Raw genomic sequence first — 70,000 nt, 5'->3', positions numbered from 1 at the left:
CGAAAGAACCAAGAATATGTACATATACCTCTTCAAGATGTGTCTCTGAGAACTCCGTTAATGTCGTGGCAACCCACCCACATCACACGGTCCCCCCATTCACGCAGTCAGAATGAATTACAACGCATAGCGGTGGCGGAATGACGAGTGGAGTTTGGGAGCAGAATCTGCCTCTCAATCGACCAGTCACCCCGTGACATTTTTGCTGGGGGCTCGTCCGGGATTTGTTCAACGTTGGACGGGGTGGGAATTAACCGAGGTTTCAAGTACACACGGTTTATTATTTGTGTATACCAATTTACCATCGACTCTCCCACACACTCACTCACCCACTCATGCATCCACTCACCCACACACTCACCAAAACAATCACTTACCCACTCATCCACCCACTCACCCAAACACTCACCAACTCAGCCACACACTCACTCGCCCACTCACCCACACTCACCCACGCATCCATCCACTCACCCACTCACTCACCAACACAATCACTTACCCACTCATCCACCCACTCACTCACTCAGCCACACACTCACTCACTCACTCACCCACCCACTCATCCATCCACTCACCCATTCACTCACTGACCAATTCACCCATTCACTCACTGACCAACTCAACCATCCACTCACCCACTCATCCATCCACTCACCCACACACTCATTCACCCACTCATCCATCCACCCACCCACACACTCACCCACTCATCCATCCACTCACCCAATCAACAACCGCCATTCGCCACTAAGTGGCAGTGGTATCACCACGACGCTTGTGCCAGGCTATGTGCACCTTGAGGCCACATGAAGAGTCGAATGCCCGCTGGCAGGTCACGGGGCAGACCCAGGTGCCACGGGTCGACTGAGATGATCGAGATGACTGGCTGATGCACAACCTGTGCCCCCTACTGTGCCAACCTGCTGTGCTTTAGCCACCCGGCGCTCCGCTCGTTGTTGTGAGCGTCGCTCCTCCGCCCTCCATTGTTGTTGGAGGGCGACTACCTCCAACTGCTCAGTAGCGTCCTTCACGAGCCACCTCCACAGAGGCCGATCTTGACACCGCTGGTACCAGTCATCGGTAAGTCCACTCAGCTCCACGTCCTCCTGTACCACATCACTCCATCTCTTCTCTAGTCCGTGCCGCGCCCGTTTAGCCCTGTCGATCCGGCCGAACAAAAGCTGTTTGGGCATGCGGTGGCTGGGCATGCGGGCTACATGACCCAGCCAACGCAGCCTTGCCTGCCGGAGCTCACCGATGGGACTTTGCCCTGATTTTTCAAGGATTTGTGAGCTCCTCACACAATCCAGCCTGGTTAAACCCAGGATGGATCGTAAGCAGGACAGCCTAAATGTTTCCAATCGGCGAAGATTTTCCATTAAGGGGGTCCATGTTTCGCAAGCGTAGAGGGAATGACTGTGGCCGAGAAGACTTGTGCGGAGCGACAGACCAGGTAGCTTCCACACAGCATTACGCAACCGATGAAAAGATATTGCCGCTCGACTGATTCGGAGTGAGACCTCTGCTGTCAAACCGGAGCCGGTCATGAGCACATTCCCCAGGTATGGGAAACTCTCCACTCTCTCCACAACTGCCCCATCACCAATTGGGGGTTGTGGGGGTGGAGTGCCCGATAGTACAAAATACCCAGGCATGTGCTTCGTTTTGGTGGGGCTGATGGTAAGGCCCCACCTCTTAGTGGCAAGAGGGAGCCATGCCTTGACTGCACCCGGGCATCGATCAGCCTCCCATTGTATCTGTACCAGATGGAAATTCTTCTGGTACAGCCATCTAAGGCTTCACAAACGACGTGGTCGAAAAAGATGTTAAATAATGTTGGAGCCAGAGGACATCCCTGTCGCACCCCTAGGTGAACAGGGAATAGCTCCGACTCCCGGCCACGTAGTTTTACCTAGGCCCGCTCACCATCATGAAGGTCCTTAATGATCGTGAGCAGAGGGCTGGGACTCCGAAAACACGAAGAACAACCCAGAGCCCAGGCCTACTGATGGTATCAGGTCAAAAAAGCAGTGGTGTAGTTCTTGCTGGAATTCCCTACACCTCTGCTGTAGCAGACAGACAGAAACCATGGCATCTGTGCAGGACCGCCCTTTCCTGAAACCGCATTGGGGCTCCGCAAGCCTCTCCTCAGCGTGCCTGGCAATGCGATGTTGAATAATCCTTGCCAGGACCTTTCCCCCGGCACACTGAGGAGTGAGATGCCCCTGTAGTTGTTACAGTCTGTGCGGTCCCCCTTCTTAAAGAGGGGGACCACCAGGGCATCCTTCCAATCCTGCGGAACCCGTCCAGTGGTCCAGACTCTTGTTATGATGTCACGTGGGGCAGTCTGTGCACAAACGCCGCCCTCCCTCGGCATTTCGCTTGGGAGATCATCTCTGCCCGCTGCCTTTCCTGGTCTCAGATTCTGCATCGCCTTCAGTACTTCCTCAATAGATGGCACCTCAGCCAGCCACTCACAGGGGGCGACTTCCTCCTCCAATATTTGAGGCACCGCACACAGACACACACACACTCACACACACACTCTCACACACACTCACTCACACACACTCACACACACTCACACACACACTCACTGACACACTCACTCACACACACACTCACACACACTCACACACTCTCACACACACACTCACACACTCACACACACTCACACACACACTCACTCACACACACACTCACTCACACACACTCACACACACTCACACACACTCACACTCACTCTCACTCACACACACTCACACACACTCACACACACTCACACACACACACAGAACGGACTACCCACCGCAACATTCCCGTCGATTTTTGACAACATTCACTGTCATTGAGATGACCGGCGCGGTTTATTATTTTTGCAGACCAATTTACCATCAGCTGGACTCACGTGTACACGGTTTATTATTTGTGACTATCAATTTACCATCAGCTGGACTCACGTGGACACGGTTTATTATTTGTGACTATCAATTTACCATCAGCTGGACTCACGTGGACACGGTTTATTATATGTGACTATCAATTTACCATCAGCTGGACTCACGTGGACACGGTTTATTATTTGTGACTATCAATTTACCATCAGCTGGACTCACGTGGACACGGTTTATTATTTGTGATTATCAATTTACCATCAGCTGGACTCACGTACACGCGGTTTATTATTTGTGTTTACCAATTTACCATCCGTGGCAGGTTTAATGACACATTTATGTTTGCGTGATCTAACGCAAAATGCCTATATCATGGATGATGTTGGTCGTGATAGCTTACGTGTTATTGTGTGCTGGGTTTGTGCTCGCCATAAGGTGTGTGTTTTTCACGGTGCGCGAATGTCCTGTAAATCGTAAGGAGAAATCCTACACACAGACCCGTGTTCATTTCAAAGCCTCGATGCGTCCGGATGTTTATTAATACACGTATTTATATATATATACCTTTTGATTTAAAGCTTTCGTGACTGCAGGGATTCATATTCTTGGTTCTTACGGTAAAGTCACCACCACGTAGAAGGGAAACAATAAAATAAAAAATAATAAAAATATAAAACAATAAAATTGTAAAACAATAAAATTATTATTCTTGGTTCTTCCGGTAAAGTCACCACCACGTAGAAAGGAAACAATAAAATAATAAAAATATAAAACAATAAAATTGTAAAACAATAAAATTATTATTCTTGGTTCTTCCGGTAAAGTCACCACGTAGAAGGGAAATAATAAAAATATAAAACAATAAAATTGTAAAACAATAAAATTATTATTCTTGGTTCTTCCGGTAAAGTCACCACCACGTAGAAAGGAAACAATAAAATAATAAAAAAAAAATAATAAAAATATAAAACAATAAAATTGTAAAACAATAAAATTATTATTCTGGGTTCTTCCGGTAAAGTCACCACGTAGAAGGGAAACAATAAAATAATAAAAATATAAAACAATAAAATTCTCACGACGTTTCGACTGCAACACAAGAAGCAACCATCATCAAATGTGAAAGCCACGGCAAGAAAATGCATTATTTAAATTGTTTCCCTTCTACGTGACTTTACCGAAAGAACCAAGAATATGTATATATACCTCTTCAAGATGTGTCTCTGAGAACTCCGCTAATGTCGTGGCAACCCACCCACATCACACGGTCCCCCCATTCACGCAGTACGAATGAATTACAACGCATAGCGGTGGCGGAATGACGAGTGGAGTTTGGGAGCAGAATCTGCCTCTCAATCGGCCAGTCGCCCCATGACATTTTTGCTGGGGGCTCGTCCGGGATTTGTTCAATGTTGGAGGGGGTGGGAATTAACCGTGGTTTCAAGTAGACACGGTTTATTATTTGTGTATACCAATTTACCATCCACTCTCCCACACACTCACTCACCCACTCACCCACACACTCACTTACCCACTCATCCACCAACTCACCCAAACACTCACCAACTCAGCCACACACTCACTCACCCACTCATGCATCCACTCACCCACACACCCACCAACACAATCACTTACCCACTCACTCGCCCACTCACCCACACTCACCCACGCATCCCATCCACTCACCCACTCACTCACCAACACAATCACTTACCCAATCATCCACCCACTCACTCACTCAGCCACACACTCACTCACCCACTCACCCATACACTCACCCACTCACCCACCCACTCATCCATCCACTCACCCATTCACTCACTGACCAATTCATCCATTCACTCACTGACCAACTCAACCATCCACTCACCCACACACTCATTCACCCACTCATCCATCCACCCACACACTCACTCACCCACTCATCCATCCACTCACCCAATCAACAACCGCCATTCGCCACTAAGTGGCAGTGACATCACCACGACGCTTGTGCCAGGCTATGTGCACCTTGAGGCCACATGAAGTGTCGAATGCCCGCTGGCAGGTCACGGGGCAGACCCAGGTGCCATGGGTCGACTGAGATGATCGAGATGACTGGCTGATGCACCACCTGTGCCCCCTACTGTGCCAAGCTGCTGTGCTTTAGCCATCCGGCGCTCCGCACGTTGTTGTGAGCGTCGCTCCTCCGCCCTTCATTGTTGTTGGAGGGCGACGACCTCCAACTGCCCAGTAGCGTCCTTCACGAGCCGCCTCCACAGAGGTCGATCTTGACACCGCTGGTACCAGTCATCGGCAAGTCCACTCAGCTCCACGTCCTCCTGTACCACATCACTTCATCTCTTCTCTAGTCCGTGCCGTGCCCGTTTAGCCCTGTCGATCCGGCCGAACAAAAGCTGTTTGGGCATGCGGTGGCTGGGCATGCGGGCTACATGACCCAGCCAATACAGCCTTGCCTGCCGGAGCTCACCGATGGGACTTTGCCCTGATTTTTCAAGGATTTGTGAGCTCACACAATCCAGCCTGGTTAAACCCAGGATGGATCGTAAGCAGGACAGCCGAAATGTTTCCAATCGGCAAAGATTTTCCATTAAAGGGGTCCATGTTTCGCAGGCGTAGAGGGAATGATTGTGGCCGAGAAGACTTGAAGCTTCGTGCGGAGCGACAGACCAGGTAGCTTCCACACAGCGTTACGCAACCGATGAAAAGATATTGCCGCTCGACTGATTCGGAGTGAGACCTCTGCTGTCAAACCGGAGCCGGTCATGAGCACATTCCCCAGGTATGGGAAACTCTCCACTCTGTCCACAACTGCCCCATCACCGATTAGGAGTTGTGGGGGTGGAATGCCCGATGGTACAAAATACCCAGGCAGGTGCTTAGTTTTGGTGGGGCTGATGGTAAGGCCCCACCTCTTAATGGCACGCTCCAGTTTCAGCAGCAGCGCCTCCAACTCATCCTCTAAGTGAGCCGCAATTACCAGGTCATCAGTGTACATAACGTGGTTAAGCAAGAGGGAGCCATCCCTTGACCGCACCCGGGCATCGATCAGCCTCCTATTGTATCTATACCAGATGGAAATTCCTCTGGTACAGCCATCAAAGGCTTCACAAACGACGTGGTCGAAAAAGATGTTAAATAATGTTGGAGCCAGAGGACATCCCTGTCGCACCCCTAGGTGAACAGGGAATGGCTCTGACTCCCGGCCACGTAGTTTTACCCGGGCCCGCTCACCATCATGAAGGTCCTTAATGATCACGAGCAGAGGGTCAGGGACTCCGAAAACACAAAGAACAACCCAGAGCCCAGGCCTACTGATGGTATCATACGCCTTGACCAGGTCAATAAAGCAGTGGTGTAGTTCTTGCTGGAATTCCTTACACCTCTGCTGTAGCAGACGGACAGAAACTATGGCATCTGTGCAGGACCGCCCTTTCCTGAAACCGCATTGGGGCTCCGCAAGCCTCTCCTCAGCGTGCCTGGCAAGGCGATGTTGAATAATCCTTGCCAGGACCTTTCCCCCGGCACACTGAGGAGTGAGATGCCCCTGTAGTCGTTACAGTCTGTGCGGTCCCCCTTCTTAAAGAGGGGGACCACCAGGGCATCCTTCCAATCCTGCGGAACCCGTCCAGTGGTCCAGACTCTTGTTATGATGTCATGTAGGACAGACTGCGCAGAAACGCCACCCTCCCTCAGCATTTCGCTTGGGAGATCATCTCTACCCGGTGCCTTTCCTGGTCTCAGATTCTGCATCGCCTTCAGTACTTCCTCAATAGATGGCACCTCAGCCAGCCACTCACAGAGGGCGACTTCCTCCTCCAATATTTGAGGCACCGCAGCCTCAGCAAGGTCATCCCCATTTGTTTTCCAGGCCGAGGGATTCCCCCTCCCCCAGGACCTCGCAGGAAACGCTCAGCAAATTTACAAATCTGTTCCTGGGGGTCGTAGATTGGATCACCGTTTTTTTCCCCCTAATGACGGTGACGGGTGTGGCGCTGCGGGTTACTTTTTTTTTACGGGAGTTAAACAGGGATTTGTGATCGAGGGCCACTGAGGCAGACTCCCATCTCCTCGGCAACCCTCGACCACCACCCATCTGCTGCTGGCCTGTTAAACAAGGCCAAGGGCTTACACCGATTTTAACATTTTATCTACATAATGACACCTTGCCGATATTAACTATGTTAACCTATTTGTATTTTTTAAATTATATCTTAAAGCTATTTTATATTCGAAATTTATTCAATTGTATATACTTCAGCCCCTTGGTGTTAGTTAGACTTTTAACCCTTATTATTATAGTAAGACTTGTTTAAAACTTATTTAAGATTTTAGATTCCTATATGTTGAACGTATGCACCATCCTGCCAAAGTAAATTCCGTGTCGGTGTGAACTTTCATGGCGAATAAAACCCTTTCTGATTCTGATTCTGCAGCGCCTCGCCCACACACACGCGCACACACACACACGCGCTCAGGCACGGAGAGACAACACAGCCACGCCTCGGAGGTTCAAGATATATTGCCGTCGTCATCGTCGTCACGGAGCAGACACAAAAAGAAGTTGGAAAAAAAAAAATTTGGACGAATGACGGAAAACCTGCCGACGACGCCGGAACCGCCGCCGCCGCCGCTGCTGGCCCCTGGACTCGTCCGCCGGTGACGCCGTCGCCGCCACCATCGTCACCACCGCCATCGTCGCCATCGTCGCCGTCGCCATCGTCGCCATCGTCGCCACCGCCATCGTCGCCACCGCCATCGTATCCATCATCGTCACCACCGCCATCGTCGCCACTATCATCGTCGCCATCGTCGCTACCGCCACCGCCATCGTCGCCACCGCCATCGTCATCGTCATCATCGTCTTCGCCATCGTCGCCACCGCCGTCCCGCCCGTCACAAATGCGCGATTTGCGATCGTCGATCATCGGGGGAATTGAGGGGGCGATGACGTCACTCCGCTGTGGGCATTATTCCCCTCCCCCCCCCCCCACTGGTAACATGGCCGCCGTGACGCCCCTCCCCCCCCAACCAACATGGCCGCCGTGACCGCCGCCCTCCCCCCCCCTGGTAACATGGCCGCCGTGACGTCCCCCCCCCCCCCCCCGCCAACAAGCAACATGGCCGCCGTGACCGCCGCCCCCCTCGCCCCGCCCACCGAACATGGCCGCCGTGACTGCTGCCTGCCCCACCCAACATGGCCACCGTGACTGGTGGCTCCCCCACCACCACCACCCAGGCAACATGGCCGAAGCGACAGCAACCGCTAGGTTCCGAGTCGGCTCGTCTTGCGGTCGCCTTTGCCAAGATGGCGACGATGATGACGATGATGACGATGACGACGACGATGACGACGATGATCGTTGAATCGCAAATCCCGTCGTCGAAACACGTAGGCGGTCAAATGTGCCCACGCGCATTGTGCATGTTGTGTGTGCGTGTGCTAAACTTCTTTAGCATCGCCGGACATAGCTGGCCATAGTTGGTCGGAGCCGCAGGGGGGAGGACAAACTACGGGTCTCTGTGTGAGTAGTCTATGGGTCTCTATGTGAGTCTACGGGTCTCTGTGTGAGTAGTCTATGGGTCTCTGTGTGAGTAGTCTACGGGTCTCTGTGTGAGTAGTCTATGGGTCTCTGTGTGAGTAGTCTATGGGCCTCTGTGTGAGTAGTCTACGGGTCTCTGTGTGAGTAGTCTATGGGTCTCTGTGAGAGTCGTCTATGGGTCTCTGTGTGAGTAGTCTACGGGTCTCTGTGTGAGTAGTCTATGGGCCTCTGTGTGAGTAGTCTATGGGTCTCTGTGTGAGTAGTCTACGGGTCTCTGTGTGAGTAGTCTACGGGTCTCTGTGTGAGTAGTCTACGGGTCTCTGTGTGAGTAGTCTACGGGTCTCTGTGTGAGTAGTCTACGGGTCTCTGTGTGAGTAGTCTACGGGTCTCTGTTTAACGAGTCTACGGGTCTCTATGTGAGTCTACGGGTCTCTGTGTGAGTAGTCTATGGGTCTCTGTGTGAGTAGTCTACGGGTCTCTGTGTGAGTAGTCTACGGGTCTCTGTTTAACGAGTCTACGGGTCTCTGTGTGAGTAGTCTACGGGTCTCTGTGTGAGTAGTCTATGGGTTTCTGTGTGAGTAGTCTACGGGTCTCTGTGTGAGTAGTCTACGGGTCTCTGTGTGAGTAGTCTACGGGTCTCTGTGTGAGTAGTCTACGGGTCTCTGTGTGAGTAGTCTACGGGTCTCTGTGTGAGTAGTCTACGGGTCTCTGTGTGAGTAGTCTACGGGTCTCTGTGTGAGTAGTCTATGGGTCTCTGTGTGAGTAGTCTACGGGTCTCTGTGTGAGTAGTCTACGGGTCTCTGTGTGAGTAGTCTACGGGTCTCTGTGTGAGTAGTCTACGGGTCTCTGTGTGAGTAGTCTACGGGTCTCTGTGTGAGTAGTCTGTGGGTCTCTGTGTGAGTGTCTGTGTGAGTCTACGGGTCTCTGTGTGAGTAGTCTACGGGTCTCTGTGTGAGGCTACAAGTCTCTGTACGCGATTCTGTGCGTCTCTGGACGTGAAACTTCACTCGCACCGCCGTACGTAGCCGACCGTGAGCGCTAATCGGCGGCGGCGGCGGCGCCGGGTTTGACAAGACGCCGGGAAAGAGCGCCAAGCGGGGAAAAAAAAAAAACAAATTTAAAAAAATCCCTCGGCGCTTTTCCCAAACCTCGGAAGTTTTTCCCCGCCGGACGAATCTCGCCGGTGGGGGTGGGGGGGGAGGACGGAGGCACCGGGCCCCTCCCGCAAACCCCCCCCCCCCCCCCCGAGACTCCTTCATCAACCCCCACGACGACACGAAATCGTTAATCCACATTCCTCCCTCCCTCATGGCCCCTCCAGCACCCCCACAAAGACGCACCGCCGCACTGCACCGCCACACCTCCGGATGTCCCCGGCACCGCCTGCCGCCCGCAGTTTTCTTCATTTCGCAAAGAAGGAGCCAGACCCCACAGGCCCCCCCCAAGACCGCTCCCGGGTTGCCCCGATAGCCCCCTAGTCAACGCTCCCCCCCCCCTATACAATTACCCCCTCCCCCCCCCTCCTCCTCCCCCTCCCCCTCCCCCCTCCCACCTCCTCCTCCTCTCCTCCTCCTCCCCCCTCCTCCTCCTCCTCCCTCTCCTCCCCCTCTCCTCCCCCTCTCTTCCTCCCCCTCCTCCTCCTCCCCCCTCCTCCTCCTCCCCTCCTCCTCCTCCCCCTCTCCTCCTCCCGTGCTACCTCCCACATCAACCCCGCTACTCCCCCTCTCCTCCCCCCCCTAACCCCCCCCCCACCCCCCACCCCCCCTACCCCCCACCCCCCCCTAACCCCTACCCCCCACCGCTACTCCCACCACTGAACCCACGGCCGCCGCCACGCACGCTCAGTAATGCGGAGGCCCCATGAAGGGCCTCTTGTGAGGGGGGCCGCCGCCCATCATCATCATCATCGCCACCCCCCTGCCAGGCCCAAACCCGCCCTGCCGCGGCGGCTGCTGTGGGTGGGGCGGCCGCCGGGCCCAAGGCCCCGCGGCCCAGGGAGGGGCCAGGTGGGGCGGCGGCGGCGGCGGCGGGGGAGGAGGAAGCGGCGGCGGCGGGCGCCCGCGGGGGCCGAAGTGGTGAGGGTGGTGGTGAGGGTGGTGAGGGTGGTGAGGGTGGTGAGGAGGAGGGGGGTGGTGGTGAGGGTGGTGGTGGTGGTGGGGCGGGAGGAGGGGCCCCAGGGCCGGCGGTGGGCACGGCGGGGGCGGCACCCCGCCGGCACCTCGCTCGCCGCCCACCGCCCCCGCCGCCACGGGCGGGGACGGGGGCGGCGGCCCGCCGTGCGGGGGCGGGAACGGGAGGTGGAGGTGGTGGTGATGGTGGTGGTGGTGGAGGAGGTGGCCGCCGTCGCCGTCGCCGCCGCCGCCGCCGTCCATCGCCGACATCGTCAGCTGCTGCTGCTGCTGATGATGCTGATGATGCTGCTGGTGGTGGTGCTGGAAGTAGCCGTCGCTCTCCTGCTGATGCTGCTGCTGATGCTGAACGCCGGGCCAAGTCGCTCCCTGGCCCAGCGGCAACAGCGGCGGCCCCGCCGGGGCCGGCGCCGGCGGGGCCGCCGGCTCCTCGCCCTTGGCGGGCCCCGGATCCTCGGCCTTCCCCCCGTCGTCGCCACTGGGCCAGGCGGCGTCGCGGTGCCTGGCCGTGGCGACGAGCGGCCTGACCCTCGCCTCCTGCCGGGGGGGTCCCCCGGGGGGCCTGGCGCCGCCGTCCACGGGGGGAGGGGGGAGAAGGAGAATCGGCGGCGCCAGGGGCGCCGGCGCGCGGCCCCGGCGGAGGACGAAGGGCTCCGCCGGGCCCCCGGGGGGCCTCCCCCGGGCGTCCGCGGTCACGACCGTCGGTGGCACGCTGGCCAGCAGCGGCTGCGGCGCCTGGGGCCGCACGCTGGCCAGCAGCAGCTGCGGGCGGCCCCCCGCGGGCGGAGGGCACGGCGGCTGTGGCTGCGGCTGCGGCTGCGGCGGCCCCCCACTGGTCACCGGCGAGCCCTCCGATGACGGAAACGTCGCCATGGGAGGGACGTTCATCTGCGGCGGCGGCGGCGGAGCGGCCGAGCCAAAACGTCCGGCGGCCGGGGCCGTCGCCTCCTCCTCCTCCTCCTCCTCCTCCTCTTCGTCGTCCCCGAGAAGGCCCGGCGGCGGCCTGGCCAAGGCCTCCTGGAGTCCAAGGGGGCGCACGACGCCCTCCTGGGGACCCGGCGGCCTGCTGGGGAAGGCCCCGGGCGAGGCGCCCGGCGGGAGGGCCGCGGGCTCGGGGAGGCCCCCGCCGCCCCCGCCGCCGCCGCCGGCCGCCGCCTTGGAGAAGGCCCCGACGAGGGGGGCTCGGGGAGGCCCCACGGGGGCACCCGGGAACGCCTCGGCACGGCCCTGGGTCACGGCGGGCCTGAAGAGCCGAGCCGCACCGCCGCCCACCACCAGGGACATGACCCCGGCCGCCGTGGACCCATGGGGCAGGGAGGGAGCGGGGGCCTGGGGGAGGAGGGAGACCTCCATGCCGACCTCCTCCTCCTCATCCTCATCCTCATCCACCACCTCCCTCCTCCTCCTCCTGATCCTCTCCTCTTCCTCTTCCTCCTCTTCCTCCTCCTCCTCCTCCCTCCTCCTCTTCATCATCCTCTCCTCCTCAGCCGCAGCCGCCTCCTCCTCCTCCTCCTCGTCGTCGTCGTCGTCGCTGTTGTAAAGGTCGCTCAGGACGAGGAGGTTCCTGGAGATCATCCGCAGGCCCTCGTCCTGCGAGCCGCCCGGCGGGTTGGCTCGGGTCACGGACGACGAGACGGCGGGGGTCACGGCGGAGGTCGCGGGAGAGGTCAGAAGTTTCTGGTTCAGCACCGAGCTCAGGGTGGAGTAGGATGGATACGCCGACGCCGACGACGCCGACAAGGCGGTGGCGGTGGCGGCGGCGGTGGCGGCGGTGACGGTGGCCTGTCCCGGCCAAGTCCGGCTCAAGCTGCTCCCCCCGGCCACCGCCGCCGCCGCCGCCGGGCCCGCAGCCGGCTCGGGGCCCGGCCGGGCCTGGCTGAGGATGCGGCTGAGGGCCTGCACCGTCTCGCTGGACATCCCGGCGAGCGACGGGAGCAGCGAGGGGATCGGCGAGGGGATCGCCGCCGCCGCCGGGGCCGGGGCCGCCACCGCCGGGGCCGCCGCCGCCGCCGGGGCCGGCTGGAACCCACGATTAGCCGGGCCGGCGCCAGACGCCGGCGCGGCCGGGGACCCGGCGGGGGCGTGGGTCGCGGCACGGCCGGGCACCCCGTCGCCGCCGTCGCCGCCGCCGCCGCCGTCGTCGGTCGCGGCGGCCACGGTGGCGGCCACGGTGGCGGCCACGGCCGCGGCGGCGGCGGCCGCCGGCTTGCCGAACAGGAGGCCCTGGCGCTCCGGCCCCATCCTCTGCTTCCACTCGGCCAGCTTGAGCCTCCGCTGGGGCTGCTTCTGCTCCAGGGGAACCGGGGAGGCGGCGGAGGCGGCGGAGGCGGCGGAGGCGGCGTTGGGCTCCCTCTCGTCCTGGGTCGGGGTGGCTCCACCAACGCCCCCTCCTCCTCCTCCCCCTCCTCCTGCCCCCACGCCCACCTCGTCGCGGACTGGCGTGGACCCGCCGCCTGCCGGCAGGGCCCCCGCCCCCGTGCCCGCGGCGAAGTCCGGGAGGCCTCCGGTGGCGGCCAGGCCGGGGAATCCCCCACCCTGCAGGAAGTCCTGAATGCGGCTCTCCAGGCTGCCGAGGGCGGCGGCTGCTGCTGCTGCCGCCGCCGCCGCCCCGGGCTGATGGTGGTGGTGGTGGTGGTGAGGAGAATGTCCAGGGGCCCCGTCGACTCTCACGCCCCCCCGCCTGCCCCCCGCCGGTCTGTCTCCAGGTCTGTCTCCAGGTCTGTCCCCAGGTCTGTCCCCTGATCTGTCTCCAGGTCTGTCTCCAGGTCTGTCCCCTGATCTGTCTCCAGGTCTGTCCCCAGGTCGGTCCCCTGATCTGTCTCCCGGTCTGTCTCCCGATCGATCCCCTGATCTGTCTCCCGGTCTATCCCCTGGTCTGTCTCCCGGTCTGTCCCCTAGTCTAACCTGATCTATCCCCAGGTCTGTCTCCCGGTCTGTCCCCTAGTCTAACCCCTGATCTATCCCCAGGTCTGTCTCCAGGTCTGTCCCCTAGTCTAACCCCTGATCTATCCCCAGGTCTGTCTCCAGGTCTGTCCCCTAGTCTAACCCCTGATCTATCCCCAGGTCTGTCTCCCGGTCTGTCCGCCACCGCCTGCCGCGCCCTGCCGTGGACTCCGTCGGCTGGCGGCGGCGGCTCGTCGGCCCGCGGGCGCTGCGACCGGGGGTCGGCGTTGGCCCGCTGGGCCGGGGCTGCGGACAATGGTGCGGGGGCCTGAGGGAGGGCGGTCGCAGCGGGAGCAGCTTGGTGGTGGTGGTGTTGTTGGTGTTGGTGTTGTTGTTGGTGGTGGTGTTGTTGTTGGTGGTGTTGGTGTTGTTGTTGGTGGTGGTTGGCGGTCGCCTGGGCAACGGCGGTTTGGAGCAGACTGGTCAACCCTGGGAGGAGACACGCGGAGACATTGAGACACTGAGACACGCGGAGACACTGAGACACACAGAGACACTGAGACACGCGGAGACACGCGGAGACACGCAGAGACACTGAGACACGCGGAGACACTGAGACACACAGAGACACGGAGACACTGAGACACTGAGACACACAGAGACACTGAGACACACAGAGACACTGAGACACGCGGAGACACGCGGAGACACACAGAGACACTGAGACACGCGGAGACACTGAGACACACAGAGACACTGAGATACACAGAGACGTTGAGAGGGTGAGTGAGTGGTGAGTGGGTGGGTGGGTAGGTGGTGAGTGAGTGGCTGAGTGAGTGGATGAGTCAGTGGGTGAGTGGGTGAGTGAGTGGGTGAGTGAGTGGGTGAGTGAGTGAGTGGGTGGGTGAGTGAGTGAGTGAGTGGGTGAGTGCGTGGGTGAGTGAGTGGGTGAGTGAGTGGGTGAGTGGGTGAGTGGTGAGTGAGTGGGTGAGTGAGTGGGTGAGTGAGTGGGTGAGTGAGTGAGTGGGTGAGTGAGTGGGTGAGTGAGTGAGTGAGTGGGTGAGTGAGTGAGTGAGTGGGTGAGTGGGTGAGTGGGTGAGTGAGTGAGTGAGTGAGCGGGTGAGTGAGTGGGTGAGTGAGTGAGTGGGTGAGTGGGTGAGTGAGTGGGTGAGTGAGCGAGTGGGTGAGTGGTGAGCGAGTGGTGAGCGTCACCTTGCAAGGTGGGTGAGTTTGTCCCCGTAGCCGTGAGTGCGCTCAGCAGCAGCGCCGGGGAGACAGCGGCCAGCGACACGGAGACAGGCGGAGGGACAACTGCAGAGACACGGAGACAACACACAGAGACACGCACAGAGACACATACAGAGACACAGACACACACAGAGACACACACAGAGACACACACAGTGAGTGGGTGAGTGAGTGAGTTGGTGAGTGGGCGAGTTAGTGAGTGGGTGTGTGAGTGGGTGAGTGGGCGGGTGAGTGGGTGGGTGAGTGAGTGAGCGTGTGAGTGGGTGAGTGAATGGGTGAGTGGGTGGGATAATGGGTGGTTGGGTGGGTGAGTGGGTGGGTGAGTTGGTGGGTGAGTGAGTGGGTGGGTGAGTGGGTGGGTGAGAGGGTGGGTGGGTGAGTGGGTGGGTGAGTATGTGAGTGAGTGGGTGAGTGAGTGAGTGGGTGAGTGAGTCTTCGTACGGATGTTTGTGTCTGGATTCTGTTCCTCCTCTCCATCTGACAGCTCCATGTCCTGAATCTCTGTGTTGTCCTGAGACACAGATTCAGAGAGACACAGAGAGACACACAGAGACACACAGATTCAGAGAGACACACAGAGACACACACGGAGACTCGCAGAGAGAGACACACAGAGGCACAGAGAGACACGCAGATTCAGAGAGACACACAGAGGCACACAGAGACACACAGAGACACACACGGAGACTCGCAGAGAGAGACACACAGAGACACAGAGACACACAGATTCGGAGAGACGCAGAGAGACACAGAGAGAGACAAAGACACAGAGAGACACACAGAGAGACACACAGAGAGACACCCACACAGAAACACTCACACAGAGACACACAGAGACAGATAGAGACACACAAAGACAGAGACACAAATAGACACACAGAGACAGACACAGAGACACACACGCAGAGACACGCAGAAACACACAGAGACACACACAGAGAGACACACAAAGACACACGTGGAGACACACAGAGACACACACAGACACACAGAAAGACAGAGAGCGACACACAGAGAGACACGTGGACACACACAGAGACACACAGAGAGACACACAGAGACACGCAGAGACACGCAGAAACACACACAGAGAGACACGTGGAGACACACAGAGACACACAGAGAGACACACAGAGACACACAGAGACACGCAGAACACACACAGAGAGACACGTGGAGACACAGAGACACGCAGAGAGACACACACAGACAGACACACAAAGACACACGTGGAGACACACAGAGATACACACAGAGACACACACAGAGAGACACACAGAGACACACAGAGACACACAGTGACACACACAGTGACACACACAGACACACACAGAGACACACAGTGACACACGTGGAGACACACACAGAGACACACACAGAGAGACACGTGGAGACACAGAGACACGCAGAGAGACACACACACAGAGACACGTGGAGACACACACAGAGAGACACACAAAGACACACACAGAGACACACACAGAGAGACACACGTGGAGACACGTGGAGACACACACAGAGAGACACACAAAGACACACACAGAGACACACACAGAGACACACAGAGAGACACGCAGAGAGAGACACGCAGAGAGAGACACACAGTGAGCCACACACAGAGACACACACAGAGACACACACGTGGAGACACACGTGGAGACACACACACAGACACACACAGAGAGACACACAGAGACACACACAGAAACACACAGAGACACACACAGAGACACACACAGAGACACACACACAGAGACACACAGAGACACACACACAGACACACACACAGAGACACAGACACACACACAGAGACACACACAGAGAGACACACAGAGACACACACAGAGACACACAGAGACAACAACAACAACCGCCTTTCGCCACTAAGTGGCGGTGACGTCACCACGACGCTTGTGCCAGGCTATGTGCACCCTGAGGCCACGTGAAGTGTCGAACGCCCGCTGGCAGGAGGTCACGGGGCAGACCCAGGTGCCACGGGTCGACTGACTGAGATGACTGGCTGATGCACCACCTGTGCCCCCTACTGTGCCAACCTGCTGTGCTTTAGCCACCCGGCGCTCCACTCGCTGTTGTGAGCGTCGCTCCTCCGCCCTCCGTTGTTGTTGGAGGGCGACTGCCTCCAACTGCCCAGTACCATCCTTCACGAGCCTCCTCCACAGAGGCCGATCTTGACACCGCTGGTACCAGTCATCGGCAAGTCCACTCAGCTCCACGTCCTCCTGTACCACATCACTCCATCTCTTCTCTAGCCCGTGCCGCGCCCGCTTAGCCCCCTCAATCCGGCCAAACAAAAGCTGTTTCGGCATGCGGTGGCTGGGCATGCGGGCTACATGACCCAGCCATCGCAGCCTTGCCTGCCGGAGGAGCTCACCGATGGGACCCTGCCCAGATCTTTCAAGGATTTGTGAGCTCCTCACACAATCCAGTCTGGTTAAACCCAGGATGGATCGTAGGCAGGCCAGCCTAAATGTTTCTAACCGGCGAAGATGTTCCATTAGGGGGGTCCACGTTTCGCAAGCGTAGAGAAGGGAGGGAATGACCGTGGCCGAGAAGACCTGACGCTCGACTGATTCGGAGTGAGACCTCTGCTGTTAAACTGGAGCCAGTCATAAGCACACTGCCCAGGTATGGGAAACTCTCCACTCTCTCCACAACTGCCCCATCACCGATTGGGAGTTGTGGGGGTGGAGTGTCCGATGGTACAAAATACCCAGGCAGGTGCTTAGTTTTGGTGGGGCTGATGGTAAGGCCCCACCTCTTAGTGGCACGCTCCAGTCTCAGCAGCAGCGTCTCCAACTCCTCCTCTGACTGAGCAGCTATTACCAAATCATCAGCATACATAACGTGGTTGAGCAATAGGGAGCCATCCCTTGACCGCACCCGGGCATCGATTAGCCTCCCATTATATCTGTACCATATGGAGATTCCCCCGGTACAGCTATTGAAGGCTTCACGAACTACGTGGTCAAAATAGATGTTAAATAATGTGGGAGCCAGAGGACATCCCTGTCGCACCCCAAGGTGTACAGGGAATGGCTCTGACTCCCGGCCACGTAGTTTTACCCGGGCCCGCTCACCATCATGAAGGTCCTTAATGATCGTGAGCAGAGGGTCAGGTACTCCAAAAGCACGAAGAACGGCCCAAAGCCCAGGCCTACTGATGGTATCATAGGCCTTGACCAGGTCAATAAAGCAGAGATGTAGGTCTTGTTGGAATTCCCTACACCTCTGCTGTAGCAGACGGACAGAAAATATGGCATCTGTGCAGGACCGCCCTTTCCTGAAACCGCATTGGGGCTCCGCAAGCCTCTCCTCAGCGTGCCTGGCAAGTCGATGCTGAATAATCCTTGCCAGGACCTTTCCCGGCACACTGAGGAGTGAGATGCCCCTGTAGTTGTTACAGTCTGTGCGGTCCCCCTTCTTAAAAAGGGGGACCACCAGGGCATCCTTCCAATCCTGCGGAACCCGTCCAGTGGTCCAGACTGTTGTTATGATGTCATATAGGGCAGTCTGTGCACAAACGCCACCCTCCCTCAGTATTTCGCTTGGGAGATCATCTCTGCCCGCTGCCTTTCCTGGTCTCAGACTCCGGATCGCCTTCAATACTTCCTCAGCAGATGGCACCTCAGCCAGCCACTCACAGGGGGTGACTTCATCCAATATTTGAGGCACCGCAGCCTCAGCAGGGTCATCCTCACTTTGTGCCACGATGTTTTCCTGGCTGAGGGATTTTCCCTCCCCAGGACCTCACAGAAATGCTCAGCAAATCTGCGAACCTGTTCCTGGGGGTCGGAAATTGGATCACCGTTTTTTCCCCTAATGATGGTAATAGGTGTGGCGCTGCAGGTTACTTTTTTGATGGAGTTAAATAGAGATTTGTGATCACGGGCCACTGAGGCAGACTCCATCTCCTCAGCAACCCGCGACCACCACCCATCCTTGCAGCGCCTCATGGCTCTCCGAACCTCCGAGCGAAGGCTGCGGTAAGCCTCCTCATTCTCTGACGTGGGATTCTGTAGCCGATGACAGTGGGCCTGTCGCTTTTTCTCAACCATCCTGAACACCTCCTCTGTCAGCCAGGGTGTCTGGGGAGGTCTGGACCGCGTACCCAAAGCAGCCATTGCAGCTGCATGAGTCACAGTCCTAAACCTCGCCCATTTACCCTCGACATCAGGAGGAGTCGGGGACGATGCCAATCCCAGCCGTAAGCGATGATGAAATTCTCGCTTGCAACTTTCATCAGATAACTGAGACCAGGCCACTTTAGGTTGGAATGGGGTCCTGGGTGTACACCCACCACCGGAGTGGAAGAATGGCAGGCGCATCTTACAGATGACTAGTCGATGGTCAGAGGGCAGATCAGCTCCACGGTAGGTCCTGGTGTCAAGGACATGGGCTCGCATCCGCTGGTCCGTCACTATGTAGTCCAGCAGATGTTCTTGCTTGGACCCGGCATGCATCCATGATGTTGTGTGGATGCGCCGATGCCGGAACAGCGTGTTGGTAATTACAAGCCCATGGGCTGCACAAAAATCTAGCAGCCTCCTACCGTTGTTATTGAGCTGATCTGGCCCATGCCCTCCAATCACTCCAGACCAGGTGCCAGTATCATGACCAACTCGGGCATTGAAGTCACCCAACATGATGACTCTATCCCGAGGGGCCAGTTTAGCCAGCACCTGTGACAGGAGGTCATAGAAGTCATCTGACTCATCGGCTTTGCCTGCATCCCTCCACGGATGTTCATCTTCGGTGGGGGCATAAGTAACCACGACCACCATTCCTCGCCTCCGGTTGATGGGAAGGCGAGCCCAAAGTAGCCTGGGGCTTACAGCTTCCCACACCTCACCGCCACGCTCCCACGCCCCCTTCATTCTTTTGTTCAAAAGAAGACCCACACCCTGTTGTTTGGCAGTCTGCTGCCCCGAGTAGAGGACTGTCCACACAGAGACACACACAGAGACACACATAGAGAGATGACTGATTGCCACGTTAGATAAATTTTGCCCAATTCGTGTCTAAGCCACGCCCCCCTCCCACCCCACCCATCTCCACCCCACCCCCCCTCCTCTCACCCCCCCTCCCTACCCCCCCCTCCCACCACCTTCTCACGCCCCACCCCCTGCCCCACACCCCCACCCGGCCCCACCCCCCCCACCCGGCCCCACCCCCCCCACCCGGCCCCACCCACCCACCCGGCCCCACCCCCCCCACCCGGCCCCACCCACCCACCCGGCCCCACCCCCCACCTGCGTGGGCTCCTGCGAGGGGCTGTAGACGGCAGCGGTCGCCACGGCAACGGCGGCGGCTGCGGCGGCGGGGGGAGGGGCCGCCGCGGGGGACCGGGGTCGCCGCGGCGACCCCTCAAGGGGCGGGCCGGAGGTTGGCCCCGCCCCCTCCCCCCCCTCCCCCCCCTCCGAGGGGGAGGAGGGGGGGGAGGGGGCGTCCTCGGCGGGGGAGGGGGGGGGCGAGGGGGGGGGCGAGGGGGGGGGCGAGGGTGGGGGCGAGAGGCCGGCGCTGAGCTGCTCCAGACGCCGCTTGAGACCCGTCACTCGTGACCCAAAGTTCTTGTAGGCCTGGGGGGGAGGGGCGAGGGGGGTGGGGGGTGGGGGAGGGGGGGAGGGGGGGGAGACGTTCACCACCTCGCCTGGTGCGCGTGAGGTTCGTGGGTTCGATCACGTGCGTGTGTGTGTCTGTGTCACTGTGTGTGACTGTGTGTGTGTGTAGTGTGTGTGTCTATGTCTGTCTGGGTGTGTGTATTTGTGTGTGTGTGTGTGTGTCTGTGTGTATGTGTGTCTGTGTGTATGTGTGTCTGTGTGTATGTGTGTGTGTCTGTGTCTGTGTGTATGTGTGACTGTGTGTGTGTGTGTGACTGTGTGTGTGTCTGTGTGTGTGTGTGTCTGTGTGTGTGTCTGTGTCTATGTGTGTGTGTGTGTGTGTCTGTGTGTGACTGTGTGTGTGTCTGTGTGTGTGTGTGTGTCTGTGTCTGTGTGTGTGACTGTGTGACTGTGTGTGTCTGTGTGTATGTGTGTCTGTGTCCGGCAAAACAACCCCCTACCAACTCGCGGTGCCGGACGGGCAACTCTGTCGTGGACAGTGCTGTGGGGGGAGATCCAATTTTGATTGGCTCCTCCCCTCATGGCAAATGTGTCCACCACAGGGGCTAAACGGGGGCTCTGGACGGGTGCGAGGGGCTGGTAACCCCTCCACCTTCAATTAATTACCACGAAACCACGAATTAAACTGAAATATGTAACTAATAAGCTTGTGCCGGAGGCCCCGGGGGGCCAGGCGTCTATGACGTCTCTTGGCCAAACCCCAATTGGCGGAGCCAGGAGATTGAATCTCTACCCTCGGGGCTACTCCAGAAACAACGAAAAGCCACTACGGGTGGCCACGTGGAATATTCGAACGCTCACTGCGGAGGAGAGGCTGCCACTCCTCTGTCGGAAGCTGGACCGGTACCGCCTGGATCTATGCGGCATTCAGGAGGTCCGGTGGAACGGCTCTGGCTCCTGCCACCATGAGGGGTGGACAGTCCTCTACTCGGGGCAGCAGACTGCCAAACAACAGGGTGTGGCTCTTCTTTTGAACAAAAGAATGAAGGGGGCGTGGGAGCATGGCGGTGAGGTGTGGGAAGCTGTAAGCCCCAGGCTACTTTGGGCTCGCCTTCCCATCAACCGGAGGCGAGGAATGGTGGTCGTGGTTACTTATGCCCCCACCGAAGATGAACATCCGTGGAGGGATGCAGGCAAAGCCGATGAGTCAGATGCCTTCTATGACCTCCTGTCACAGGTGCTGGCTAAAGTGGCCCCTCGGGATAGAGTCATCATGTTGGGTGACGTCAATGCCCGAGTTGGTCATGATACTGGCACCTGGTCTGGAGTGATTGGAGGGCATGGGCCAGATCAGCTCAATAACAACGGTAGGAGGCTGCTAGATTTTTGTGCAGCCCATGGGCTTGTAATTAAAAACACGCTGTTCCGGCATCGGCGCATCCACACAACATCATGGATGCATGCCGGGTCCAAGCAAGAACATCTGCTGGACTACATAGTGACGGACCAGCGGATGCGAGCCCATGTCCTTGACACCAGGACCTACCGTGGAGCTGATCTGCCCTCTGACCATCGACTAGTCATCTGTAAGATGCGCCTGCCATTCTTCCACTCCGGTGGTGGGTGTACACCCAGGACCCCATTCCGACCTAAAGTGGCCTGGTCTCAGTTATCTGATGAAAGTTGCAAGCGAGAATTTCATCATCGTTTGCGGCTGGGATTGGCATCGTCCCCGACTCCTCCTGATGTCGAGGGTAAATGGGCGAGGTTTAGGACTGTGACTCATGCAGCTGCAATGGCTGCTTTGGGTACGCGGTCCAGACCTCCCCAGAGACCCTGGCTGACAGAGGAGGTGTTCAGGATGGTTGAGAAAAAGCCACAGGCCCACTGCCATCGGCTACAGAATCCCACGTCAGAGAATGAGGAGGCTTACCGCAGCCTTCGCTCGGAGGTTCGGAGAGCCGTGAGGCGCTGCAAGGATGGGTGGTGGTCGCGGGTTGCTGAGGAGATGGAGTCTGCCTCAGTGGCCCGTGATCACAAATCTCTATTTAACTCCATCAAAAAAGTAACCTGCAGCGCCACACCTATTACCATCATTAGGGGAAAAAACGGTGATCCAATTTCCGACCCCCAGGAACAGGTTCGCAGATTTGCTGAGCATTTCTGTGAGGTCCTGGGGGAGGGAAAATCCCTCAGCCAGGAAAACATCGTGGCACAAAGTGAGGATGACCCTGCTGAGGCTGCGGTGCCTCAAATATTGGATGAAGTCACCCCCTGTGAGTGGCTGGCTGAGGTGCCATCTGTTGAGGAAGTATTGAAGGCGATCCGGAGTCTGAGACCAGGAAAGGCAGCGGGCAGAGATGATCTCCCAAGCGAAATGCTGAGGGAGGGTGGCGTTTGTGCACAGACTGCCCTATATGACATCATAAGAGTCTGGACCACTGGACGGGTTCCGCAGGATTGGAAGGATGCCCTGGTGGTCCCCCTTTTTAAGAAGGGGGACCGCACAGACTGTAACAACTACAGGGGCATCTCACTCCTCAGTTTGCCGGGAAAGGTCCTGGCAAGGATTATTCAGCATCGCCTTGCCAGGCACGCTGAGGAGAGGCTTGCGGAGCCCCAATGCGGTTTCAGGATGGGGCGGTCCTGCACAGATGCCATATTTTCTGTCCGTCTGCTACAGCAGAGGTGTAGGGAATTCTAACAAGACCTACATCTCTTCTTTATTGACCTGGTCAAGGCCTATGATACCATCAGTAGGCCTGGGCTCTGGGTCGTTCTTTGTGCTTTTGGAGTACCTGACCCTCTGCTCACGATCATTAAGGACGTTCATGATGGTGAGCAGGCCCGGGTAAAACTACGTGGCCGGGAGTCAGAGCCATTCCCTGTACACCTTGGGGTGCGACAGGGATGTCCTCTGGCTCCCACATTATTTAACATCTATTTTGACCACGTAGTTCATGAAGCCTTCAATAGCTGTACCGGGGGAATCTCCATATGGTACAGATATAATGGGAGGCTGATCGATGCCCGGGTGCGGTCAAGGGATGGCTCCCTATTGCTCAACCACGTTATGTATGCTGATGATTTGGTAATAGCTGCTCAGTCAGAGGAGGAGTTGGAGACGCTGCTGCTGAGACTGGAGCGTGCCACTAAGAGGTGGGGCCTTACCATCAGCCCCACCAAAACGAAGCACCTGCCTGGGTATTTTGTACCATCGGACACTCCACTCCCACAACTCCCGATCGGTGATGGGGCAGTTGTAGAGAGAGTGGAGAGTTTCCCATACCTGGGCAGTGTGCTTATGACTGGCTCCAGTTTAACAGCAGAGGTCTCACTCCGAATCAGTCGAGCGGCAATATCTTTTCATCGGTTGCGTAACGCTGTGTGGAAGCTACCTGGTCTGTCGCTCCGCACTAAGCTTCAGGTCTTCTCGGCCACGGTCATTCCCTCCCTTCTCTACGCTTGCGAAACGTGGACCCCCCTAATGGAACATCTTCGCCGGTTAGAAACATTTAGGCTGGCCTGCCTACGATCCATCCTGGGTTTAACCAGACTGGATTGTGTGAGGAGCTCACAAATCCTTGAAAGATCTCGGCAAGGTCCCATCGGTGAGCTCCTCCGGCGGGCAAGGCTGCGATGGCTGGGTGATGTAGCCCGCATGCCCAGCCACCGCATGCCGAAACAGCTTTTGTTCGGCCGGATTGAGGGGGCAAAGCGGGCGCGGCACGGGCTAGTGAAGAGATGGAGTGATGTGGTACAGGAGGACGTGGAGCTGAGTGGGCTTGCCGATGACTGGTACCAGCGGTGTCAAGATCGGCCTCTGTGGAGGAGGCTCGTGAAGGATGCTACTGGGCAGTTGGATGCAGTCGCCCTCCAACAACAACGGAGGGCAGAGAAGCGACGCTCACAACAACGAGCGGAGCGCCGGGTGGCTAAAGCACAGCAGTTGGCACAGTAGGGGGCACAGGTGGTGCATCAGCCAGTCATCTCAGTCAGTCGACCCGTGGCACCTTGGTCTGCCCCGTGACCTCCTGCCAGCGGGCGTTCGACACTTCACGTGGCCTCAGGGTGCACATGGCCTGGCACAAGTGTCGTGGTGACGTCACCGCCACTTAGTGGCGAATGGCGGTTGTTGTTGTTGTTGTCACTGTGTGTGTCACTGTGTGTGTGTGTCTGTGTGTGTGTGTGTGTGTCTGTGTGTGTCTGTGTGTGTGTATGTGTGTGTGTCTGTGTGTCACTGTGTCTGTATGTGTGTGTCTGTGTGTGTGTCTGTGTGTGTGTGTCTGTGTGTGTGTCTGTGTGTGTGTGTCTGTGTGTCTGTGTATCTGTGTGTGTGTGTCTGTGTGTGTCTGTGTGTGTGTCTGTGTGTGTCTGTGTCTGTGTGTGTCTGTGTGTGTGTATGTCTCTGTGTGTCTGTGTGGGTGTGTCTGTGTGTGTGTGACTGTGTATGTCTCTGTGTCTATGTGTGTGTGTGTGTCTGTGTATGTGTGTATGTGTGTCTGTGTGTGTGTGTCTGTGTGTGTCTGTCTGTGTGTGTGTGTGTCTGTGTGTGTGACTGTGTCTGTGTGTGTGTGTCTGTGTGTGTGTGTGTCTGTGTGTGTGTGTCTATGTGTGCATGTGTGTGTCTGTGTGTGTGACTGTGTGTGTCTGTGTGTCACTGTGTGTCTCTGTGTCTGTGTGCGTACTCACGCTGACCACGACCTGCACGTCGTGGTACTGAGCGTGGTAGAAGAGGCAGGCGGCCTCCAGCAGCTGGGCCAGGGCGGGCGACGAGGCCCTCACGTCAGACTCCAGAGCAGAGCAGAAGGCGGAGAGCTGCGAGCCGGCCTCCTCCAGGGAGCGCGACAGGCGGGCACCCCCACCTCGCTCTGGGGGGGGGGGTGAGTGAGTGGGTGAGTGGGTGAGTGAGTGAGTGGGTGAAAGGGAGGGGAGTGAGTGGGTGAGTGAGTGGGTGAGAGAATGAGTGGGTGAGTGAGTGGGTGAGTGAGTGGGTGAGTGAGTGGGTGAGTGAGTGGGTGAGTGAGTGAGTGAAAGGGAGGGGAGTGAGTGGGTGAGTGAGTGGGTGAGAGAATGAGTGGGTGAGTGAGTGGGTGAGTGAGTGAGTGAGAGAGTGGGTGGGTGAGTGAGTGAGTGAGTGGGTGAGTGAGTGGGTGGGTGAGTGAGTGGGTGGGTGGGTGAGTGGGTGGGTGGGTGAGTGAGTGGGTGAGTGAGTGGGTGAGTGAGTGGGTGAGTGAGTGGGTGAGCGAGTGAGTGAGTGGGTGAGTGAGTGGGTGAGTGGGTGAGTGAGTGTGTGGGTGAGTGGGTGAGTGAGTGGGTGAGTGGGTGAGAGAATGAGTGAGTGGGTGAGTGAGTGAGTGAAAGGGAGGGGAGTGAGTGGGTGAGTGAGTGGGTGAGAGAATGAGTGGGTGAGTGAGTGGGTGAGTGAGTGAGTGAGAGAGTGGGTGGGTGAGTGAGTGAGTGAGTGGGTGAGTGAGTGGGTGGGTGGGTGAGTGAGTGGGTGAGTGAGTGGGTGAGTGAGTGGGTGAGTGAGTGGGTGAGCGAGTGAGTGAGTGGGTGAGTGAGTGAGTGAGTGGGTGAGTGGGTGAGTGAGTGAGTGTGTGGGTGAGTGGGTGAGTGAGTGGGTGAGTGGGTGAGAGAATGAGTGAGTGGGTGAGTGAGTGAGTGAGTGGGTGAGTGAGTGAGTGAGTGGGTGAGTGGGTGAGAGAGTGAGTGCGTGGGTGATTGAGTGAGTGAGTGGGTGAGTGAGTGAGAGAGTGGGCGAGTGAAAGTGTGAGTGAGTGGGTGAGTGAGCGAGTGAGTGGGTGAGAGGGAGGAGAGTGAGTGGGTGAGTGGGTGAGTGAGTGAGAGAGTGAGTGAGCGAGTGAGTGAGCGAGTGAGCGTGTGAGTGAGTGAGTGGGTGAGTGAGTGAGTGAGCGAGTGAGTGAGCGTGTGAGTGAGTGAGTGAGAGAGTGAGTGGGTGTGTGGGTGAGTGAGTGAGTGAGTGAATGAGCGAGCGTGTGAGTGAGTGAGCGAGCGAGTGAGTGTGCGTGTGAGTGAGTGAGTGAGTGGGTGAGTGAGTGGGTGAGTGGGTGAGTGAGTGGGTGAGTGGGTGAGTGAGTGGGTGACTGAGTGGGTGACTGAGTGGGTGAGTGAGTGGGTGAGTGAATGAGCGAGCGTGTGAGTGGGTGAGCGTGTGAGCGAGCGAGCCACCTTTGAGCTTGTGGAGTGAGTGACGAGTCCACTGGTCGATGTTCAGAGACCCCAGCTGCTTCTCCTGTATCAGGAGATCTGCCTGCGTGCGGGCGTGGGCTGACAGAGACTCGATCACCGCACGCGGCTGCACGCACACACAAAGACAAAGATCCCCCGTGTAGCCTTAACAGACTGCAGGGGCAAGTGCTGTTAGCGAGCAGCACCTATGAAGGCCGGAACGGCACACGAGGGGGTGGGTGGCCAGCACCACTCCCGGCCGCTTTTGTCTCCCCAGTGGCGATGTTTACTACACACCGCACCAGGTGACTCATTTGAGGCTGAGTCGACCTAGGGGAGGCCCAGGACCGGTTCATAAAATCGTCACCGGTGGTGTTGGCCGTGAGCGGGAGTGGAACCCGGGTCGCCGGGTTCGTAGCTAAGCGTAGCGCTAACCGCTACTACCCCTACCGCCTACCCCACTGAAACAACAACCACCATTCGCTACTGTGGTGGTGACATCACCACGACGCTTGTGCCAGGCTATGTGCACCTTGAGGCCACGCACCCACCCACTCAACCAGCCACCCACTCAACCACCCACCCACACACACAACCACCCACCCACCCAACCACCCAACCACCCACCCGACCACGCACCCACTCAACCACCAACCCACTCAACCACTCAACCACCCACCCACTCACTCACCCGCTCACTCACCCGCTCACTCACCCACTCACTCACCCACTCACCCACTCACTCACCCACCCACTCACTCACTCACCCACTCACTCACCCACCCACCCACCCACTTACCCTAAACTCCGTTAGAATCTTTGTGTTGACAACTTCCTTCTGCGGAGCTCCCACTGCACACAGAGACAGACACACACACAGACACACACACACAGACACACACACAGACAGAAAGACAGACACACAGACACACACAGACACACACACAGACACACACAGACACACACACAGACACACACACACACAAAAACACACAGAAACACACACAGAGACACACACACAGACACACACACACACATAAACACAGAGACACACACAGACACACACACACATAAATACAGAGACACACACACACATAAACACAGAGACACACACAGACACACACGCACAGAAACACACACAGAGACACACAAAGAAAAAGACAAAAGCCAGCCATAAGCACACTACCCAGGTATGGGAAACTCTCCACTCTCTCCACAACTGCCCCATCACCGATTGGGAGTTTTGGGGGTGGAGTGTCCGATGGTACAAAATACCTAGGCAGGTGCTTAGTTTTGGTGGGGCTGATGGTAAGGCCCCACCTCTTAGTGGCACGCTCCAGTCTCAGCAGCAGCGCCTCCAACTCCTCCTCTGAGTGAGCGGCAATTACCAGATCACCGGCATACATAACGTGGTTGAGCAATAGGGAGCCATCCCTTCACCGTACCCCGGGCATCGATCAACCTCCCATTATATCTGTACCATATGGAGATTCCCCCGGTACAGCTACTGAAGGCTTCACGAACTACGCGGTCAAAATAGATGTTAAATAATGTGGCCGTCTAAGGACAGTGCCATCTACATCTGCAGAACGTGAAGAACCAGCGGCATCTACATCTGCGTCAAGAACCAGTAGCATCTACATCTGTAGAACGTGAAGAATCAGTGGCATCTACATCTGCAGAACGTGAACAACCAGTGGCATCTACATTTCCAGAACGTGAAGAACCAGTGGCATCTACAGCACGTGAAGAACCAGTGGCATCTACATCTGCAGAACGTGAAGAACCAGTGGTATCTACATCCGCAGAACGTGAAGAACCAGTGGCATCTACTTCTGCAGAACGTGAAGAACCAGTGGCATCTACATCTGCACAACGTGAAGAACCAGTGACATCTACATCTGTAGAACGTGAAGAACCAGTGACATCTACATCTACAGAACATGAAGAACCAGTGCCATCTACATCTGAAAAACGTGAAGAACCCAGTGGCATCTACATCTGCAGAACGTGAAGAACCAGTGGCATCTACATCTGTAGAACGTGAAGAACCAGCGGCATCTACATCTGTAGAACGTGAAGAACCAGTGGCATCTACATCTGCAGAACGTGAAGAACCAGTGGCATCTACATCTGCAGAACGTGAAGAACCAGTGGCATCTACATCTGCAGAACGTGAAGAACCAGTGGCATCTACATCTGCGGAAAGTGAAGAACCAGTGGCATCTACATCCGCAGAACGTGAAGAACCAGTGGCATCTACATCTGCACAACGTGAAGAACCAGTGGCATCTACATCTGCAGAACGTGAAGAACCAGTGGCATCTACATCTGTAGAACGTGAAGAACCAGCGGCATCTACATCTGTAGAACGTGAAGAACCAGTGGCATCTACATCTGCAGAACGTGAAGAGCCAGTGGCATCTACATCTGCAGAACGTGAAGAACCAGTGGCATCTACATCTGCAGAACGTGAAGAACCAGTGGCATCTACATCTGCGGAAAGTGAAGAACCAGTGGCATCTACATCCGCAGAACGTGAAGAACCAGTGGCATCTACATCTGCAGAACGTGAAGAACCAGTGGCATCTACATCTACAGAACGTGAAGAACCAGTGGCATCTACATCCGCAGAACGTGAAGAACCAGTGGCATCTACATCTACAGAACGTGAAGAACCAGTGGCATCTACTTCTGCAGAACGTGAAGAACCAGTGACATCTACATCTACAGAACATGAAGAACCAGTGGCATCTACTTCTGCAGAACGTGAAGAACCAGTGGCATCTACATCTGCAGAAGGTGAAGAACCAGTGACATCTACATCTACAGAACGTGATAAATCAGTGGCATCTACATCTGCAGAACGTGAAGAACCAGTGGCGTCTACATCTGTAGAACGTGAAGAACCAGTGACATCTACATCTGCAGAACGTGAAGAACGAGTGGCATCTACATCCGCAGAACGTGAAGAACCAGTGGCATCTACATCTGCAGAACCTGAAGAACCAGTGGCATCTACATCCGTAGAACGTGAAGAACCAGTGACATCTACATCTGCGGAAAGTGAAGAACCAGTGGCATCTACATCTACAGAACGTGAAGAACCAGTGGCATCTACATCTACAGAACGTGAAGAACCAGTGGCATCTACATCTACGGAACGTGAAGAACCAGTGGCATCTACATCTGCAGAACGTGAAGAACCAGTGGCATCTACATCTCCAGAACGTGAAGAACCAGTGACATCTACATCTGCAGAACGTGAAGAACCAGTGGCATCTACATCTGTAGAACGTGAAGAACCAGTGGCATCTACATCTACAGAACGTGAAGAACCAGTGGCATCTACATCTCCAGAACGTGAAGAACCAGTGGCATCTACATCTGCAGAACGTGAAGAACCAGTGACATCTACATCTGTAGAACATGAAGAACCAGTGGCATCTACATCTACAGAACATGAAGAACCAGTGGCATCTACATCCACAGAACGTGAAGAACCAGTGGCATCTACATCTGCAGAACATGAAGAACCAGTGACATCTACATCTGCAGAACGTGAAGAACCAGTGGCATCTACATCTGCAGAACGTGAAGAACCAGTGGCATCTACATCCGCAGAACGTGAAGAACCAGTGGCATCTACATCTGCAGAACCTGAAGAACCAGTGGCATCTACATCCGTAGAACGTGAAGAACCAGTGACATCTACATCTGCGGAAAGTGAAGAACCAGTGGCATCTACATCTACAGAACGTGAAGAACCAGTGGCATCTACATCTACGGAACGTGAAGAACCAGTGGCATCTACATCTGCAGAACGTGAAGAACCAGTGGCATCTACATCTCCAGAACGTGAAGAACCAGTGACATCTACATCTGCAGAACGTGAAGAACCAGTGGCATCTACATCTGTAGAACGTGAAGAACCAGTGGCATCTACATCTACAGAACGTGAAGAACCAGTGGCATCTACATCTCCAGAACGTGAAGAACCAGTGGCATCTACATCTGCAGAACGTGAAGAACCAGTGACATCTACATCTGTAGAACATGAAGAACCAGTGGCATCTACATCTACAGAACATGAAGAACCAGTGGCATCTACATCCACAGAACGTGAAGAACCAGTGGCATCTACATCTGCAGAACATGAAGAACCAGTGACATCTACATCTGCAGAACGTGAAGAACCAGTGGCATCTACATCTGCAGAACGTGAAGAACCAGTGGCATCTACATCCGTAGAACGTGAAGAACCAGTGGCATCTACATCCGTAGAACGTGAAGAATCAGTGGCATCTACATCTGCAGAACGTGAAGAACCAGTGGCATCCACGTCTACCTGGAGAAGCTTTGTCCCTGTGAACATCATAGGCGGTGCTGCTACTCGCTATGAACAGCACTTGCCCCTGCAGGCCTGCTGGAGGCTACCTGGGGGACATTTGTGCGTGTGTGGAGGCTATCTGGGGGATCTTTGTCTGTCTGTGTGTGTGTGCCCTACCCAGGGCGGCTCTCAGCTGGCTGATGATCTCTTTGGGATAAGTTCTCCGCTGTTCCCAGATGGTGACAATCCGCTCCACGGCTTTCCTAAGCCCGGCATCTCCTCTGCATCCAGCAGCAACAACAAACATCATCACAATCAGCACCACAGTCATCACTACCATCATCACCACCATCATCATCACAGCAACCACCACAACCACCACAAACGCAACCACGGGGAGAGCCTCGATAAGGCTCGGGGAGACACGGGGGAGAGACACGGGGAGACACGGGGAGAGACACGGGGAGAGACACGAGGAGAGACACGGGGAGAGACACGGGGAGAGACACAGGGAGACTCGGGGAGACATGGGGGAGACACGGGGGAGACACGGGGAGACACGGGGGAGACTCGGTGAGACACAGGGGGAGACACGGGGGAGACACGGGGGAGACACAGAGGGGAGACATGGGGAGACACGGGGAGAGACACAGGGAGACACGGGGGAGACACGGGGAGAGACACAGGGGAGACACGGGGAGACACGGGGAGACTCGATAAGGCTCGGGGAGACACGGGGCAGACTCGGGGAGACACGGGGGAGACACAAGGGAGACACAGGGGAGACTCGGGGAGACACAGGGGAGACACGGGGAGGCACGGTGAGACTCGGTGAGACACAGGGGGAGACACGGTGAGACTCGTGGAGAGACATGGGGAGAATCGGGGAGACACGGGGGAGACACGGGGAGACACGGGGGAGACACGGGGAGACATGGGGGAGACACGGGAGAGACTTGAGGGAAACACGGGGAGAGACACGGGGAGACACCGGCGAGACACGGGGAGACACGGGGAGACACGGTGAGACACGGTGAGACTTGGGTGAGACTCACGGTGAGACACACGGTGAGACACAGGGTGAGACACAGGGTGAGACACAGGGTGAGACACAGGGTGAGACACGGTGAGACACGGTGAGACACAGGGTGAGACACACGGTGAGTCACAGGGTGAGACACACGGTGAGACACACGGTGAAACACAGGGTGAGACACACAGTGAGACACACAGTGAGACACACAGTGAGACACACAGTGAGACACACGGTGAGACACACGGTGAGACACACAGTGAGACACACAGTGAGACACACAGTGAGACACACAGTGAGACACACAGTGAGACACACGGTGAGACACACGGTGAGACACACGGTGAGACACACGGTGAGACACACAGTGAGACACACAGTGAGACACACAGTGAGACACACAGGTGAGACACACGGTGAGACACACAGTGAGACACACGGTGAGACACAGGGCGAGACACACGGTGAGACACAGGGTGAGACACAGGGTGAGACACAGGGTGAGACACAGGGTGAGACACGGTGAGACACGGTGAGACACACGGTTGAGACACGCAGAGACACAGTGAGACACGGTGAGACTCGGTGAGACTCGGTGAGACTTGAGGGAGACACGGTGAGACACAGATGCACGGTGAGACACGGTGAGACACGGTGAGACACGGGGGAGACACGGTGAGTCACGGTGAGACACGGTGAGACACAGGGTGAGACACACGGTGAGACACACGGTGAGACACCACACGGTGAGACACACGGTGAGTCACACGGTGAGACACCACACGGTGAGACACACGGTGAGACACACGGTGAGACACACGGTGAGACACCACACAGTGAGACTCACACGGGTGAGACACACGGTGAGACACACGGTGAGACACCACAGGGTGAGACACACGGTGAGACACGGTGAGACACACAGTGAGACACACAGTGAGACACACGGTGAGACCCACGGTGAGACACACGGTGAGACACACGGTGAGACACACACGGGTGAGACACAGGGTGAGACACAGGGTGAGACACGGGGTGAGACACGGGGGTGAGACACCACAGGGTGAAACACACGGTGAGACACAGGGTGAGACACACGGTGAGACACAGGGTGAGACACACGGTGAGACACAAGGTGAGACACACGGTGAGACACAGGGTGAGACACAGGGTGAGACCACAGGGTGAGACACAGGGTGAGACTCACGGTGAGACACACGGGTGAGAAACACGGTGAGACACCACAGGGTGAGACACACGGTGAGACACAGGGTGAGACACAGGGTGAGACACACGGTGAGACACAGGGTGAGACACAGGGTGAGACTCACGGTGAGACACACGGTGAGAAACACGGTGAGACACCACAGGGTGAGACACACGGAGAGGACAAGGGTGAGACACACGGTGAGACACAGGGTGAGACACAGGGTGAGACACAGGGTGAGACACCACAGGGTGAGACACACGGTGAGACACAGGGTGAGACACACAGTGAGACACACGGTGAGACACACGGTGAGACACAGGGTGAGATACACGGTGAGACACAGGGTGAGACACAGGGTGAGACACACGGTGAGACACACGGGTGAGACACACGGTGAGACACAGGGTGAGACACAGGGTGAGACACACGGTGAGACACAGGGTGAGACACAGGGTGAGACACAGGGTGAGACACAGGGGTGAGACACACGGTGAGACACACGGTGAGCCTCACGGTGAGACACAGGGTGAGACACACGGTGAGACACCACACGGTGAGACACACGGTGAGACACACGGTGAGACACACGGTGAGACACACGGTGAGACACACGGTGAGACACAGGGTGAGACACACGGTGAGACACACGGTGAGACACACGGTGAGACACACGGTGAGACACACGGTGAGACACACGGTGAGACACAGGGTGAGACACACAGTGAGACACACGGTGAGACACCACACGGTGAGACACACAGTGAGACACACGGTGAGACACAGAGTGAGACACGGGGTGAGACACGGTGAGACACCACACGGTGAGACACACAGTGAGACACAGGGTGAGACACACGGTGATACACTACACGGTGAGACACACGGTGAGACACAGGGTGAGACACACGGTGAGACACTACACGGTGAGACACACGGTGAGACACACGGTGAGACACACGGTGAGACACAGGGTGAGACACACGGTGAGACACACAGTGAGACACAGGGTGAGACACACGGTGAGACACACGGTGAGACACAGGGTGAGACACACAGTGAGACACACGGTGATACACACGGTGAGACACACGGTGAGACACACGGTGAGACACACGGTGAGACACAGGGTGAGACACCACACGGTGAGGACACAGGGTGAGACACACGGTGAGACACACGGTGAGACACCACACGGTGAGACACAGGGTGAGACACACGGTGAGACACAGGGTGAGACACACGGTGAGACACACGGTGAGACACCACACGGTGAGACACCACAGGGTGAGACACACAGTGAGACACACACGGTGAGACACAGGGTGAGACACCACACGGTGAGACACACGGTGAGACACACGGTGAGACACACGGTGAGACACACGGTGAGACACAGGGTGAGACACACGGTGAGACACACGGTGAGACACACACGGTGAGACACAGGGTGAGACACCACATGGTGAGACACACGGTGAGACACAGGGTGAGACACCACACGGTGAGACACCACACGGTGAGACACAGGGTGAGACACACACGGTGAGACACCACACGGTGAGACGCACGGTGAGACACGGGGGAGGCACGGGGTGAGACACACGGTGAGACACACGGTGAGACACAGGGTGAGACACCACACGGTGAGACACCACACGGTGAGACACGGGGGAGGCACGGGGTGAGACACACGGTGAGACACAGAGACACACAGTGAGACACCACAGGGTGAGACACACGGTGAGACACACGGTGAGACACACGGTGAGAGACACGGTGAGACACCACATGGTGAGACACACGGTGAGACACACGGTGAGACACACGGTGAGACACCACACGGTGAGACACCACACGGTGAGACACACGGTGAGACACAACACGGTGAGACACGGGGGAGGCTGTAGGTTCACCGCGCAAGTGCCATGGCCTCCGGCAGGACGCCGGCGAAGGCGTCCCGGTATGCGAGGGCATCGCGACGCTTGCATGTCTGGACCACGTCGTTAGCCACGTAGAGCAGAGTCAGGCGGTGAGAGACACTCGCTGTGGTGGGAGAGACACGGGGGGGGGAGACACCACGTCGTTAGCCATGTAGAGCAGAGTGAGGCGGTGAGAGACACTCGCTGTGGTGGGAGAGACACGGGGAGAGAGACACGGGGGGGGAGACATCACGTCGTTAGCCATGGGGAGAGAGACAGAGAGACAGAGAGAGAGACACGGGGGGGAGACACGGGGGAGAGAGAGAGACACGGGGGGAGAGACATCACGTCGTTAGCCATGGAGAGAGAGACAGAGAGAGACAGAGAGACAGAGACACGGGGAGAGAGACACCACGTCGTTAGCCACGGAGAGCAGAGTCAGGCGGTGAGAGACACTCGCTGTGGTGGGAGAGACACGGGGGGGGGAGAGAGACACGGGGGGGGAGACATCACGTCGTTAGCCATGGGGAGAGAGACAGAGAGACAGAGAGAGAGACACGGGGGGGGAGACACGAGGGAGAGAGAGAGACACGGGGGAGAGAGAGAGACACGGGGGGAGAGACACGGGGGAGAGAGAGAGACACGAGGGAGAGAGAGAGACACGGGGGGAGAGACACCACGTCGTTAGCCACGTAGAGCAGAGTCAGGCGGTGAGAGACACTCGCTGTGGTGGGAGAGACACGGGGGGGGAGAGAGACACGGGGGGGGAGACATGGGGGTGGAGAGACACGGGGGGGAGAGAGACACGGGGGTGGAGACACGGGGGGAGAGACACGGGGGGAGAGACACGGGGAGAGAGACACGGGGGGAGAGACACGGGGGGGAGAGACACGGGGAGAGAGACACGGGGGGAGAGACACGGGAGGAGAGACACGGGGAGAGAGACGTCACGTCGTTAGCCATGGGGAGAGAGACAGAGAGACAGAGAGAGAGACACGGGGGGGGAGACATCACGTCGTTAGCCATGGAGAGAGAGACAGAGAGAGACAGAGAGACAGAGACACGGGGAGAGAGACACGGGGGGAGAGACACGGGGGGAGAGACACGGGGGGAGAGACACGGGAGGAGAGACACGGGGGGGGAGACATCACGTCGTTAGCCATGGAGAGAGAGACAGAGAGAGACAGAGAGACAGAGACACGGGGAGAGAGACATCACGTCGTTAGCCATGGGGAGAGAGACAGAGAGACAGAGAGACACAGGGGGGGAGAGAGACACGGGGGAGAGAGACACCACGTCGTTAGCCACGTAGAGCAGAGTGAGGCGGTGAGAGACACTCGCTGTGGTGGGAGAGACACGGGGGGGGAGAGAGACACGGGGCGAGGAGACATCACGTCGTTAGCCATGGGGAGAGAGACAGAGAGACAGAGAGACACAGGGGGGGAGAGAGACACGGGGGTGGAGACACGGGGGTAGAGACACGGGGGGGAGAGAGACACGGGGGTGGAGACACGGGGGGAGAGACACGGGGGGAGAGACACGGGGGGAGAAACACGGGGAGAGACACGGGGAGAGAGACATCACGTCGTTAGCCATGGGGAGAGAGACAGAGAGAGAGACACGGGGGGGGGAGACACGGGGGGGAGAGAGACACGGGGGTAGAGACATGGGGGGAGAGACACGGGAGGAGAGACACGGGGAGAGAGACATCACGTCGTTAGCCATGGGGAGAGAGACAGAGAGACAGAGAGAGACACGGGGGGGGGGGGACACGGGGGGGAGAGAGACACGGGGAGAGAGACAGAGAGACAGAGAGACAGAGAGAGACACGGGGAGAGAGACATCACGTCGTTAGCCATGGGGAGAGAGACAGAGAGAGACACAGGGGGGGAGAGAGACACCACGTCGTTAGCCATGGGGAGAGAGACAGACAGAGAGAGACACAGGGGGGGAGAGAGACACCACGTCGTTAGCCACGTAGAGCAGAGTCAGGCAGTGAGAGACACTCGCTGTGGTGGGAGAGACACGGGGGGGGGGGGAGAGAGACACGGGGCGGGGAGACATCACGTCATTAGCCATGGGGAGAGAGACAGACAGAGAGAGACAGTGGGAGAGACAGAGACATGGGGAGAGATACAGACAGAGAGAGACAGACAGAGACACGGGGTGGAGAGAGACACCACGTCATTAGCCATGGGGAGAGAGACAGAGAGACAGAGAGAGAGAGACAGAGAGACAGAGAGAGACACGGGGGGAGAGACATCACATCGTTAGCCACGTAGAGCAGAGTGAGGCGGTGAGAGACACTCGCTGTGGTGGGAGAGACACGGGGGGGGAGACACGGGGGGGGGGGGAGACATCACGTCGTTAGCCATGGAGAGAGAGACAGACAGAGAGACAGACAGAGAGAGACAGTGGGAGAGGACAAAGACATGGGGAGAGAGACAGACAGAGAGAGACAGAGAGAGACAGAGAGAGACAGAGACAGAGAGAGACACGGGGTGGGGAGAGACACGGGGGGGGGAGACACGGGGGGGGGAGACACAGGGGGAGAGACACGGGGGGGAGAGACACGGGGGGGAGAGACACGGGGGGAGAGACACGGGGGGAGAGACACGGGGGGAGAGACACGGGGGGGGGGAGAGACACGGGGGGGAGAGACACGGGGGGGAGAGACACGGGTGGGGGGAGAGACCGGGGGAGAGAGACACGGGGGGGAGAGAGACACGGGGGGGGGAGAGACACGGGGGGGGGAGAGACACGGGGGGAGAGACACGGGGGGAGAGACACGGGGGGAGAAAGGAACGGGGGGAGAGACACGGGAGAAAGGGGGGAGAGACACGGGGGGGGGGAGAGACACGGGGGGAGAGAGACACGGGGGGGGGGGGGGAGAGAGACACGGGGAGGGAGAGACACGGGGGGAGAGAGACACGGGGGGAGAGAGACACGGGGGGAGAGAGACACGGGAGGGAGAGACACGGGGGGGAGAGACACGGGGGGAGAGACACGGGGGGGGGGGAGAGACACGGGGGAGAGAGACACGGGGGGGAGAGAGACACGGGGGGGGGAGAGACACGGGGGGAGAGACACGGGGGGAGAGACACAGGGGGAGAGACACGGGGGGAGAGACACGGGGGGGGAGAGACACGGGGGGAGAGACACGGGGGGAGAGACACGGGGGGAGAGACACGGGGGGAGAGACACGGGGGGAGAGACACGGGGGGAGAGACACGGGGGGAGAGACACGGGGGGAGAGACACGGGGGGAGAGACACGGGGGGAGAGAGACACGGGGGGGGGGGGGAGAGAGACACGGGAGGGAGAGACACGGGGGGAGAGAGACACGGGGGGAGAGAGACACGGGAGGGAGAGACACGGGGGGAGAGAGACACGGGGGGAGAGAGACACGGGGGGAGAGAGACACGGGGGGAGAGAGACACGGGGGGGGAGAGACACGGGGGGGGGGGAGAGACACGGGGGGAGAGACACGGGGGGCGAGAGACACGGGGGGGGAGAGACACGGGGGGAGAGACACGGGGGGGGGGGGAGAGACACGGGGGGAGAGACACAGGGGGAGAGACACGGGGGGGGGAGACACGGGGGGGAGAGACACGGGGAGAGAGACAGAGAGAGAGAGAGACAAGAGAGAGAGACATGGGGAGAGAGACATGGGGAGAGAGACAGAGAGAAAAAGAGAGAGACATGGAAGAGAGACATGGGGAGAGAGACATGGGGAGAGAGACATGGGGAGAGAGACAGAGAGAGAGACAGAGAGAGAGAGACATGGGGAGAGAGACAGAGAGAGACAGAGAGAGACAGAGAGAGAGACATGGGGAGAGAGACAGAGAAAGAGAGAGACAGAGAAATAGACATGGGGAGAGAGACAGTGGGAGAGAGACAGAGACAAAAAGAGAGACATTGGGAGAGAGACATGGGGAGAGACAGAGAGAGACAGAGAGACATGGGGAGAGAGAGACATGGGGAGAGAGACAGAGAGAGAGGGACATAGAGAGACAGAGAGAGACATGGGGAGAGAGACAGAGAGAGAGACATAGGGAGAGAGACAGAGACAGACATGGGGAGACAGACAGAGAGAGACATGGGGAGAGACATGGGGAGAGAGACAGAGACATGGGGAGAAAGACATGGGGAGAGAGACATAGAAAAAAAGAGAGAGACATGGGGAGAGAGACAGAGACAGAGAGAGAAACAGAGAGACAAAGATAGAGACATGAGGAGAGAGACAGAGACAAAGAGAAAGACATGGGGAGAGACATGGGGAGAGAGACAGAGAGAGACATGGGGAGAGAGACAGAGATAGACATGGGGAGACAGACAGAGAGAGACATGGGGAGAGCCATGTGGAGAGAGACATGGGGAGAGAGACAGAGAGAGACATGGGGAGAGACATGGGGAGAGACATGGGGAGAGAGACATGGGGAGAGAGACAGAGAGAGAGACAGGGGGAGAGAGACAGAGAGACATGGGGAGAGAGAGAGACACACAGAGAGAGACAGAGAGAGACATGGGGAGAGAGAGGGAGACACGGGAAGACAGTGGGAGAGAGAGATGTGGAGAGAGACAGAGAGAGACATGGGGAGAGAGACAGAGAGAAAGACATGGAGAGAGAGAGACATGGGGAGAGAGACATGGGGAGAGAGACAGAGAGACACATGGGGAGAGAGACAGAGAGAGACGGGGAGAGAGACAGAGAGAGACATTGGGAGAGAGACATTGGGAGAGAGACATGGGGAGAGAGACAGAGAGAGAGACAGAGAGAGGGGGAGAGAGACAGAGAGACAATGGGAGAGAGACAGAGAGAGACATGGGGAGAGAGACAGAGAGAGAGACACCGTCACCATCACCAGCATCACCACCAGCATCACCACCATCACCACCACCATCACCACCACCATCACCACCACCATCACCACCACCATCACCACCACCACCACCATCACCACCACCATCACCACCACCACCATCACCACCACCACCATCACCACCATCACCACCACCATCACCACCACCACCATCACCATCACCACCACCATCACCACCACCATCACCACCACCATCACCACCACCATCACCACCACCATCATCACCACCATCACCACCATCACCACCACCACCATCACCCCTACCATCACTGCCTTAACAGACTGTTGGGGCAAGTGCTGTTAGCGAGCACCTATGAAGGCCGGAACGGCACACGAGGGGGTGGGTGGCCAGCACCACGCCCGGCCGCCTTTGTCTCCCCAGTGGCAATGTTCACTACACACCGCACTAGGTAATTAGTTTGAGGCCGAGTCGACCTAGGGGAGGCCCAGGACCGGTTCAGGATAATAGTCACCGGTGCACCACCTGTGCCCCCTACTGTGCCAACCTGCTGTGCTTTAGCCGCCCGGCGCTCCGCTCATTGTTGTGAGCGTCGCTCCTCCGCCCTCCGCTGTTGTTGCTGAGGCGACTGCCTCCAGCTGCCCAGTAGCCTCGCGGTGCACCTAGCCTGGCACTGCCCTGCAGCAGCGTTCATCACGAGCCTCCTCCTCCACAGAGGCCGATCTTGACACCGCTGGTACCGGTCATCGGCAAGTCCACTCAGCTCCACGTCCTCCTGTACCACATCACTCCATCTCTTCTCTAGCCCGTGCCACTCTCTCACTCACCCACCCACTCACCCACCCACCCAATCACTCACCCACTCACTCACTCACCCACCCATCCACCCATCCACTCACCCACCCATACAATCACTCACCCACTCACTCACTCACCCACCCGCCCACCCACCTGCCCACCCACCCACTCACCCACCCGCCCACCCACCCGCTTACCCACCCGCCCACCCACCCGCTCACCCACCCGCCCACCCACCCGCTCACCCACTACTGTTACCACTACAACTACCACCACCACCACTACCACCACAACTACCACCACCACTACCACCACAACTACCACCACCACTATCACCACCACAACTACTACTATCACTACCACCACCACAACTACTACTATCACCACCACCACTACTACCACCACCACTACAACCACAAACACCACCACTATCACTACTGTTCCCACTACAACTACCACCACAACTACCACCACCACCACTATCACCACTATCACTACTGTTACCACTACAACTACCACCACAACTACCACCACCACTATCACCACTATCACTACTGTTACCACTACAACTACCACCACCACTACCACCACTATCACTACTATCACTACTGTTACCACTACAACTACCACCACCACCACTACAACCACAACTACCACCACCACTATCACTACTGTTACCACTACAACTACCACCACTACCACCACAACAACCACCACCACTATCACTACTATCACTACTGTTACCACTACAACTACCACCACCACTAGCACTATTATCACTACTGTTACCACTACAACTACCACCACAACTAGCACTACTATCACTACGGTTACCAACACCACCACTACTACCACAACTACTACTATCACAACCACCACTACCACCACAACTACCACCACCGCTATCACTACTATCACTACTGTTACCACTACCACCACAACTACCACCACCACTATCACTACTATCACTATTGTTACCACCACCACCACTACTACCACCACTACCACCGCTACCACCACCACTATCACCACCACTATCACTACTATCACTACTGTTACCACTACAACTACCACCACAACTACCACCACCACTAGCACTACTATCACTACGGTTACCACCACCACCACTACCACCACCACTACTATCACTACTGTTACCACAACTACCCACGCCACTACCACCACAACTACCACCACTACCACAACTACTACTATCACAACTACCACCACCACTACCACCACAACTACCACCACCACTATCACTACAATCACTACTGTTACCACTACAAATACCACCACAACTACCACCACCACTACCACCACCACCACCACTACAACCACAACTACCACCACTAGCACTACTATCACTACTGTTACCACTACAACTACCACCACAACCACCACCACCACTAGCACTACTATCACTACGGTTACCACCACCACCACTACTACCACCACCACTACTATCACTACTGTTACCACAACTAACCACGCCACTACCACCACAACTACCACCACAACTACTACTATCACAACTACCACCACCACTACCACCACAACTACCACCACCACTATCACCACCACAACTACTACTATCACTACCACTACCACCACCACAACTACTATCACTACCACCACTACTATCACCACTACTATCACCACTACTATAACTACTATCACTACGGTTACCACCACCACCACTACTACCACCACTACTATCACTACTGTTACCACAACTACCCACGCCACTACCACCACAACTACCACCACCACTACCACAACTACTACTATCACAACTACCACCACCACTACCACCACAACTACCACCACCACTATCACTACTATCACTACTGTTACCACTACAAATACCACCACAACTACCACCACCACTACCACCACCACCACCACTACAACCACAACTACCACCACTAGCACTACTATCACTACTGTTACCACTACAACTACCACCACAACCACCACCACCACTAGCACTACTATCACTACGGTTACCACCACCACCACTACTACCACCACCACTACTATCACTACTGTTACCACAACTAACCACGCCACTACCACCACAACTACCACCACAACTACTACTATCACAACTACCACCACCACTACCACCACAACTACCACCACCACTATCACCACCACAACTACTACTATCACTACCACTACCACCACCACAACTACTATCACTACCACCACTACTATCACCACTACTATCACCACTACTATAACTACTATCACTACGGTTACCACCACCACCACTACTACCACCACTACTATCACTACTGTTACCACAACTACCCACGCCACTACCACCACAACTACCACCACTACCACAACTACTACTATCACAACTACCACCACCACTACCACCACAACTACCACCACCACTATCACTACTATCACTACTGTTACCACTACAAATACCACCACAACTACCACCACCACTACCACCACCACCACCACTACAACCACAACTACCACCACTAGCACTACTATCACTACTGTTACCACTACAACTACCACCACAACCACCACCACCACTAGCACTACTATCACTACGGTTACCACCACCACCACTACTACCACCACCACTACTATCACTACTGTTACCACAACTAACCACGCCACTACCACCACAACTACCACCACAACTACTACTATCACAACTACCACCACCACTACCACCACAACTACCACCACCACTATCACCACCACAACTACTACTATCACTACCACTACCACCACCACAACTACTATCACTACCACCACTACTATCACCACTACTATCACCACTACTATAACTACTATCACTACGGTTACCACCACCACCACTACTACCACCACTACTATCACTACTGTTACCACAACTACCCACGCCACTACCACCACAACTACCACCACCACTACCACAACTACTACTATCACAACTACCACCACCACTACCACCACAACTACCACCACCACTATCACTACTATCACTACTGTTACCACTACAAATACCACCACAACTACCACCACCACTACCACCACCACCACCACTACAACCACAACTACCACCACTAGCACTACTATCACTACTGTTACCACTACAACTACCACCACAACCACCACCACCACTAGCACTACTATCACTACGGTTACCACCACCACCACTACTACCACCACCACTACTATCACTACTGTTACCACAACTAACCACGCCACTACCACCACAACTACCACCACAACTACTACTATCACAACTACCACCACAACTACCACCACCACTATCACCACCACAACTACTACTATCACTACCACTACCACCACCACAACTACTATCACTACCACCACTACTATCACCACTACTATCACCACTACTATAACTACTATCACTACGGTTACCACCACCACCACTACTACCACCACTACTATCACTACTGTTACCACAACTACCCACGCCACTACCACCACAACTACCACCACCACTACCACAACTACTACTATCACAACTACCACCACCACTACCACCACAACTACCACCACCCTATTCACTACTATCACTCCCTACTACTGTTACCACTACAAATACCACCACAACTACCACCACCACTACCACCACCACCACCACTACAACCACAACTACCACCACTAGCACTACTATCACTACTGTTACCACTACAACTACCACCACAACCACCACCACCACTAGCACTACTATCACTACGGTTACCACCACCACCACTACTACCACCACCACTACTATCACTACTGTTACCACAACTAACCACGCCACTACCACCACAACTACCACCACAACTACTACTATCACAACTACCACCACCACTACCACCACAACTACCACCACCACTATCACCACCACAACTACTACTATCACTACCACTACCACCACCACAACTACTATCACTACCACCACTACTATCACCACTACTATCACCACTACTATAACTACTATCACTACGGTTACCACCACCACCACTACTACCACCACTACTATCACTACTGTTACCACAACAACCCACGCCACTACCAACACAACTACCACCACCACCACTGCCACCACAACTACTATCACAACTACCACCACTACTACCACCACAACTACTACCACCACCACTATCACTACTATCACTACTGTTACCACCACCACTAGCACCACAACTACCACCACCACTATCACTACTATCACCACCACCACTACTATCACCACTGTTAATCACCACCACTGCTATCACCACTACCACTCTCACCACCACTACCACCACCACTACCACCACCACTATCACTACTATCACTACTGTTACCACCACCATCACCACCACTACCACCGCCACCACCACATACTATCACCACTACTATCACCACAACCACCACCACTACTACTATCACCACTACCACCACCCTCACCACTCACCCACCACCCTCACCACTCACCACCACCCTCACCACTCACCACCACCCTCACACTCACCACCACCCTCACACTCACCACCACCCTCACACACACCACCACCCTCACACTCACCACCAACCCTCACCACTCACCACCACCCTCACCACTCACCACCACCCTCACCACTCACCACCACCCTCACCACTCACCACCACCCTCACACTCACCACCACCCTCACCACTCACCACCACCCTCACACTCACCACCACCCTCACCACTCACCACCACCCTCACCACTCACCACCACCCTCACCACTCACCACCACCCTCACCACTCACCACCACCCTCACCACTCACCACCACCCTCACACTCACCACCACCCTCACCACTCACCACCACCCTCACCACTCACCACCACCCTCACCACTCACCACCACCCTCACCACTCACCACCACCCTCACCACTCACCACCACCCTCACCACTCACCACCACCCTCACCACTCACCACCACCCTCACCACTCACCACCACCCTCACCACTCACCACCACCCTCACACTCACCACCACCACCCTCACCACCGTCACACTCACCTCACACTCACCACCACCCTCACACTCACCACCACTCGCCACCACCACCCTCACACTCACCTCACACTCACCACCACTCACCACCACCACCCCCCTCACTCCCACCCCACCTCACCACACTCACCACCACCCCTCACCACCCCCCTCACCACCCCTCACCCCCCCCCCTCACCACCCCCCCCACCCCCCTCACCCCCTCACCACCACCACCACCCCCCCCACCCCCCTCACCCCCTCACCACCACCCCCCCCCACCCCCCTCACCCCCTCACCACCCCCCTCACCCCCCCACCACCCTCACCACCCCCTCACCACCCTCACCACCCCTCACCACCACCCTCACCCCCCTCACCACCCCTCACCACCTTGCCGCAGGCTCCTCAGCCAGGTGCTGGCGGCGTTCCGCGCGGCGACTTCGCAGCGCGGCTCCCGCTGGGCCACGATCCAGGCGGACGCGGCCTGGACCGACTCGGCGCTCGCGCTCAGCGACTCGAGGCGGCGCGACAGCGACTCGGAGGCCACGGAGAGAGACGACGAAGACGAAGACGACGACGAGGTGGTGGTGGTGGACAACGAGGTGGTGGTGGACAACAAGGTGGTGGAGGCGTTGGCGGCTGCGGTGGAGGTCTCGCGTCGAGACGAGCGCGGCGGAGAGGGTGAGCTGGAGGAGGTGGAGGAGGTGGGCGAGGCGGCGGGGTGAGGAGGTGGAGGCGAAGAGGTGGACGACGACGAGGTGGTGTTGGTGGTGATGGAGGTGGTCTGAGACGCCATCGCGGTTGAGCGCTTGGGTTGAGCTGGAACGCGGTGACGTCGCCACGTGAGGCGGAACGCGGTGACGTCACCACGTGAAGCGGTGACGTCACTACGTTAAGTGCGCGCGGAGAGAGACGTCCACTCCGTTGAGGCGGAACGCGGTGACGTCGTCACGTGAGGTAGAACGCGGTGACGTCGCCACGTAAGGTGGAACGCGGTGACGTCGCCACGTAAGGTGGAACGCGGTGACGTCACTACGTTAAGTTCGCGCGGAGAGACGTCACTCCGTTGAGGCGGAACGCGGTGACGTCGCCACGTGAGGTAGAACGCGGTGACGTCGCCACGTGAGGCGGAACGCGGTGACGTCACCACGTGAGGAACGCGGTGACGTCACTACGTTAAGTGCGCGCGGAGAGACGTCGTCACGTGAGGTGGAACGCGGTGACGTCACTACGTTAAGTGCTCGCGGAGAGACGTCGCCACGTGAGGCGGAACGCGGTGACGTCACTACGTGAGGCGGAACGCGGTGACGTCACTACGTTAAGTTCGCGCGGAGGACGTCACTCCGTTGAGGAGGAACGCGGTGACGTCGCCACGTGAGGTGGAACGCGGTGACGTCACTACGTTAAGTGCGCGCGGAGAGACGTCACTCCGTTAAGTTGGAACGCGGTGACGTCACTCCGTTGAGGCGGGACGCGGTGACGTCACTCACTACGTGAGGTGGAACGCGGTGACGTCGCCACGTGAGGCGGAACGCGGTGACGTCACTACGTTAAGTGCGCGCGGAGAGACGTCACTCTGTTGAGGCGGAACGCGGTGACGTCGCCACGTGGGGTGGAACGCGGTGACGTCACTACGTTGAGGCTGAACGCGGTGACGTCGCCACGTGAGGTGTAACGCGGTGACGTCACTACGTTAAGTGCGCGCGGAGAGACGTCACTCCGTTGAGGCGGAACGCGGTGACGTCGCCACGTGAGGTGGAACGCGGTGACGTCACTACGTTAAGTGCGCGCGGAGAGAGACGTCCACTCCGTTGAGGCGGAACGCGGTGACGTCGCCACGTGAGGTAGAACGCGGTGACGTCGCCACGTAAGGTGGAACGCGGTGACGTCACTACGTTAAGTTCGCGCGGAGAGACGTCACTCCGTTGAGGCGGAACGCGGTGACGTCGCCACGTGGGGTGGAACGCGGTGACGTCACTACGTTGAGGCTGAACGCGGTGACGTCGCCACGTGAGGTGTAACGCGGTGACGTCACTACGTTAAGTGCGCGCGGAGAGACGTCACTCCGTTGAGGCGGAACGCGGTGACGTCGCCACGTGAGGTGGAACGCGGTGACGTCACTACGTTAAGTGCGCGCGGAGAGACGTCACTCCGTTGAGGCGCAACGCGGTGACGTCGCCACGTGAGGTGGAACGCGGTGACGTCACTACGTTAAGTGCGCGGGGAGAGAGACGTCCACTCCGTTGAGGCGGAACGCGGTGACGTCGCCACGTGAGGTAGAACGCGGTGACGTCGCCACGTAAGGTGGAACGCGGTGACGTCACTACGTTAAGTTCGCGCGGAGAGACGTCACTCCGTTGAGGCGGAACGCGGTGACGTCGCCACGTGAGGTAGAACGCGGTGACGTTACCACGTGAGGCGGAACGCGGTGACGTCACCACGTGAGGAACGCGGTGACGTCACTACGTTAAGTGCGCGCGGAGAGACGTCGTCACGTGAGGTAGAACGCGGTGACGTCGCCACGTTAAGTTCGCGCGGAGAGACGTCGCCACGTGAGGTGGAACGAGGTGACGTCACCACGTGAGGTGGAACGCGGTGACGTCGCCACGTGAGGTAGAACGCGGTGACGTCGCCACGTTAAGTTCGCGCGGAGAGACGTCACTCCGTTGAGGCGGAACGCGGTGACGTCGCCACGTGAGGTGGAACGCGGTGACGTCACTACGTTAAGTGCGCGCGGAGAGACGTCACTCCGTTGAGGCGGAACGCGGTGACGTCGCCACGTGAGGTAGAACGCGGTGACGTCGCCACGTGAGGTGTAACGCGGTGACGTCACTACGTTAAGTGCGCGCGGAGAGACGTCACTCCGTTAAGTTGGAACGCGGTGACGTCACTCCGTTGAGGCGGAACGCGGTGACGTCACTACGTTAAGTGCGCGCGGAGAGACGTCACTCCGTTAAGTTGGAACGCGGTGGCGTCACTCCGTTGAGGCGGAACGCAGTGACGTCACTACGTTAAGTGTACGCGGAGAGACGTCACTCCGTTGAGGCGGAACGCGGTGACGTCGCCACGTGGGGTGGAACGCGGTGACGTCACTACGTTGAGGCGGAACGCGGTGACGTCGCCACGTGAGGTGTAACGCGGTGACGTCACTACGTTAAGTGCGCGCGGAGAGACGTCACTCCGTTAAGTTGGAACGCGGTGACGTCCCTCCGTTGAGGCGGGACGCAGTGACGTCACTCACTACGTGGGGTGGAACGCGGTGACGTCGCCACGTGAGCGGAACGCGGTGACGTCACTACGTTAAGTGCGCGCGGAGAGACGTCACTCCGTTAAGTTGGAACGCGGTGACGTCACTCCGTTGAGGCGGAACGCGGTGACGTCACTACGTTAAGTGCGCGCGGAGAGACGTCACTCCGTTAAGTTGGAACGCGGTGGCGTCACTCCGTTGAGGCGGAACGCAGTGACGTCACTACGTTAAGTGTACGCGGAGAGACGTCACTCCGTTGAGGCGGAACGCGGTGACGTCGCCACGTGGGGTGGAACGCGGTGACGTCACTACGTTGAGGCGGAACGCGGTGACGTCGCCACGTGAGGTGTAACGCTGTGACGTCACTACGTTAAGTGCGCGCGAGAGACGTCACTCCGTTAAGTTGGAACGCGGTGACGTCCCTCCGTTGAGGCGGGACGCGGTGACGTCACTCTCTACGTGGGGTGGAACGCGGTGACGTCGCCACGTGAGCGGAACGCGGTGACGTCACTACGTTAAGTGCGCGCGGAGAGACGTCACTCCGTTGAGGCGGAACGCGGTGACGTCGCCACGTGGGGTGGAACGCGGTGACGTCACTACGTTAAGTGCGCGCAGAGAGACGTCACTCCGTTGAGGCGGAACGCGGTGACGTCACTACGTTAAGTGCGCGCGGAGAGACGTCACTCCGTTGAGGCGGAACGCGGTGACGTCGCCACGTGAGGTGGAACGCGGTGACGTCACTACGTTAAGTGCGCGCGGAGAGACGTCACTCCGTTGAGGCGGAACGCGGTGACGTCACCACGTGAGGTGGAACGCGGTGACGTCACTACGTTAAGTGCGCGCGGAGAGACGTCACTCCGTTGAGGCGGAACGCGGTGACGTCGTCACTACGTTAAGTGCGCGCGGAGAGACGTCACTCCGTTGAGGCGGAACGCGGTGACGTCGCCACGTGGGGTGGAACGCGGTGACGTCACTACGTTAAGTGCGCGCGGATAGACGTCACTCCGTTAATTTGGAACGCGGTGACGTCACTCCGTTGAGGCGGGACGCGGTGACGTCACTCACTACGTGAGGTGGAACGCGGTGACGTCGCCACGTGAGGCGGAACGCGGTGACGTCACTACGTTGAGGCGGAACGCGGTGACGTCGCCACGTGAGGTGTAACGCGGTGACGTCACTACGTTAAGTGCGCGCGGAGAGACGTCACTCCGTTAAGTTGGAACGCGGTGACGTCACTCCGTTGAGGCGGAACGCGGTGACGTCACTACGTTAAGTGCGCGCGGAGAGACGTCACTCCGTTAAGTTGGAACGCGGTGACGTCACTCCGTTGAGGCGGAACGCGGTGACGTCACTCACTACGTGAGGTGGAACGCGGTGACGTCCCCACGTGAGGCGGAACGCGGTGACGTCACTACGTTAAGTGCGCGCGGAGAGACGTCACTCCGTTAAGTTGGAACGCGGTGGCGTCACTCCGTTGAGGCGGAACGCAGTGACGTCACTACGTTAAGTGTACGCGGAGAGACGTCACTCCGTTGAGGCGGAACGCGGTGACGTCGCCACGTGAGGTGGAACGCGGTGACGTCACTACGTTGAGGCGGAACGCGGTGACGTCACTCACTACGTGAGGTGGAACGCAGTGACGTCACTACGTGAGGCAGAACGCGGTGACGTCCCTACGTTAAGTGCGCGAGGAGAGACGTCACTCCGTTAAGTTGGAACGCGGTGACGTCACTCCGTTGAGGCGGAACGCAGTGACGTCGCCACGTGAGGTGGAACGCGGTGACGTCACTACGTTAAGTGCGCGCGGAGAGACGTCACTCCATTGAGGCGGAACGCGGTGACGTCGCCACGTGAGGTGGAACGCGGTGACGTCGCCACGCGGAGTTGAACGCGGTGACGTTCCTATGTGCGGTGGAACGCGGTGACGTCACCCTACGTTAAGTGCGCGCGATGACGTCCCCACGTGAGGTGGAACGCGGTGACGTCACACTACGTTAAGTGCGCGCGGAGAGACGTCACTACGTGAGGCGGAACGCGGTGACGTCGACACGTGAGGTGGAACGCGGTGACGTCACTACGTTAAGTGCGCGCGGAGAGACGTCACTACGTGAGGCGGAACGCGGTGACGTCGACACGTGAGGTGGGACGCGGTGACGTCACTACGTTAAGTGCGCGCGGAGAGACGTCACTACGTGAGGCGGAACGCGGTGACGTCGCCACGTGAGGTGGAACGAGGTGACGTCACCACGTGAGGTGGAACGCGGTGACGTCGCCACGTGAGGTAGAACGCGGTGACGTCGCTACGTTAAGTTCGCGCGGAGAGACGTCACTCCGTTGAGGCGGAACGCGGTGACGTCGCCACGTGAGGTAGAACGCGGTGACGTCGCCACGTGAGGTGGAACGCGGTGACATCACTACGTTAAGTGCGCGCGGAGAGACGTCACTCCGTTAAGTTGGAACGCGGTGGCGTCACTCCGTTGAGGCGGAACGCAGTGACGTCACTACGTTAAGTGTACGCGGAGAGACGTCACACCGTTGAGGCGGAACGCGGTGACGTCGCCACGTGGGGTGGAACGCGGTGACGTCACTACGTTGAGGCGGAACGCGGTGACGTCACCACGTGAGGTGTAACGCGGTGACGTCACTACGTTAAGTGCGCGCGGAGAGACGTCACTCCGTTGAGGCTGAACGCGGTGACGTCGCCACGTGGGGTGGAACGCGGTGACGTCACTACGTTAAGTGCGCGCAGAGAGACGTCACTCCGTTGAGGCGGAACGCGGTGACGTCGCCACGTGAGGTAGAACGCGGTGACGTCACTACGTTAAGTGCGCGCGGAGAGACGTCACTACGTGAGGCGGAACGCGGTGACGTCGACACGTGAGGTGGGACGCGGTGACGTCACTACGTTAAGTGCGCACGGAGAGACGTCACTACGTGAGGCGGAACGCGGTGACGTCGCCACGTGAGGTGGAACGAGGTGACGTCACCACGTGAGGTGGAACGCGGTGACGTCGCCACGTGAGGTAGAACGCGGTGACGTCGCCACGTTAAGTTCGCGCGGAGAGACGTCACTCCGTTGAGGCGGAAGGCGGTGACGTCGCCACGTGAGGTAGAACGCGGTGACGTCGCCACGTGAGGTGGAACGCGGTGACGTCACTACGTTAAGTGCGCGCGGAGAGACGTCACTCCGTTGAGGCGGAACGCGGTGACGTCGCCACGTGAGGTAGAACGCGGTGACGTGGCCACGTGAGGTGGAACGCGGTGACGTCACTACGTTAAGTGCGCGCGGAGAGACGTCACTCCGTTAAGTTGGAACGCGGTGGCGTCACTCCGTTGAGGCGGAACGCAGTGACGTCACTACGTTAAGTGTACGCGGAGAGACGTCACTCCGTTGAGGCGGAACGCGGTGACGTCGCCACGTGGGGTGGAACGCGGTGACGTCACTACGTTGAGGCGGAACGCGGTGACGTCGCCACGTGAGGTGTAACGCGGTGACGTCACTACGTTAAGTGCGCGCGGAGAGACGTCACTCCGTTGAGGCGGAACGCGGTGACGTCGCCACGTGGGGTGGAACGCGGTGACGTCACTAGGTTGAGGCGGAACGCGTTGACGTCGCCACGTGAGGTTTAACGCGGTGACGTCACTACGTTAAGTGCGCGCGGAGAGACGTCACTCCGTTAAGTTGGAACGCGGTGACGTCACTCCGTTGAGGCGGAACGCGGTGACGTCGCCACGTGGGGTGGAACGCGGTGACGTCACTACGTTAAGTGCGCGCAGAGAGACGTTACTCCGTTGAGGCGGAACGCGGTGACGTCACTACGTTAAGTGCGCGCGGAGAGACGTCACTCCGTTGAGGCGGAACGCGGTGACGTCGCCACGTGAGGTGGAACGCGGTGACGTCACTACGTTAAGTGCGCGCGGAGAGACGTCACTACGTGAGGCGGAACGCGGTGACGTCGACACGTGAGGTGGGACGCGGTGACGTCTCTACGTTAAGTGCGCGCGGAGAGACGTCACTCCGTTAAGTTGGAACGCGGTGACGTCACTCCGTTGAGGCGGGACGCGGTGACGTCACTCACTACGTGAGGTGGAACGCGGTGACGTCGCCACGTGAGGCGGAACGCGGTGACGTCACTACGTTGAGGCGGAACGCGGTGACGTCGCCACGTGAGGTGGAACGCGGTGACGTCACTACGTTAAGTGCGCGCGGAGAGACGTCACTCCGTTAAGTTGGAACGCGGTGACGTCACTCCGTTGAGGCGGAACGCGGTGACGTCACTACGTTGAGGCGGGACGCGGTGACGTCACTCACTACGTGAGGTGGAACGCGGTGACGTCGCCACGTGAGGCGGAACGCGGTGACGTCACTACGTTAAGTGCGCGCGGAGAGACGTCACTCCGTTAAGTTGGAACGCGGTGACGTCACTCCGTTGAGGCGGAACGCGGTGACGTCGCCACGTGAGGTGGAACGCGGTGACGTCACTACGTTGAGGCGAACGCGGTGACGTCACTCACTACGTGAGGTGGAACGCAGTGACGTCACTACGTGAGGCAGAACGCGGTGACGTCCCTAGGTTAAGTGCGCGAGGAGAGACGTCACTCCGTTAAGTTGGAACGCGGTGACGTCACTCCGTTGAGGCGGAACGCAGTGACGTCGCCACGAGAGGTGGAACGCGGTGACGTCACTACGTTAAGTGCGCGCGGAGAGACGTCACTCCGTTGAGGCGGAACGCGGTGACGTCACCACGCGAGGTGGACGTCAGGTGGGACGTGGTGACGTCGCAACGTGAGGCGGAACGCGGTGACGTCGCCACGCGGAGTTGAACGCGGTGACGTTCCTATGTGCGGTGGAACGCGGTGACGTCACCCTACGTTAAGTGCGCGCGATGACGTCGCCACGTGAGGTGGAACGCGGTGACGTCACACTACGTTAAGTGCGCGCGGAGAGACGTCACTACGTGAGGCGGAACGCGGTGACGTCGACACGTGAGGTGGAACGCGGTGACGTCACCACGTTAAGTGCGCGAGGAGAGACGTCACTCCGTTGATGCGGAACGCGGTGACGTCGCCACGTGGGGTGTAACGTGGTGATGTCACTACGTGAGGTGGAACGCGGTGACGTCACCCTACGTTAAGTGCGCGCAATGACGTCGCCACGTGAGGTGAAACGCGGTGACGTCACACTACGTTAAGTGCGCGCGGAGAGACGTCACTACGTGAGGCGGAACGCGGTGACGTCACACTACGTTAAGTGCGCGCGGAGAGACGTCACTCCGTTGAGGGGGAACGCGGTGACGTCACTCACTACGAGAGGTGGAACGCGGTAACATCACTACGTTAAGTGCGCGCGGAGAGACGTCACTCCGTTAAGGTGGAACGCGGTGACGTCGCCACGTGGGGTGGAACGCGGTGACGCCACTCCGCTGAGGTGGAACGCGGTGACGTTGCCACGTGAGGCGGAACGCGGTGACGTCGCCACGCGGAGTTGAATGCGGTGACGTCACCCTACGTTAAGTGCGCGCGGAGAGACGTCACTACGTGAGGTGGAACGCGGTGACGTCACACTACGTTATGTGGCGCGGAGAGACGTCACTCTGTAGAGGCGGAACGCGGGGACGTCGCCACGTGAGGTGGAACGCGGTGACGTCACTCCGTTGAGGCGGAACGCGGTGGCGTCACCACGTGAGGTGGAACGCGGTGACGTCACTACGTGAGGTGTAACGCGGTGACGTCACTACGTTAAGTGCGCGCGGAGAGACGTCACTCCGTTAAGTTGGAACGCGGTGACGTCCCTCCGTTGAGGCGGGACGCAGTGACGTCACTCACTACGTGGGGTGGAACGCGGTGACGTCGCCACGTGAGCGGAACGCGGTGACGTCACTACGTTAAGTGCGCGCGGAGAGACGTCACTCCGTTAAGTTGGAACGCGGTGACGTCACTCCGTTGAGGCGGAACGCGGTGACGTCACTACGTTAAGTGCGCGCGGAGAGACGTCACTCCGTTAAGTTGGAACGCGGTGGCGTCACTCCGTTGAGGCGGAACGCAGTGACGTCACTACGTTAAGTGTACGCGGAGAGACGTCACTCCGTTGAGGCGGAACGCGGTGACGTCGCCACGTGGGGTGGAACGCGGTGACGTCACTACGTTGAGGCGGAACGCGGTGACGTCGCCACGTGAGGTGTAACGCTGTGACGTCACTACGTTAAGTGCGCGCGAGAGACGTCACTCCGTTAAGTTGGAACGCGGTGACGTCCCTCCGTTGAGGCGGGACGCGGTGACGTCACTCTCTACGTGGGGTGGAACGCGGTGACGTCGCCACGTGAGCGGAACGCGGTGACGTCACTACGTTAAGTGCGCGCGGAGAGACGTCACTCCGTTGAGGCGGAACGCGGTGACGTCGCCACGTGGGGTGGAACGCGGTGACGTCACTACGTTAAGTGCGCGCAGAGAGACGTCACTCCGTTGAGGCGGAACGCGGTGACGTCACTACGTTAAGTGCGCGCGGAGAGACGTCACTCCGTTGAGGCGGAACGCGGTGACGTCGCCACGTGAGGTGGAACGCGGTGACGTCACTACGTTAAGTGCGCGCGGAGAGACGTCACTCCGTTGAGGCGGAACGCGGTGACGTCGCCACGTGAGGTGGAACGCGGTGACGTCACTACGTTAAGTGCGCGCGGATAGACGTCACTCCGTTAATTTGGAACGCGGTGACGTCACTCCGTTGAGGCGGGACGCGGTGACGTCACTCACTACGTGAGGTGGAACGCGGTGACGTCGCCACGTGAGGCGGAACGCGGTGACGTCACTACGTTGAGGCGGAACGCGGTGACGTCGCCACGTGAGGTGTAACGCGGTGACGTCACTACGTTAAGTGCGCGCGGAGAGACGTCACTCCGTTAAGTTGGAACGCGGTGACGTCACTCCGTTGAGGCGGAACGCGGTGACGTCACTACGTTAAGTGCGCGCGGAGAGACGTCACTCCGTTAAGTTGGAACGCGGTGACGTCACTCCGTTGAGGCGGAACGCGGTGACGTCACTCACTACGTGAGGTGGAACGCGGTGACGTCACTACGTTAAGTGCGCGCGGAGAGACGTCACTCCGTTAAGTTGGAACGCGGTGGCGTCACTCCGTTGAGGCGGAACGCAGTGACGTCACTACGTTAAGTGTACGCGGAGAGACGTCACTCCGTTGAGGCGGAACGCGGTGACGTCGCCACGTGAGGTGGAACGCGGTGACGTCACTACGTTGAGGCGGAACGCGGTGACGTCACTCACTACGTGAGGTGGAACGCAGTGACGTCACTACGTGAGGCAGAACGCGGTGACGTCCCTACGTTAAGTGCGCGAGGAGAGACGTCACTCCGTTAAGTTGGAACGCGGTGACGTCACTCCGTTGAGGCGGAACGCAGTGACGTCGCCACGTGAGGTGGAACGCGGTGACGTCACTACGTTAAGTGCGCGCGGAGAGACGTCACTCCATTGAGGCGGAACGCGGTGACGTCGCCACGTGAGGTGGAACGCGGTGACGTCGCCACGCGGAGTTGAACGCGGTGACGTTCCTATGTGCGGTGGAACGCGGTGACGTCACCCTACGTTAAGTGCGCGCGATGACGTCCCCACGTGAGGTGGAACGCGGTGACGTCACACTACGTTAAGTGCGCGCGGAGAGACGTCACTACGTGAGGCGGAACGCGGTGACGTCGACACGTGAGGTGGAACGCGGTGACGTCACTACGTTAAGTGCGCGCGGAGAGACGTCACTACGTGAGGCGGAACGCGGTGACGTCGACACGTGAGGTGGGACGCGGTGACGTCACTACGTTAAGTGCGCGCGGAGAGACGTCACTACGTGAGGCGGAACGCGGTGACGTCGCCACGTGAGGTGGAACGAGGTGACGTCACCACGTGAGGTGGAACGCGGTGACGTCGCCACGTGAGGTAGAACGCGGTGACGTCGCTACGTTAAGTTCGCGCGGAGAGACGTCACTCCGTTGAGGCGGAACGCGGTGACGTCGCCACGTGAGGTAGAACGCGGTGACGTCGCCACGTGAGGTGGAACGCGGTGACATCACTACGTTAAGTGCGCGCGGAGAGACGTCACTCCGTTAAGTTGGAACGCGGTGGCGTCACTCCGTTGAGGCGGAACGCAGTGACGTCACTACGTTAAGTGTACGCGGAGAGACGTCACACCGTTGAGGCGGAACGCGGTGACGTCGCCACGTGGGGTGGAACGCGGTGACGTCACTACGTTGAGGCGGAACGCGGTGACGTCACCACGTGAGGTGTAACGCGGTGACGTCACTACGTTAAGTGCGCGCGGAGAGACGTCACTCCGTTGAGGCTGAACGCGGTGACGTCGCCACGTGGGGTGGAACGCGGTGACGTCACTACGTTAAGTGCGCGCAGAGAGACGTCACTCCGTTGAGGCGGAACGCGGTGACGTCGCCACGTGAGGTAGAACGCGGTGACGTCACTACGTTAAGTGCGCGCGGAGAGACGTCACTACGTGAGGCGGAACGCGGTGACGTCGACACGTGAGGTGGGACGCGGTGACGTCACTACGTTAAGTGCGCGCGGAGAGACGTCACTACGTGAGGCGGAACGCGGTGACGTCGCCACGTGAGGTGGAACGAGGTGACGTCACCACGTGAGGTGGAACGCGGTGACGTCGCCACGTGAGGTAGAACGCGGTGACGTCGCCACGTTAAGTTCGCGCGGAGAGACGTCACTCCGTTGAGGCGGAAGGCGGTGACGTCGCCACGTGAGGTAGAACGCGGTGACGTCGCCACGTGAGGTAGAACGCGGTGACGTCGCCACGTTAAGTTCGCGCGGAGAGACGTCACTCCGTTGAGGCGGAAGGCGGTGACGTCGCCACGTGAGGTAGAACGCGGTGACGTCGCCACGTGAGGTGGAACGCGGTGACGTCACTACGTTAAGTGCGCGCGGAGAGACGTCACTCCGTTGAGGCGGAACGCGGTGACGTCGCCACGTGAGGTAGAACGCGGTGACGTGGCCACGTGAGGTGGAACGCGGTGACGTCACTACGTTAAGTGCGCGCGGAGAGACGTCACTCCGTTAAGTTGGAACGCGGTGGCGTCACTCCGTTGAGGCGGAACGCAGTGACGTCACTACGTTAAGTGTACGCGGAGAGACGTCACTCCGTTGAGGCGGAACGCGGTGACGTCGCCACGTGGGGTGGAACGCGGTGACGTCACTACGTTGAGGCGGAACGCGGTGACGTCGCCACGTGAGGTGTAACGCGGTGACGTCACTACGTTAAGTGCGCGCGGAGAGACGTCACTCCGTTGAGGCGGAACGCGGTGACGTCGCCACGTGGGGTGGAACGCGGTGACGTCACTAGGTTGAGGCGGAACGCGTTGACGTCGCCACGTGAGGTTTAACGCGGTGACGTCACTACGTTAAGTGCGCGCGGAGAGACGTCACTCCGTTAAGTTGGAACGCGGTGACGTCACTCCGTTGAGGCGGAACGCGGTGACGTCGCCACGTGGGGTGGAACGCGGTGACGTCACTACGTTAAGTGCGCGCAGAGAGACGTTACTCCGTTGAGGCGGAACGCGGTGACGTCACTACGTTAAGTGCGCGCGGAGAGACGTCACTCCGTTGAGGCGGAACGCGGTGACGTCGCCACGTGAGGTGGAACGCGGTGACGTCACTACGTTAAGTGCGCGCGGAGAGACGTCACTACGTGAGGCGGAACGCGGTGACGTCGACACGTGAGGTGGGACGCGGTGACGTCTCTACGTTAAGTGCGCGCGGAGAGACGTCACTCCGTTAAGTTGGAACGCGGTGACGTCACTCCGTTGAGGCGGGACGCGGTGACGTCACTCACTACGTGAGGTGGAACGCGGTGACGTCGCCACGTGAGGCGGAACGCGGTGACGTCACTACGTTGAGGCGGAACGCGGTGACGTCGCCACGTGAGGTGGAACGCGGTGACGTCACTACGTTAAGTGCGCGCGGAGAGACGTCACTCCGTTAAGTTGGAACGCGGTGACGTCACTCCGTTGAGGCGGAACGCGGTGACGTCACTACGTTGAGGCGGGACGCGGTGACGTCACTCACTACGTGAGGTGGAACGCGGTGACGTCGCCACGTGAGGCGGAACGCGGTGACGTCACTACGTTAAGTGCGCGCGGAGAGACGTCACTCCGTTAAGTTGGAACGCGGTGACGTCACTCCGTTGAGGCGGAACGCGGTGACGTCGCCACGTGAGGTGGAACGCGGTGACGTCACTACGTTGAGGCGAACGCGGTGACGTCACTCACTACGTGAGGTGGAACGCAGTGACGTCACTACGTGAGGCAGAACGCGGTGACGTCCCTAGGTTAAGTGCGCGAGGAGAGACGTCACTCCGTTAAGTTGGAACGCGGTGACGTCACTCCGTTGAGGCGGAACGCAGTGACGTCGCCACGAGAGGTGGAACGCGGTGACGTCACTACGTTAAGTGCGCGCGGAGAGACGTCACTCCGTTGAGGCGGAACGCGGTGACGTCACCACGCGAGGTGGACGTCAGGTGGGACGTGGTGACGTCGCAACGTGAGGCGGAACGCGGTGACGTCGCCACGCGGAGTTGAACGCGGTGACGTTCCTATGTGCGGTGGAACGCGGTGACGTCACCCTACGTTAAGTGCGCGCGATGACGTCGCCACGTGAGGTGGAACGCGGTGACGTCACACTACGTTAAGTGCGCGCGGAGAGACGTCACTACGTGAGGCGGAACGCGGTGACGTCGACACGTGAGGTGGAACGCGGTGACGTCACCACGTTAAGTGCGCGAGGAGAGACGTCACTCCGTTGATGCGGAACGCGGTGACGTCGCCACGTGGGGTGTAACGTGGTGATGTCACTACGTGAGGTGGAACGCGGTGACGTCACCCTACGTTAAGTGCGCGCAATGACGTCGCCACGTGAGGTGAAACGCGGTGACGTCACACTACGTTAAGTGCGCGCGGAGAGACGTCACTACGTGAGGCGGAACGCGGTGACGTCACACTACGTTAAGTGCGCGCGGAGAGACGTCACTCCGTTGAGGGGGAACGCGGTGACGTCACTCACTACGAGAGGTGGAACGCGGTAACATCACTACGTTAAGTGCGCGCGGAGAGACGTCACTCCGTTAAGGTGGAACGCGGTGACGTCGCCACGTGGGGTGGAACGCGGTGACGCCACTCCGCTGAGGTGGAACGCGGTGACGTTGCCACGTGAGGCGGAACGCGGTGACGTCGCCACGCGGAGTTGAATGCGGTGACGTCACCCTACGTTAAGTGCGCGCGGAGAGACGTCACTACGTGAGGTGGAACGCGGTGACGTCACACTACGTTATGTGGCGCGGAGAGACGTCACTCTGTAGAGGCGGAACGCGGGGACGTCGCCACGTGAGGTGGAACGCGGTGACGTCACTCCGTTGAGGCGGAACGCGGTGGCGTCACCACGTGAGGTGGAACGCGGTGACGTCACTACGTGAGGTAGAACGCGGTGACGTCACCACGTTAAGTGCGCGAGGAGAGACGTCACTCCGTTGAGGCGGAACGCGGTGACGTCACCACGTGGAGTGTAACGTGGTGATGTCACTACCTGAGGTGGAACACGGTGACGTCACCCTATGTTAAGTGCGTGCGATGACGTCGCCACGTGAGGTGGAACGCGGTGACGCCACTCCGCTGAGGTGGAACGTGGTGACGTTGCCACGTGAGGCGGAACGCGGTGACGTCGCCACGCGGAGTTGAACGCGGTGACGTCACCCTACGTTAAGTGCGCGCGGAGAGACGTCACTACGTGAGGTGGAACGCGGTGACGTCACCCTACGTTAAGTGCGCGCGGAGAGACGTCACTACGTGAGGCGGAACGCGGTGACGTCGACACGTGAGGTGGAACGCGGTGACGTCACCACGTGAGGCGGTGACGTCACTACGTTAAGTGCGCGCGTAGAGACGTCACTACGTGAGGCGGAACGCGGTGACGTCGACACGTGAGGTGGAACGCGGTGACGTCACCACGTTAAGTGCGCGAGGAGAGACGTCACTCCGTTGAAGCGGAACGCGGTGACATCGCCACGTGGGGTCAACGTGGTGATGTCACTACGTGAGGTGGAACGCGGTGACGGCACCCTACGTTAAGTGCGCGAGATGACGTCGACACGTGAGGTGGAACGCGGTGACGTCACCACGTGAGGCGGAACACGGTGACGTCACTACGTTAAGTGCGCGCGGAGAGACGTCACTACGTGAGGCGGAACGCGGTGACGTCACACTACGTTAAGTGCGCTCGGAGAGACGTCACTCTGCAGAGGCGGAACGCGGTGACGTCGCCACGTGAGGTGGAACGCGGTGACGTCACCACGTGAGGCGGTGACGTCAATACGTTAAGTGCACGCGGAGAGACGTCACTCCGTTGAGGCGGAACGCGGTGACGTCGCCACGTGAGGTGGAACGCAATGACGTCACCACGTGAGGCGGTGACGTCACTACGTTAAGTGCGCGCGGAGAGACGTCACTCCGTTGAGGCGGAACGCGGTGACGTCGCCACGTGAGGTGTAACGCGGTGACGTCACTACGTTAAGTGCGCGGAGAGACGTCACTCTGTTGAGGCGGAACGCGGTGACGTCGCCACGTGCGGTGGAACGCGGTGACGTCACCACGTGAGGTGGACGTCAGGTGGGACGTGGTGACGTCACTACGTGAGGTGGAACGCGGTGACGTCACTACGTGAGGCAGAACGCGGTGACGTCACTACGTTAAGTGCGCGCGGAGAGACATCCACTCCGTTGAGGCGGAACGCGGTGACGTCACTATGTGAGGCGGAACGCGGTGACGTCGCCACGTGAGGTGGAAGGCGGTGACGTCTCTCCGTTGAGGCGGAACGCGGTGACGTCACTACGTTAAGTGCGCGCGGAGAGACGTCACTACGTGAGGCGGAACGCGGTGACGTCACACTACGTTAAGTGCGCTCGGAGTGACGTCACTCTGCAGAGGCGGAACGCGGTGACGTCGCCACGTGAGGTGGAACGCGGTGACGTCACCACGTGAGGCGGTGACGTCAATACGTTAAGTGCACGCGGAGAGACGTCACTCCGTTGAGGCGGAACGCGGTGACGTCGCCACGTGAGGTGGAACGCAATGACGTCACCACGTGAGGCGGTGACGTCACTACGTTAAGTGCGCGCGGAGAGACGTCACTCCGTTGAGGCGGAACGCGGTGACGTCGCCACGTGAGGTGTAACGCGGTGACGTCACTACGTTAAGTGCGCGGAGAGACGTCACTCTGTTGAGGCGGAACGCGGTGACGTCGCCACGTGCGGTGGAACGCGGTGACGTCACCACGTGAGGTGGACGTCAGGTGGGACGTGGTGACGTCACTACGTGAGGTGGAACGCGGTGACGTCACTACGTGAGGCAGAACGCGGTGACGTCACTACGTTAAGTGCGCGCGGAGAGACATCCACTCCGTTGAGGCGGAACGCGGTGACGTCACTATGTGAGGCGGAACGCGGTGACGTCGCCACGTGAGGTGGAAGGCGGTGACGTCTCTCCGTTGAGGCGGAACGCGGTGACGTCACTACGTGAGGTGGGTTAAACGCGGTGACGTCATTACGCGAGGTGACGTCAGTTGGAACGCGGTGACGTCACTACGTGAGGTGGAACGCGGCGACGTCACCACGTGAGGTGGACGTCAGGCGGAACGCGGTGACGTCGCCACCTGAGGTGGAACGCGGTGACGTCACCACGTGAGGTGGAACGCGGTGACGTCATTACGCGAGGTGGATGTCAGGCGGAACGCGGTGGCGTCGCCACCTGAGATGGAACGCGGTGACGTCACTACGTGAGGTGGAACGCGGTGACGTCATTACGCGAGGTGGACGTCAGGCGGAACGCGGTGACGTCGCCACGTGGGGGTGGAACGCGGTGACGTCACTCCATGAGGTGGTGCGCGGAGACGTCGCCACGTGAGGTGGTCGTGGTGTCGTCACCACGGCATCGCAATCTTTCCCCACCCCACGTGAGATGTGGGGCGGGGTGTGAATGCGGTGACGTCAGCGCGTGAGACGAAGTGATGACGTCGGCGCTTGGGGACGACGCGGTGACGTTTCTACGTGGTGACTTTTCTACGTGGTGACTTTACGGAAGAACCACGCCCCCCTTCTGGAATCTACTACAGCCAGAGATGTCCACTCCCAGGGTACGCCCCCTCTTATACTGTCTCCGTGGCCAGGCTCCGCCCCCTTGCCCCCAGGCCACGCCCCCCTTCTGGAATCTACTACAGCCACAGAGGTCCACTCCCAGGGTACGCCGCCTCTTATACTGTCACCGTGGGCATGCTCCGCCCCCGTCGCCCCCAGGCCACGCCCCCCTCGCCCCCAGGAACGCCTCCCTTCTGGAATCTACCAGCCAGAGATGTCCACTTCCAGGGTACGCCCCCCTCTTATACTGTCACTGTGGCCTGGGGAGACACATGGGGACTAAGGGAGACACGGGGAGACACATGGGGACTAGAGGAGACACGGGGAGACACACGGGGACTAGAGGAGACACGGGGACTAGTCGAGACACATGGGGACTAGAGGAGACACACGGGGACTAGAGGAGACACACGGGGACTAGAGGAGACACGGGGGCTAGGGGAGACCCATGGGGACTAGAGGAGACACACGGGGACTAGAGGAGACACACGGGGACTAGAGGAGACACGGGGACTAGGGGAGACACATGGGGACTAGAGGAGACACATGGGGACTAGAGGAGACACGGGGAGACACATGGGGACTAGAGGAGACACGGGGAGACACACGGGGACTAGAGGAGACACGGGAGACACACGGGGACTAGAGACACGGGAGACACATGGGGACTAGAGGAGACACGGGGAGACACGGGGACTAGAGACACATTGGGACTAGAGGAGACACGGGGAGACACACGGGGACTAGAGACACGGGAGACACATGGGGACTAGAGGAGACACGGGGAGACACGGGGACTAGAGACACATTGGGACTAGAGGAGACACGGGGAGACACACGGGGACTAGAGACACGGGGGAGACACATGGGAACTAGGGGAGACACGGGGACTAGGGGAGACACGGAGAGACACATGGGGACTAGAGGAGACACGGGGGAGACACGGCGAGACACATGGGAACTAGGGGAGACACGGAGACTAGGGGAGACACAGAGAGACACATGGGGACTAGAGGAGACACGGGAGACACATGGGGACTAGGGGAGACACGGGGAGACACATGGGGACTAGGGGAGACACATGGGGACTAGAGGAGACACGGGGAGACACGGAGACTAGAGGAGACACCGAAGACACATGGGGACTAGGGGAGACACGGGGAGACACACGGGGACTAGAGGAGACACGGGAGAGACACACGGGGACTAGGGGAGACACATGGGGACTAGGGGAGACACAGGAGACACGGGGACTAGGGGAGACACATGTGGACTAGGGGAGTCTGAGACATGGGGGAGACACATGGGCACTAGGGGAGACACGGGGAGACACGGGGGGGGGACATTAGGACAAGGTGAGACACGGGGGGGTGGGGACACATTAGGACACGGTGAGACAACGGGAGACGTGGGGACACATTAGGACACGGTGAGACAACGGGAGACGTGGGGACACATTAGGACACGGTGAGACAACGGGAGACGTGGGGACACATTAGGACACGGTGAGACAACGGGAGACGTGGGGACACATTAGGACACGGTGAGACAACGGGAGACGTGGGGACTAGGGCAAGACAGTGAGAAACACGGACACAGCGAGCCTGTGGATTGTGGGTTTTTTTATTGAATGTCAATAATTCTACAAAACGGTTCCCACATGAACAGATAAAACACAGAGGGGGTGGGGTTGACTGCGTTACCGTTGTGTGCTGGGTTGTTAAGTTGCGTCATTGTGTCTGCCTCGTGCGTGTCTCGTGTCTCGTGCGTGTCCACGTGCGTGTCCACGTGCGTGTCCACGTGCGTCTCAGCCATCGTGTCGAGTGCACACTGCCGTCTCCAAAGTGTGAAGTGTGTGTTTGCGTCTCTGTGCGAGTGAGCGGGTGTGTCTCTCTCTCTCCATCTCCACGTGTGTGTGTCGGTGTGTCGGTGTGAGTGTCTCTGTCTCAGAGTGTGTGTCTGTCTGAGTGTGAGTGTCTCTGTCTCAGAGTGTGTGTGTCTGTCTGAGTGTGAGTGAGTGTCTCTGTCTCAGAGTGTGTGTGTCTGTCAGAGTGTGAGTGAGTGTCTGCGAGTCTGTGTCTCCGAGTGTGTGTGTCTGTCTGAGTGTGAGTGTCTCTGTCTCAGAGTGTGTGTGTGTCTGTCAGAGTGTGAGTGTCTCTGTCTCAGAGTGTGTGTGTCTGTCTGAGTGTGAGTGAGTGTCTGTGTCTCAGAGTGTGTGTCTGTCAGAGTGTGAGTGAGTGACTGTGTCTCCGAGTGTGTGTCTGTCAGAGTGTGAGTGAGTGTCTCTGTCTCAGAGTGTGTGTGTCTGTCAGAGTGTGAGTGAGTGTCTGTGTCTCAGAGTGTGAGTCTCTGTGCGAGTGAGCGGGTGTCTCTCTCTCTCTCTCTCCACGTGTGTGTGTGTCGGTGTGAGCGTGTCGGGGTGAGCGAGTGGCTGTGAGTGTCTGTGTCTCCGAATGTGTGTGTCAGAGTGTGAGCGAGTGTGAGTGTCTGTGAGTGTCTGTGTCTCCGAGTGTGTACGCGAGTGAGTGTGTGTCTGTCTGAGTGTGAGTGAGTGTCTGCGAGTGTCTGTGTCTCAGAGTGTGCACGCGAGTGTGAGTGTCCGTCTGAGTGTGATTGTCTGTGTCTCAGAGTGTGAGTCTCTGAGTGAGTGTCTCCGAGTGTGTGTGTCTCCGAGTGTGTCTGAGTGTGCGAGTGTCTCTGAGTGTGTGAGTGTGTCTCCGAGTGTGTGTGAGTGTGTCTCCGAGTGTGTGTGTGTCTCCGAGTGTGTGAGTGTGTCTCCGTGTGCGTGTGTGTGTGTCTCCGTGTGCGTGTCTCCGAGTGTGTGTGTGTCTGAGTGTGCGAGTGTCTCCGAGTGTGCGTGAGTGTGTCTCCGAGTGTGTGTGAGTGTCTCCGAGTGTGTGTGTCTCCGAGTGAGTCTCCGAGTGTGTGTCTCCGTGTGTGTGTGTGTCTCCGAGTGTGTGTGTGTGCGTGTCTCCGAGTGAGTCTCCGAGTGTGTGTGTGCGTGTCTCCGAGTGTGTGTGCGTGTCTCCGAGTGCGTCTCCGAGTGTGTGTGTCTCTGAGTGTGTCTCCGAGTGTGTGTGTGTCTCCGAGTGTGTGTGCGTGTCTCCGAGTGTGTCTCCGAGTGTGTGAGTGTGTCTCTGAGTGTGTCTCCGAGAGTGTCTCCGAGAGTGTCTCCGAGAGTGTCTCCGAGTGTGTGTGTGTGTCTCCGAGTGTGTCTCCGAGTGTGTCTCCGTGTGCGTGTGTGTGAGCTGGTTCGATGGACTCCTGTGGCATGATCTCTCTCTCTCTTCTCTTTTAAAAGAACTGTCCGGAGTATTGCTTCACACTGTGTGCGCACACACGCGCACACACACATACACACACACACACAAACAAACATATACACACACACACAAACACACACGCGCAGACACACACAGACAGACGTACACACGTACACAGGCAGAGGCGGATACACACACGGACACAACGCAAACACGTGCAAAGACACACAGATCGACACACACACACACACGCACACACACGCACACACACAGACAGACGGATACGCAAATGCACAAAGTGTGTACTCGCACAGTCAAACAGAGACACAGAGACACACAGAGGGTTACACTCGGACACACACACACACACAAAGAAACCCGCAGATACAAGGAAGTACTCACGCGCGCCTCACACACACACACACAGACGTACGTGCACATTCACTGACACACACACAAACAGAGACCCAGAGACATAGAGGAACCAGGGATCCACCAGATAAATCACACACACACACAGACAGACAGACACACACACACACACGGATACGCACACAGAGACACACAGAGAGAGAGAGAGACGCAGAGACACGCACAGACCGGGTGTTGGAGTGAGCGCTGGGGTGGGTGGGTGGGGGTTCATGGTGGCGGTTGTTGCTAAACACCGGGAGGGCTGTGCCACGCTCAACCCACTCGCTCACATCCCCATACGCTCACGCACGCTGCCACGCCGAGGCACAGTTACACACACGGCGCAGAGACGCGCGGAGACGGAGACGCGCAGAGGTAGCGAGACACAGACACGCGCACAGACACAGACACACAGACACGGACACGCAGATACGGACACGCACAGACACACACACACAGAGATACACACACAGAGATACACACACAGAGATACACACACAGAGATACACACACACACAGATACACACACAGACACACAGATACATACAGAGATACACACACACAGATACACGCAGACACACACAGAGATGCACACAGAGATACACACAGAGACACACAGATACACACACACACAAATACACACACACAGATACACACAGACACACACACAGATACACACAGACACACACACACACAGAGATACACACAGAGATACACACAGAGACACACAGATACACACACACAGATACACACAGACACACACACACAGATACACACAGACACACACACACACATACACACACAGAGATACACACAGAGATATACACAGATACACACACACACAGATACACACATGCGCAGGCAGAGAGCCACACCCACACAGAGACAGAGACACAGAGACAGGCAGAGACAGGCAGAGACAGAGACATGCGTAGAGGCACAGACACACACACACAAAGATACACACACAGAGATACACACACACACAGAGATACACACACACAGAGACACAGCGACAGAGACGAGACATGCGTAGAGGCACAGACAGACACACACACACAGACACAGAGACATGGGTAGAGGCACAGACACACACACACAGAGACACACAGAGAGACATGGGTAGAGGCACAGACACACACACACAGATACACACACACAGAGACACAGAGAGACATGGGTAGAGGCACAGACACACACACACAGACACACACACAGAGACACACAGAGAGACATGGGTAGAGGCACAGACACACACACACAGATACACACACACAGAGACACAGAGAGACATGGGTAGAGGCACAGACACACAGATACACACACACACAGAGACACAGAGAGAGACATGGGTAGAGGCACAGACACACACACACAGATACACACACACAGAGACACACAGAGAGACATGGGTAGAGGCACAGACACACACACACACACGGACGGACACACACACACACAACAGACGGACGGAGATACACACAGAGTCACAGACGACACAGGGGACAATCGCACACAGACACAGACACACGGAGGCAGAGACACGCACGGAGACATGCATGCAGTATCGTAGACACAGCAGACCCGCACACGGACGCGCACAGTCACGCACGCACGCAGGAAGACAAACATACACACACAGCAATGGGTTTTGAGATTAATACAGACGCACGCACTCACACACTCTCACACTCTGGGTACAAAGTGTGAGGGTGTGAAAGAGTGAGTGTGTAAGAGCGCGTGTGTGTGTGCGTGCGAGTGAGAGTGAGTGAGTGAGTGTTGGCGAGAGTGTGTGAGTGTCAGAACGAGCGTGGGAGCGAGTGAGAGAGTGAGTGTGAGTGAGTGCGAGCGAGAGAGAGTGTGAGAGTGTGAGTGTGTGCGAGTGAGTGTGAGAGAGAGTGTGTGTGAGTGTCAGAACGAGCGTGGGAGCGAGTGAGAGAGTGAGTGTGAGTGAGTGCGAGTGAGAGAGAGTGTGAGAGTGTGAGTGTGTGCGAGTGAGTGTGAGAGAGAGTGAGTGTGTGTGAGTGTCAGAACGAGCGTGGGAGCGAGTGAGAGAGTGAGTGTGAGTGAGTGCGAGCGAGAGAGAGTGTGAGTGAGAGAGTGTGAGAGAGAGTAAGTGTGAGAGAGTGTGAGTGAGTAAAAGAGTGAGAGTGTGTGAGTGTGTGTGAGAGTGTGTTTGTGAGTGTGTGAGAGTGTGAGAGTGTGAGTGTGTTTGTGAGAGTGTGAGTGTGAGAGTGTGAGAGTGTCTGTGAGAGTGAGTGTGTGAGAGTGAGTGATAGTGTGAGTGTGTGAGAGTGTATGTGTGTGTGAGAGTGTCTGTGAGTGTGAGAGTGAGTGTGTGTGTGAGAGGATGTGTGATTGATGTGATAGTGTGTGTGTGTGTGAGAGTGAGTGATAGTGAGAGTGAGTGATAGTGTGAGTGTGTGAGAGTGTCTGTGAGAGTGTCTGTGTGTGAGAGTGTCTGTGAGAGTGTGTGAGAGTGTGAGTGAGAGTGAGTGTGAGAGTGTGTGAGAGCGTGTGTGTGTGTGTGAGAGTGTGTGAGAGTGAGTGATAGTGAGAGTGTGAGAGTGTGTTTGTGTGTGTGAGTGTGTGAGAGTGTCTGTCTGTACACCATAGGTGGTGCTGCTACTCGCTGCACTGCACTTGCCCCTACAGCCCTGCTAGAGGCTACCCGGGGGAGCTTTGTCTTTGTTTGTTGAAGGCAGAAACCTTCCCCCACTCCTCCCCCTCTACACCCCCCCCCCACTCCTCTCCCACCTCCTCCCACTCCTCCTCCCCCCCACCTCCTCCTCTCCCTACTCCCCCCCCACCACTTCCTCCACCACCTCCTCCCCCTCCACCACCTCTCCCATCTCCACCTCCCCCCCCCACTCCTCCTCTCCCCCCCACTCCTCCCCCTCCTCTCCCTACTCCCCCCCCACCCCCACCACCTCCTCCTCCCCCACTCCACCTCCTCCTCCACCTCCTCCCCCTCCACCTCCTCTCCCTACTCCACCCCCTCCACCTCCTCCTCCACCTCCTCCTCCCCCTCCCCCACTCCTCCTCCCCCTCCCCCACCTCCTCCTCCACCTCCTCCTCCCCCTCCTCTCCCTACTCCACCCCCTCCCCCTCCTCCACCTCCTCCTCCTCCCCCTCTCCCTCCTCCCCCTCCTCCACCTCCTCCTCCCCCTCCTCTCCCTACTCCACCCCCAACCCCCACCACCTCCTCCTCCTCCTCCACCTCCCCCTCCTCCACCTCCTCTCCCTACTCCTCCACCTCCTCTCCCTCCTCCCCCCACTCCTCCAGGTACTGAGCATTCTG

At 58.1% G+C, this 70,000-nt stretch overlaps 1 protein-coding gene across 2 annotated transcripts; it reads right to left on the bottom strand.

Moving 5' to 3' along the window:
• Positions 1 to 13,001: 13,001 nt before the first annotated feature.
• On the bottom strand, positions 13,002 to 46,935 carry LOC142923275 (uncharacterized). Of its 2 annotated transcripts, none has more exons than XM_076064319.1 (10): positions 45,969 to 46,935; positions 34,955 to 35,084; positions 30,976 to 31,079; positions 27,268 to 27,320; positions 26,469 to 26,595; positions 24,969 to 25,147; positions 19,968 to 20,294; positions 15,139 to 15,208; positions 14,662 to 14,760; positions 13,002 to 13,938 (listed from the first exon to the last, which is right to left on the bottom strand). In XM_076064319.1, exons 1-10 carry the CDS (start codon positions 46,375 to 46,377, stop codon positions 13,466 to 13,468), a joined length of 1,971 nt encoding a protein of 656 aa, XP_075920434.1. In that variant the 5' UTR covers positions 46,378 to 46,935; the 3' UTR covers positions 13,002 to 13,465. The 2 variants fall into 2 exon arrangements, with proteins under 2 accessions (XP_075920434.1, XP_075920435.1); XM_076064320.1 differs by having other exon boundaries at positions 13,003 to 13,938; positions 45,972 to 46,933.
• Between the last annotated feature and the right edge of the window lie 23,065 nt (positions 46,936 to 70,000).

This window comes from Petromyzon marinus, unplaced genomic scaffold (genome assembly GCF_048934315.1).
Source record: "Petromyzon marinus isolate PM22_M1 ecotype Great Lakes invasive population unplaced genomic scaffold, UKy_Petmar_22M1.pri1.0 PM_Scaffold_38, whole genome shotgun sequence".
Lineage (NCBI taxonomy): Eukaryota > Metazoa > Chordata > Hyperoartia > Petromyzontiformes > Petromyzontidae > Petromyzon > Petromyzon marinus.
Note: the sequence above shows the minus strand (reverse complement) of the source record. Positions and strands in the feature narration are given on the sequence as shown.

Bases quoted from the DNA above. Each gene is read 5' to 3' on its own strand.
- LOC142923275 (XM_076064319.1), bottom strand. From the start codon at position 46,377: ATGGCGTCTCAGACCACCTCCATCACCACCAACACCACCTCGTCGTCG. The intron at 25,148-26,468 runs GTGGCTCGCTCG...CCCCCCCCCCAG, and splicing joins CTCACTCCACAAGCTCAAAG to AGCGAGGTGGGGGTGCCCGC. The intron at 13,939-14,661 runs GTGACGCTCACC...GTCTCCTCCCAG, and splicing joins AAACTCACCCACCTTGCAAG to GGTTGACCAGTCTGCTCCAA.